The sequence below is a fragment of the Eurytemora carolleeae genome, unplaced genomic scaffold (assembly GCF_000591075.1).
Source record: "Eurytemora carolleeae unplaced genomic scaffold, Eaff_2.0 scaffold496, whole genome shotgun sequence".
Taxonomy (NCBI): domain Eukaryota; kingdom Metazoa; phylum Arthropoda; class Copepoda; order Calanoida; family Temoridae; genus Eurytemora; species Eurytemora carolleeae.
Window position 1 is genome coordinate 72764 of NW_019396422.1, and position 70374 is coordinate 143137.

A 70374-nucleotide genomic window follows, 5' to 3' on the forward strand; every position below is an offset into this window, starting at 1 on the left:
TGTAAGGGAGGGGGGAGGTGACTGTCCATATTTTGGGCGGAGGTAGTGGCGAGGGGGGGGAGGGGGGTTAGGGGACAGTTAATGTTTTATATTTGACTTAAATAATGATTCTTGGATATCTACAGCAGCAAGACACCCCATTGTAAAGTTTTTCAAAGTTTTTATTTCATATTTTTGACAAAAGCAATAATAAAACATGCTAACAACATTCTAGATAATTCTTTAAATTAAGAAAGAATTTTTCTTTGAAATATTTATCTTTACAAATTGTTTGAAAGATACTTGTTCAGATCATTTTCCTGATAAATAAAAAGGACGGTTTGTTTAGTAAACCATTTACATTTGTTAAGCTCATCCCATTTCATCAACATTTTCTGGACTGAACAATCATATGGTACAGTTTTTTCCACTTAATTGAAATACCACAAAAACAAATTTAGATGGTCTTTATCTTTAAACATTTGACGGGAAATAATCTATTTTTAAAGCTTGTAGAAACATAGAACCCTAGATAAATTATCTATTTATCTAGGCATAGAACCCTTTTAAGATCAAGCTTATGCTTATAAGCTTGTGCAAAAATCTTACAAGATTTTTTTTCAATCTTAAAACTTAAAAAAAGGTAAAAAAAAGTAATGAATAAGTATCTTTAAGCTTAAAGACAAGGTAAAGAAACTGATTACTCAACTCAAAATCTAATTTTCCAATCAGTTTATTTCTTTGCAACCTAAAGAAACTGATTACTCAACTCAAAATCTAATTTTCCAATCAGTTTATTTCCTTGCAACCTAATGTCGTAGACCTTTGATATTTCAAACTCTGAACTTTGCTAAAAAATTAAAATAATAAATTTAAATCTCATAAATTAACACCTTTATTTTCTGTTGAAAATGTCACATTTGAATCAGAGAAAAAAAAATGAAAAAAAAAAAACAATAAAAATAGTTTTCTACAAGTTTTTAGTTTAAAAGAAACGGAGAGGAAACATGAAATTAGTATTACCGGTCTGTATACATAGCTGGGGAGGAATAGAGGCACGCGCGGGAGCATTAGAGATATCAACGCCGCAAATATACCCCCCACCCCCACACACACACACAAGGGTTGTAAATACTACAATATAAAGGGGGGAGGTTTTCACATGAAGGGTAGAAGGGGAAGTACAGGCGGAGGTGGAAAGGGGGGTATGTGGAGGGATATTAGGAGGCGGGGTTATTATTTCGAGTTGTCAACGTAAACCTAGGGGCAATAAAATGTGAAAATTCTGTGAAAAAGTTGTAAATTAACGTATCAGAGTTTAAACGCAAATCTTAATTCACCCCTGGTGCGCCCCCCCCTCCCCATATTATCTCAAACAATTAGAAATAATTTCAAAAGAAACAAATACTAAACATATTGTGACACAAATATAAACAATATACACTAAATCGAAATCTAAAATGGTAAATTTTGAAAGTTCTTTACTAATTATCTCTGAATTGTCAACGAAATGCTTATTTTAATGATGAATATATTAAAACTATTCCCATTGGATGCCGATCACACAAAAGATGATTTTTAAACAAGCTTTTAATCATAAAAAAGTCCTCCTTTGGCAAGTAAAAGTCTGATTATAGTACAACGCACTTCTTTAAACACCCAAATTTTCGGCTTTCACACTCGGTTTCAAATTATAACTTAGTTCTGTAGTTTTTCTAATAATTGTCAACACTTTTTTTAGAATCATATTATAGTTTTTCGTTTGGTTTATATCCAGTAAAAAATATTGATTTTTACCCGGTTTGTATCACGAAAGCAACATTGTTTCTTTGCCACAAACTCTGATTTTCTAATCCTAATATTTTTGTAACCCAATGTCGAAAACCCTAGATATTTCAAAAAACTAATTATGTTTGGAAAAGAATTAGGTGTGTGACAAAGACTTAATTCCGTAGTAAAAAAAGTTTTTAAATATGAAATAAACTTTTCCTCCGCAAATAAAAAATATTCCGAAAAGGCGGAACGAGCCGTAAGGGATCTTGCAATAATGAATAAACACACATTTTATGTTAGTTATATCTACCATATTCAACTTTAAAATATCTTTTTCCTTTGGTTAGATTTGATAAGAAGTAGTTACACTTTATAGACTTTAATGAACCAGTTCAGAAATATAGACTTTAATGAACCACTTCAGAAATACAGACTTTAATGAACCAGTTCAGAAATATAGACTTTAATGAACCACTTCAGAAATATAGACTTTAATGAACCACTTCAGAAATATAGACTTTAATGAACCACTTCAGAAATATAGACTTTAATGAACCACTTCAGAAATTTCACATGTTCAAGTTGAAGAGGAGTCGTTCATCTATGTCCCACTGCAAAGAAACAGAAGAAGTAAAGCTTATGTGACATCACTCATACAAATTTGTGACCTCCTAGCTCCCCTTATTTGTGACCTCCTAGATCCTCTAATTTGTGACCTCCTTGCTCCTCTAATTTGAGACCTCCTAGCTTCTCTAATTTGTGACCTCCTTCATCCTCTAATTTGTGATCTCCTAGCTCCCCTTATTTGTGACCTCCTAGATCCTCTAATTTGTGACCTCCTAGATCCTTTAATTTGTGACCTCCTAGCTCCTCTAATTTGTGACCTCCTAGCTCCCCTAATTTGGGACCTCCTAGCTCCTCCTATTTGTGACCTCCTAGCTCCTCTAATTTGTGACCTCCTACCTCCTCTAATTTGTGACCTCCTAGCTCCTCTAATTTGTGACCTCCTAGCTCCCTTTATTTGTGACCTCCTAGATCCTCTAATTTGTGACCTCCTGGCCTCTCTAATTTGGTTGATGAAAAAAAAACTAATTTTATCCGGTTACATAATAGAAATTTATAACATTTTTGTTCTTCTCAATAGCTCTTTAAGATGAGGAGTAATGATTTAAAACATGTAAGATTTCAATCTAACCTGAAATTTACTTTAGGTTGACCTGCTTGTCCCTAAATTAAACTATGTTTTATGATGTTTTTAACGAATAAATATTTGTAAACTAATGTTGGAGACAACTTAGCCTACTTAATCTATCATGTTATTCCAAAGTTTAACATAGGTCTTCGACATCAGGTTGCAAAGATTTAGGAATTATATTTTCTGGCGAATCTAAAATCTTTCCTTTTTTTCTAATTGAAACGAATAATATTATTACATATATATTTATTAAGATTTTGTACTGAATGAATTTTATAATTTTTTTACAATATAATATAAATTAAACTGGAAGAATACAATGCTTTAAGTAAGGGAGATCTTGAAGTTTAGGTTTAGGTACTATTACTAACAATATAAGAGTAATCATACTGTGGTGTTTCAACACAAGTAATAATAATCTGCTTTTTATGACAGGTTTGACAAGAGATCTTGCAGCACCATTCAAACTTACAGTTACAGGAGGTTGTCACGTCTACAACTTGTTTTTTAACATATAATCCACAAGCATGACACAGCTGGGAGCAGGTTCGAATATCCTTGGTTGGATTACTAGAGTTAGGATCAGCAATACATGATCTTCCGATTACACCCTTGTATCCTTGCTCAGGGTTCATCCTGCAGTAGTTGGGAGAAGGTTTGAGAAATACAAGTTTTCTCTTCTTAATGTTTAATTCCTTCTCTGCCTCTGAAGTTCTCCTGTTCCTCTCTACTCGGTTGGATTGGATCTTAGAGTTCTGGAGTTTAAGAAGGACACCGTTGCTGTAATCAACCTTCATGGCCTTGTTGTATTGTTTCTTGAGAAAGGTTCCCACCTCTTTAAAGTTTCCAATTTGTCTCCAGCAGGTCTGTGTAGCACAGGACCCGGAGACACCATGACATTTACACAGCTGACGCATCGTCTTCTTAACAGCTACACGACCAGCCTCGTTGTTATGAATGTTAGCCAGGGTCTTAGGTTCGTTGGACAACTTGTCAAGGAACTGTTTAGATACAAGAGAACCAAACACTACATTGTCGGAGCAGCCGCCCCATTCCCAGGATTCGCCGCTAACCACACCGTTCCTCTCGCAACCACAATGGGTTAGTCCGCCCTCTGAGCAATTTCTTGAAATTGTATGTGTCACAGCAGCGCTCATAATCGCGTTGACAAACGCAGTTTCGCGATTATTCTCGGCGGATTCTTTCCGGTCAAAGGCGGATATGGGACAGTTCCAGACATTATTCTTAAACTGATCAGTGCACTCCGCCATGGCAAGCTCCGCCCCGGCGGTTACACTACGGGAAAGGGCTAGATCTGCCTCATTGACCTGACTGCTGGCAAGCATAGCGTTGGACAAGGACCAGATGGAAGAGAAGCCTGAGATACGACAGATACAGATCAAAACCAGGATCAGACCTTGCAGAGACATCATTTTATATTAATCCTGAGATCGGAGAGAATAGTTTTCTAGTTATATGTGTTCAAGGGAATGATTTGTATTAAACTAGTTGGATTAATATGATATATGTAGAATTTATACAACCAGAGCACCGGACAGGAAACTGTGCTGACCGATATGTTCGGGTCAACACATAACTTTCCCGAACATCAAGATCGGTGGGACCGGGGGAGTGGAGGGGGGGGGGGTAAAAAGACCGCTATACCATGGAAGGGGTAGAGCATAGGGGTGGATTAATTATTGAATCAGCCGTTTCCCACACTTAACTCTGGTATGTTAGTTTTATTATTCTCACCATTTTTATTAAGAAAACGGGAAAGTTTTCTTAATAAAATAAAATAGAATTAGGAAATAGATTTATTGGAATACAATCTAGATGTTTACGAACAAAGTTAATAAAAATTAAAGAACTATTTCTTTAATGTAACATTCTTTAAAACACGTTAACCCGCTAAATATATCATTTTATGTAATCGTAATCATCATTCATATCTTTTTTTCCTTAACATTTTGTAAGTTTTAAAAGATTTGGGTTTCGGAGATAATTTAAGAAACAATCCTGAAAAGTTTTATGATAAACTCTGTTTGAAATTGTTCAAATTCAAATTGCTAAAAACAAGTCGTAAAGTAAAAAATAAGATTTGAGCTAATTTTATAGGATGGAAGCCATTATAAAGTGAAAATATTTTTTAACATGTTCAATTTGTTCATACAGTGATAACCAGAAAACTCTAAAATAGGAAGACGACTTTTAACAATACTTAATTGAATTTGATGCAGTTACAAAGCAAATAGTTTTACTAGACAATTATTAAAGCACTAATTAAGTAAAATTGGTCTGTGTACACTACACAATTGATGTGCTCATTGCACTAATTAAAGTCATAACTTGAATCTAAAAGTCTTTTTTCTATTTCAGAGTTTTCTGGTTCTCCCTTTTCTAAAATACAAAGGTAAGAATTTCGGGACAACTTTTTTACAATTAATTTACTCTACCTTTTACAAAACAAGGATAAAAAGTTGTTCCTTGAAAATTTCCCAACATCACTTTTCACTTAGAGAGAGACATTTAGTTTACTTTTGTTGACACAACAAATAATGAACACCGTTCTTTATAAATACTTTATTTGTTAAATAAAAGCAACGCGAGAATATTTTTATAACATTTTACACATTTATTTATTTTCAAGATCACACAAGAACCTAGGGTTGTCTGCCTGCCCTACGATAAAAATAAACTTTCATAATAACCAAAAACAATCTTGTTCTGATAAAACTAATTTGAAAACAAAATCTTTATAATCGTGATATTTAAACTTTGTATATAAAGTATCACTTGTCATTTTAGTATTTTTCCTTCTTAATTATTGTTTTGTAGGCTTTCACTAGTTTTGCTCGAACCTGAAAAAGTTTGTTTAATTTATTTTTTAAAAACACATTAAAATTACTCCAATAATCCTATAATCCCCTACCCCCTGTACTGTACTCCTAACTTCAGTATCCCTACTCCCATACTCCTGTATCCCTACTCCTATTCTCCTGTATCCCTACTCCTATACTCCTATATCCCTACTCCTATTCTCCTGTATCCCTACTCCTATACTCGATCCTATATCCCTACTCTTTAACTCCTGTATCCCTACTCCTAAACTACTATATCCCTACTCCTAAACTCCTGTATCCCTACTCATATACTCCTGTATCCCTACTCTTATACTCCTATATCCCTACTCCTATACTCCTGTATCTCTACTCATATACTCCTGTATCCCTACTCCTACTCCTGTATCTCTACTCATTTACTCTTGTATCTCTACTCATATACTCCTGTATCAATATTCATATACTCCTGTATCCCTACTCATATACTCCTGTATCCCTACTCATATACTCCTGTATCCCTACTCATATACTTCTGTGTCTCTACTCATATACTCCTGTATCCCTACCCATATACTCCTGTATCTCTACTTATACACTCCTGTATCCCTACTCATATACTCCTGTATCCCTACTCATATACTCCTGTATCTCTACTCATATACTCCTGTATCCCTACTCATATACTCCTGTATCTCTACTCATATACTCCTGTATCCCTACTCATATACTCCTGAATCCCTACTTATATATTCCTGTATCCCTACTCATATACTCCTGTATCCCTACTCATATACTCCTGTATCTCTACTCATATACTCCTATATCTCTACTCATACACTCCTGTATCTCTATTCATATACTCCTGTATCCCTCTCATATACTCCTGTATCTCTACTCATATACTCCTGTATCCCTACTCATATACTTCTGTATCCCTACTCATATACTCCTGTATCTCTACTCATATACTGCTGTATCTCTACTCATATACTCCTGTATCCCTACTCCTATACTCCTATATCCCTACTCATATACTCCTGTATCCCTACTCATATACTCCTGTATCTCTACTCATATACTCCTGTATCCCTACTTATATACTCCTGTATCCCTCTACTATTCTCCTTTATATACTCGTGCATCCCCACTCCTAGAATTCTGTATCCTGTATCCCTACTCATATACTCCTGTATCCCTACTCATATACTCCTGTATCTCTACTCATATACTCCTGTTTCTCTACTCATATACTGCTGTATCTCTACTCATATACTCCTGTATCCCTACTTATATACTCCTGTATCTCTACTCATATACTGCTGTATCTCTACTCATATACTCCTTATCTCTACTCATATACTCCTGTATCTCTACTCATATACTCCTTTATATCTACTCATTTACTCCTGTATCCCTACTCATATACTCCTGTATATCTACTCATATACTCCTGTATCCCTACTCATATACTCCTGTATCTCTACTCATATACTCCTATATCTCTACTCATACACTCCTGTATCTCTATTTATATACTCCTGTATCCCTACTCATATACTCCTGTATCTCTACTCATATACTCCTGTATCTCTACTCATATACTCCTGTATCTCTACTCATATACTCCTGTATCCCTACTCATATACTCCTGTATCCCTACTACTATTCTCCTTTATATACTCGTGCATCCCCACTCCTAGAATTCTGTATCCCTGTATTCCTTACTCCTATACTCCTGAATCCTTATTCTTCTACTCCTGTATCCCTACTCCTATACTCCTGCATCCATGTATCCCCCATCTCTGTTCAGCATCCTGAATATTTACCGTTTCATTTCCTGTACAGTGGAAAAAGAAAATTGATCCTCCAAGAATTCCATTGATTAAAGTAAACGTTCCGTATAATCCAAAATTCTGAAATTTAAAGATTTTGTTTTTTAAATTATAAAAATATATATTTTACATTTTAATAATGATGATTAAACGTAATTTAACTACGTTAGGGGTATAAACTAATACAACTTTTACAATTATTATACATAGGAAAATTTAAATCATTGAATCTCTACTTAAAAAGTTCAACTCAAGTATCAAATACTGTTATTAATTATGATTGAATACATTATCGTAAATAATAAGATTGGGCTAAAACCTTTGAAATCACAATTTCGGCAATTTATTTAAAGGATAAGGATAAGATTTCAGAGAAGATTGTACGGAATTATTTATTTAAAGGATAAGGATAAGATTTCAGAGAAGATTGTACGGAATTATTTATTTAAAGGAAAAGGATAAGATTTCAGAGAAGATTGTACGGAATTTGTTTAGTTCATTTTCTTGTATTCAGGGTTCCTCGTTATAAGCCAAAACTGGTGTATTTCTGTGCTAATTAAATAATTTATTAAAATACGCAATTGAATGCAGAAAATTTAAAATTTAAAATTTAAATCGTCGTATTTTTATAGTTTTGGGTCGTCTTTAGCGTCTCATCCTTTGTGGGTAACCCTATATATTTAATCCCATTTAAGAAATAAAACGTACATCTTTCAACAATATTAAATTGTTGTCCTGTAAATTTTCATTTTCTTGTAAAATAACAGTTTTTTCTTTAAGATAACGATATAAATATAACATAAATAGTATTCTATCAGTGAAAAGCCAGTTAAGAATAAGTTAACAATCATTTTAAAAATAGTTATGAGCTGATACCTGTTCATACTCAGCCATAGTTCCGATGATGAATGAGAAGAGAACCATCGGCATTATTATTAGATTAGATCTCTAGAATATGATCAATGATCATTATTAGAATAGATTTCTAGATTATAATCATTGATTAATATCAAATTAGATCTCTAGAATAGGATCAATATAGATTAGATCTCTAGAATATAATCATTATTAAATTAAATCTCTAGAATATGATCAATATCAAATTAGATCTCTAGAATATGATCAATATTAAATTATTTTAGATCTGTGGAATGTGATCAATATTAGATTAGATCAGATCTCTAGAATATGATCAATATTAGATTATATCTTTAGAATATGCTCAATATTAGATTATATCTCTAGAATATGCTCAATAGATTGGAAAACTGGTTGAAAATTGAATTTTGAATTATTTAAAACTTTGTTCACGGAGCCTTAATTTTGAAAAATATGATGTGTAGATCGAAGACGATTTAAAAGTCGTCACTTCTCATGTTTAATTTTATAGATAAGAAAACGCTTTTAAAGTCAACGTTTGTTCCTAATTAGAATATCCCGAGAAAGGGCTGATTCATTTGGTGTACTGTCCCGCTTTGCCTTATACAGTCTGTATGTGTACTGTACAGCAATTGCTGAAGCTCCTTAAAAGTCGGCCCGGTACTTGAAATTAACCAGAGTTTAAAGTTGCCTAATAAACAATCTATCAATTTCTTTATTTATATGAAGCTACACTATACATACACTTTTTCTAAATAATTCCCTTTTCCAACCTGCATGATTTTAGCTGATGTTTGCTGCTTCTGATCTATGCCAGGCAGCTTCCTATAATCAGCAGCTCCGGCTGCTTCTATCAGGGTGAGAGTGAGGACAACCAGGGTTATTATTGGAACATATTGAGCTAAACATAATCAGATTTTTTAGTTAAAGGATGAGACTTCAAAGACGACTGTACTGAACTTATACTGACTATTATATCATATATTTGTGATACAACTCAACTGTAAACTTATTGTTTTCTTTGCCAAATAATTAAATAAGCCAATAAAAATGCTATATTCAGGATTCACGGCAAAAAAAACTTAATTTAATCTTGGAATTGTCATATCTTAAGAATTTTAAGTTGTGCTTTTTTGGGTAGCCCTGTGTAATTAATGATAAGAGTGAAATTACGGCAGGTTTAATAAAAAGCATGCAAGACATTGGTAGAAAACCACGGAGATTAAATTGAGCCATTTTTTCTTTCTGGGTCAACCACAAACAAATCGGTTCAACTAAGTCTTTGCATTTCATAAATGGATCAATATGAATTAAATCGGGTCACATGGAATCTTGAAAAAACTCGAAATCCTAAATATATTCTACATGCAGTTGTCCTCGTATATATCAATACAATAAAGACGACTCTATATATTAATTTTGATTACAATCAAGATTTCAAACAGCAGAAACGCTCTAGCATTTAAACAAAGAGAAGATGTCAATAAACATCTTCTTTAGTTTACTATTAAACGTCTACATTGAAAAATGCTTGTAAGGTATCAGAGCATTCTTAATAAAGAAACAGTCTTCATTGTATTGATGTAACCACCGACCACTGCATTTTATCAATTTTATTCATTTTATTCTATTTAATCTCATTAAAGAGTGTCATTTAATATCAAACACAATTTCTTTTACAGGATATCGTATAATTTAGAGGACAGTCACTTTAAATGTTTTCCCCATTCGCCAAGATTCCTTGGCGATTTTACACGTGATAATCTTTTATAGTGGATGCTTTTCTCCTTCGGTAAACGTGCTTTTAAATGTCGTCTTACTTCTTTACATTTTCGTGTCTTTTAAAGTGTTCTAACGGTACAGGGTGTCCCAAAAAACATGGGAATTCAATGACGAATTCGATATCGTCTGTATGAATAATTCTTTGATTTAGTATAGTTATACCTACTGAGAAAGCTGTAATCTGTAAGAGTTTCGTCTGCTATGTTTACATTTTGTTTGTTTATGTTTTGACTGCAACCGGTTGTACTTAGTAAAACAAGAAAATTACAGTATACAAACAGAGTAAACTTGTCCATATTCACTGTTCATCTTGCGGAGACATTATAGACACATCTTTTCAGTCTTTTACCCTTTTCATTAAATAAACTCGAGCAGACATAATATTAATATTACGGCTTTTGAAATTAGGTATTACAATGCTAATTCATAACAAAGACGATATCGAATTCGTCACTGAATTCCCATGTTTTTTGGGACACCCTGTATGAAAACAAAATCATTCCAACTTACCAATCATGAGTGGTGTGTCCATCTGTAGCCAACAATGATATTCGCCTTAACATGAATTCATGTATTTTTATTGATATAACAATAATTAAAACGCAATCAAATTCGTTTTAGTTGTCTTCGAATTGGAGGAAAAAGACGAAGGTCTTAAAAATTTGAACAAAAACAACTAAAAATATCAGCTAGACTTGAATCCACTTTATTCTAGTCAGAGGCGTATTCAGCTCAGGAGGGGGGGGCTATTGGGACTAAGCCCCCCTGGACCAGTGAAATCTATTGATTTCAGGGGGTTTTCAGGCTCCAACGAGTGCTGAGCCCACTCCTAGAAAGAAAAAAATTTAAGCCCCCCTGGACAAATTCCTGAATACGCCCCTGACTCTGGTTATTACAATATACACGTGCTTTTTTCTTATTAAAACAGGTGGTTTAAAAATTTAAAAAGTGCGTCCGAAAAAAAGATGTTCACTTTCATTTTTAAAAATATTGACATGTGGCACATGAATTACTGTCATTGTTCAGGCCTATAAGGTCTTTTAAAATAAGTAAATTTTGGATCTAGATCTCAAAAATTAAAAGTTATATACTATTTTAGTCGTTTAACCGTCCTCTACCATACTCTATGCATGGAAAAGCTGTTAAGTTATTGATAAAAAACCACAAGGGAGGGGTTGTGGGGGTACCCCCCCCCATATAAATAGTGAAAGGATTAAAGGCTATTTGGGTTAATTTTTAATGTTTCAATTTTCAAGTCACAGTTCACCTAATAGATTCTATAAATACCTCCATAGTTCTTATATTGAAGCGAAACTACAATAAATGTAACCCCTATACCAGTTCCCCACCCGGTCAACACATTCTGTTTACGGGTCATCATACCGTCCTTCTTCACGACAAACGCCACCAAACTAAACAAAAAATTTAGGAATTGTTTTTTGTTTGTTTTTGAAAAACTTCCATTGTATATTAAGTTATGAGACCCATACCAGTGTGAATTATAAAAATACGACAGAATGTATGACTTTAAATTGCCCAATGAGCAAAAAACAGCAATTGGAGCAGTGTACACAAAACCATTTACATTAATTCCAATTTCACAGTTATATGGGTTCCACTGTACAATGTACATAACCAGTATATGTGTGTAACAGTGTACTAAAATGTATTCCTGTAACCTATATGTATGTAACAGTTTAGTAAAATGTATTCCTTAACCTGTGTTAAATGTATTCTTGTAACCTGTATGTATGTAACAGTTTAGTAAAATGTATTCCTATAACCTTTATGTGTGTAACAGTTTAGTAAAATGTATTCCTTAACCTGTAATAATTTGGTTAAATGTATTCTTGTAACCTGTATGTATGTAACAGTTTAGTAAAATGTATTCCTGTAACCTTTATGTATGTAACAGTTTAGTAAAATGTATTCCTGTAACCTGTATGTATGTAATAGTTTAGTAAAATGTATTCCTGTGACCTTTATGTGTGTAACAGTTTAGTTAAATGTATTCCTTAACCGTAATTTGGTTAAATGTATGCCTGTAACCTATATGTAACAGTTTTTTGCAATGTATTAATGTAACCTGTATGTATGTAACATTTAAATCAAATGTATTCCTGTAACCTGTATATATGAAACAGTTTATTAATATGTATTCCTTTAACGTGTAACAGTTTAGAAAAATGTTTTCCTTAACCTGAATGTATGTAACAGTTTAGAAAAATGTATTCCTGTAACCTGTATGGTATGTGACAGTTTTGTAAAATGTATTCCTGTGACCTGTATGTATGTAACAGTTTAGTAAAATGTATTCCTGTAACCTGTATGTATGTAACAGTTTAGAAAAATGTATTCCTGCAACCTGTGTGTATGTAACAGTTTAGTAAATAGTATTCCTGCAACCTGTATTTATGTATAATTTTATTATAATGTATTCATGTAACCTGTATTTATGTATTATTTTATTATAATGTATTTCTGTAACCTGCATGTGTGTAACAGTTTATTATAATGTATTCCTGTAACCTGTATGCATGTATGTAACATTTTATTATAATGTATTCCTGTAACCTGTATGCATGTATGTAACATTATTATAATGTATTCCTGTAACCTGTATGCATGTATGTAACATTTTATTATAATGTATTCCTGTAACCTGTATGCATGTATGTATTATTTTATTATGATGTATTCCTGTAACCTGTATGCATTTATGTAACATTTTATTATAATGTATTCATGTAACCTGTATGCATGTATGTAACATTTTATTATAATGTATTCCTGTAACCTGCATGTATGTAACAGTTTATTAATGTATTCCTGTAACCTGTATGCATGTATGTATTATTTTATTATAATGTATTCCTGTAACCTGTATGCATGCATGTAACATTTTATTATAATGTATTCCTGTAACCTGTATGCATGTATGTATTTTATTATAATGTATTCCTGTAACCTGTATGTGTGTAACAGTTTATTATAATGTATTCTTGTAACCTGTATGGTATGTAACATTTTATTATAATGTATTCCTGTAACCTGTATGCATGTATGTAACATTTTATTATAATGTATTCCTGTAACCTGTATGTGTGTAACAGTTTATTAATGTATTCCTGTAACCTGTATGCATGTATGTATTATTTTATTATAATGTATTCCTGTAACCTGTATGCATGCATGTAACATTTTATTATAATGTATTCCTGTAACCTGTATGCATGTATGTAACAGTTTATTATAATGTATTCCTGTAACCTGTATGTGTGTAACAGTTTATTATAATGTATTCCTGTAACCTGTATGTGTGTAACAGTTTATTATAATGTATTCCTGTAACCTGTATGTATGTAACAGTTTATTATAATGTATTCCTGTAACCTGTATGTGTGTAACAGTTTATTATAATGTATTCTTGTAACCTGTATGGTATGTAACAGTTTATTATAATGTATTCCTTTAACCTGTATGCATGTATGTAACATTTTATTATAATGTATTCCTGTAACCTGTATGTGTGTAGAGCTTCTAGGAACATGAAGACGAATGTAGTTGTGTAGAACATGTGAATCAGAATAGAAATCATTCGACAAAACCAAATCTAATAAATTCCAAGAATAAACTATAAAATAGAACGTATACACTGGGAATGGGGACCCATAATCTGTGGAATAGGAAGGCAATTGTTTTACTGAACAATAAACTGCAATGTTTGCTTAAAATTAACATTAAAATCACGTAATATTGTTTAAATGTCGTCTTCCTATTCCATTGTATTATAGATGTTACTGTATTAAACAAGTTTTTATAGAATAAAATTGTTTTATTTGTAATCAATTGATTACTTTACTGTTGAATGATAATTTCGTAAGAAATTTTTATCATTTTTTTATGACAATCTCACAAATGTATAATTTGTCAATTTAAAGTTTAGAGCTTTGCGAAAAAATCTCTGCCTGTTCTCAAAACAGGCAGAGATTTTTTCGCTGGATAGAACGAATGAATTCCACTTTAATTTTTCATAATCAGCTACAAGGTGTTCCACGAAACATGACAGTAACAAGTAGACTTGAAGGTCGTCTTTGATCTTTTAATTAATTTGCGGAATTTATTCGTAAACCTAATAATGGTATTAACATTCTAGAGTTAATACTCAGAAGTTACCCTGGTCTTGGCATTTAAAAGTGTGGTCTGCCTTTTTTTTTGCTTTCGATATCACCGTAGCTAGATATGAAAAATTTCGCGCAGCTTTAGACAATTGTTTATTTAATTAATAACATTGAATTTTGAACGAAAGATCAAAGAAGACTTTCAATTCGTCTTGCTACAGTCAAGTTTCGTTAATTATACAACATGAATTAAAATATTTACCATAGAGTAATCCGCCGGTATAAGATAAACAAGATGAGCCATGATCAGAGATATCTCCATGTTCATTTGAATTACCCTGAGAAAACATAATGTTAAGCATTCTTCAAAATTTAGTGAATTTTTTTAAGTTTCTCACAGAATTCACATGGTTTCCAAGAAAGGATGAGACTTGATAATGACGACCACAAACACTTTTAAATATAACAATATATAGGTTAATTTTGGTCATCACTCATCTGTCTTTAATTTACTAGGTGGATATTAAACATTGCGAATGTATGAAAAAATATTCAAATAATCCGTATTTCGTACTGTCGTCTCTGAAGGTTTCATCTTTTCTGGGTAATTATTATTATCAATTTTTTTATCTTTTATTTTCTATCTAACAAAACAACATTTGATTGTCATTGCTTTTCATGCTTTTATATAACAAAAGTGTTAATTTCTTAACTTAACATTTTTTATTTATTTTAAGTTATAAAAGGTAAGGCTTTTAGATTCTCTTTTGATTGGCAAAAATGCATAGTATAAACAGTTTACCAGAACTTCGGAAACATCCAACAAATTTCTAAAATGTCGTCTTGAAAATTTTGCAATGGGTTTTAAACTATTATACCTAAATTTCAGTAATTGTTTAAACAAATGAATAGCCATGAAATTTGCAGAAACAATTTTGAAGAGCCCAATATAATTACAATCATAATACGAAATAAAATATCTGAAATACGCCATTATTAGCATGTTAAAAAACGACACTTTATAAGTTCTTTTAATATCTCTGGGCTAAACTGTATTGTTTCCAACAGTAATCGATGTCCTCTTCATATTTTTGCCTTTTCTTACAAAACAAGTTTGAGACAAACTCCCCTTCAGGTAAGACCACAAAGTGTTTAAAATAAACAAAGAATCATGAATTGTAAGATTTTAAAGTAAAGTAAGACATTTTGTTACTAAATTAGCAGTTGTTTTTGAAGACTTACCTGGCAGGATCAAATACTCTAAGAGCTGCAAACAGGGCCAGTGTGATTCCCACAAAAATGATGAGTATTGTGGACGCAGACTTGGACATCCCTGTACTCACGGTCTTTACAGCAGGAGCCATTGTAGGAATAGGTCGAGGGGTCGGGGTAGCTGGGGGTGGGTCAACACATTCAAGTCCTGTATACATACAGTTAGAACAGGAAATCTCTGGTATATGAAGACGACTTTTAGGCTCAAATTATGTCTATACACAGTCCAATAAACACGAAGCTCAGCGATTGTGCAGTGTAAACAGAGCCTGTTTCACTGAATAAGTAATTCTATAAGTTACTTTATAGCTATAGTACCAGGTACCTTGAGGTATCCAATCCGGGCTTACAAATGATTGGGAGCAATGAGTGTGATGTTTCCTGCCTGTTTTCAGTATATCAGAAGAATTCCTTAACTCTACTATTCTCAGGCTTAAGAAGCCCATAGGCAGCTGGAATCTTGTCAACCCTCTTCTCAATATGAATGAAGCCTGGATGGATGCATGTACTACCAGATTACAACCCCGGGTAGATCAATAAAAACCCAGACAACACCAAACTTTCGCAATAGAAAAATTCCGAGATTTGATCGTAACAACCCGATCATGTCCTGGGACAAATCTCTTATTTAAGTTACTAGTAAAGCTAGTTGCTTTAAAACAACATCAAATACACAGACACTTTAATTTCGTCTTCCTATTCCACAGTTTTCTAGTCCTCACTTCAGATAAACATGGGAACTGAGAGACGACTTGAATATCGTCTTTGATTTCTGATAATTGATAAATGACAGAATACAAATCAAGGAAAGACCGAAAGGCTTCTGAGCTTTCCAAGTTGTGGTTCACTTTCTTTGTATCTTTAAAATTGTCGAAGATATTAAACATTTGATCAGTTTGTGGATTTTTAATTAACTATAATCGGGGCCAATGTTCTAAAATCTCTGTCAATATTTCAGGTATAAAAATGGTAGACCACATTTTTGAAATCCCGACACTAGTAGTTTTCGGTGTTAAATGTTTATTGTGATGCTACAAACTATATCTTTACTAAATAATCCTTCAGTGAACGAAGACAATAAAGAAATTGTTATTTAATTCCTATGTATACTGGGACACCCTGTATTATAGTTATGTTAAAGACAGTGCAAAGATATCCAGAGAGTTTAAAAAATTCAAAACATTTTCTGACAATTAAAAGATATTTCAATAGTTAGCCTCCAACAAAATTCGATTTTTAAAATTTAAAAATAAATATGTAAAAAAAAAAAAGAGAACATGTTCACAATTAAAATATAAGATGGGTATCCTGAAAGCCTAGTATTCTATACCTGTATCAGAGAAGATCTTCCCCATCTGACATTCACAAACCGCTGCTGGATCCTCGTCTGTGCTCACATCCTTGCAGCAGAATTGTTAATCGACTAAATTTTTGTTTTGACTTTTAATAAAAATTCCAACATTTAAAAAAAAAAAATTCTGTTTCTTTTTAATGTTTCAAATTGCAATAATTCTAGCCTAAGAGAAAAAATAAAAAAAAGGAAACAAAAACAATCTTTTAAACACGCCATTTTTTTGGTTCGTTTTTCCGTGAGTGTCAAAATTTGAGAAAAAGTACCTTGCAGGCTCCAAAATCCATACATTCGTATCCTTCACAAGGGCTCGGGCACGTCTTTTTATTCCAGCTATTACAGTTCTTGGTGTGAGTAAAATACTGATCTCCTTCGCATTTAGACAGCGGACCATTTCTCACTCTGAATGTAAAAGACGATTTAGTAACTGTCGTCTTTACTTTGAAAATGCAGCGTGGAGTTTTTGCAACTGAAACAACTCTTCAACTGTTAAAGACCCGTTTTTTAAACATAAATTTTAGTTTCAAATTGCAGCATCTTTAGGGATATTTTGTTTCAGTCCAAGGAAGTTTTTGTATTGCAAAATCTACCTTAGTAATTTTTTTTACAATGAAACGTTTAGAATTACAAGATTGTTAAGATACAGGGTGTACCACATCATGTTATATCGTCAACCAGTCTAAATTACGATTTTCGGGACTAATCAGAAAATTTAAGAAAAAAGAATCATTTTGAAAAATTGAATAAGACTAATATAAGTATTAAGGTTTTATCATAGCGTTAAAACTTGGAGATAATCTAATATGATGTGGGACACTCTGTATAAAAAATATTATTTTAAAGAAAAATGGTTACTTTGCACATTGGGTGAATCTGATAACCATTCCTCGTCCACAGTTAGCACTGCATTCTGACCATGTAGACCACTGTAGTAAAAAAAAGAAACAATATTTTTTTAGAATCAAATTGTCAGGGTCCAAAAAGTCTATTGTTAAAAATAAATGAATAATTAGAAAATTAGAATCAATGAAATTTAAATGTGTAAATTTTATTACTTTTTAAACAGCTAGTTTTTACTAAAAAAAGACTTCAGATTTGCGGGATTTAGTGAAAATTGTTGCTTTTTAAAAATGAAACAGCTTTTTAAAAATGGATGTGATATTTAAAAATGTTTTCCCCCTGGTTTTAGACTAAAATACAAGGTTACCCACAAAGAATGAGACATCAGATTATGAGGCCGACATTAAAGTTTTTCCGTTCTGGATAAATATGGTTTCCAATCCTTTTCCAGGATCAGTAGTCTTTCAGAACCTTTCCTGCAGCTGTTACAGCTGGACTGTAAGCATAATTTCCTGCAGCTGTTACAGCTGGACTGTAAGCATAATTTCAAGTGACACACAAGACATGTCAATACGGCTTTGTCTGATTCACAACCCTTGAAAACTTTGTCTGATCAATAATGTGGAATATATTATCGTTTTTCTAGGCTTAAAAGTGTTAAATTCTGATAATTCATACGTTTTCCTACACTACAGATGCACAAGTCATATTTGTAGAGAACCCACAATTGAAAATTATAAGTTTTCGAAATCACAATCAAATAAATATATAAAATATATATATAAAATCAATATAAATCAATAACAAGTGCACCCTTGATCAGAAAAACCTTTCAAGGCACCATTGTAAGCGGACATTGCCATTTTCGCATGGAGGGTCACAATTAAAGTTACACAATAGCAGCTTTACGAACGGTATCGTAAGGCCTTTTCGAAACCAAATTGATCCAGAAAAATGGCAAGCCTGAGCCGGCGATTAAAAAATCGGAAAAATACGGCTCGATTCTAAGCTGTCGTTGGGCCTTTTTTGTTGCAGCTTGAGCTTTCGGATTCAAGCTGCATCTTATTTTCTACAGAGTTAAGTTAAAAAAACCGGTCGATTTTATTTTCATTGGGTCTAACTCCTTAAGTCGACCCGAAGATCATTCAACTGTACATCACGTGACACAAGCTGTCGTCAGATTTGGGTCGAAGATTGGGTCTTAAGGTCGGATTTTAGGAATTACGACTCGAGCCGAAGTTTTTAAATCACGGGCTCTGTTCACAAATCTGTAATATTAACCTGCATATCACAGGGCTCTTCGTTACAAGGAAAATACTGCTCTTTCTCCCCAGTACAATCCTTTCCATCCAATCCCTGAATATATTCAAATATATCATCAGTACAATCCTTTCCATCCAATCCCTAGATATATTCAAATATATCATCAGTACAATCCTTTCCATCCAATCCCTAGATATATTCAAATATATCATCAGTACACTCCTTTCCATCCAATCCCTTATAGTTAATGGTTTACCTGGGGTCTAGGGTTAGTACATGATTAGTAAATAGTTTACCTGGGGTCTAGGGTTAGTACATGATTAGCTAATAGTTTACCTGGGGTCTAGGGTTAGTACATGATTAGTTAATAGTTTACCTGGGGTCTAGGGTTAGTACATGATTAGTTAGTAGTTTACCTGGGGTCTAGGGTTAGTATATGATTAGTAAATAGTTTACCTGGGGTCTAGGGTTAGTACATGATTAGTTAATAGTTTACCTGGGGTCTTGGGTTAGTACATGATTAGTTAATAGTTTACATGGGGTCTAGGGTTAGTACATGATTAGTTAATAGTTTACCTGGGGTCTAGGGTTAGTACATGATTAGTTAGTAGTTTACCTGGGGTCTAGGATTAGTACATGATTAGTTAGTAGTTTACCTGGGGTCTAGGGTTAGTACATGATTAGTTAATAGTTTACCTGGGGTCTAGGGTTAGTACATGATTAGTTAATAGTTTACCTGGGGTCTAGGGTTAGTATATGATTAGTAAATAGTTTACCTGGGGTCTAGGGTTAGTACATGATTAGTTAGTAGTTTACCTGGTACATGATTAGTAAATAGTTTACCTGGGGTCTAGGGTTAGTACATGATTAGTAAATAGTTTACAGGGGTCTAGGGTTGGTACATGATTAGTAAATAGTTTACCTGGGGTCTAGGGTTAGTACATGATTAGTAAATAGTTTACAGGGGTCTAGGGTTAGTACATGATTAGTAAATAGTTTACCTGTGGTCTAGGGTTAGTACATGATCTAACTTTAGTTAACACCCCTCCTCCACACGAGGCATTACAGGAGGAGGACATAGTAGACCAGGGACTGAAAAATATATATTTACGATTTTATTAAATTTAGTCAAGATTTATTATATTTTTCTTAAGTTATTTTAGATAATTTTACCTCCAATTTCCATCGATGTTGATTATTACTCTATTTCCTACGAAAAAAAGGATAAAATAAATTAATTTTAAATCTAAAAAAAGCAGAAATAGTTTACCAAGAATGACAGGAAGGCAGAGAGTTAAGGATAGAAGAGTCCAGATACCAACCCAGGGTAGACAAGATACTGTCACACCCTGGTCAGGAGGGGTTGTCTTCCTTCTAACCATCTTCACTCACAGCTAGATCCTCCACCTAACATTCTTCTGCAAACATGCCTTCTTTATCTGATAATTATTTTTAAGGTCAAAATAACAATATTTATGTAAACAAAGAATGTAGCAAGAATGTAAGGCAAGGAAAGTCAATTGCGGTTGTGTATACTCTGTGTACATATTGAAACCAGTTCTCTCTGGGCGGAATTTGTAAACAATAATAGATGCATCAGTGTTCGTTTAGTATCCGAGGAGGTTAAAAGCATTAAATTTTGATAATTTTGATAATTCACATAATAATTTCCTATGACCAGAATATTTTATTGATTTTTTATGTGAATGATGGATCCCATGTCAGGCTTCGACATCCGTCTTGTGTTTACATTAGCGCCCAGAGACAGTACACTGCAGTACTAAAGATGTGTACACTTCTGAAATGACTTTCCTTGCCTTACATCCTTGGAATGTAGAGATTTTACGTAGAACGTAGACTTTACAAAAAAGGTAGACTTTGTTAAGAACGTCTACTTTACAAAGAACGTAGACTTTATGAAAAACGTAGAGTTTATGAAGAATGTAGACTTTATGAAGAATGTAGAATTTATGAACAAATGTAGACTTTACAAAGAATATATACTTTGTGAAGAGCATGGACTTTATGAAAAAAGTAGACTTTACAAAGAAGGTATACTTTGTAAAGAAGATGACTTTGCAAAAAACGTAGACTTTACAACGAATGTATACTTAGCGAAGAATGTACACTTGGCAAAAATCGTATATTTTGCAAATAACATATATTTAGCAAAAAACGTTTACTTTACAAAAACATATACTTAGCGAAAAAGGTATATTTTAAAAATTACGTATACTTACTATCTAGCGAAAAATGTATACCGTCTTGTCTAAAACATGTTATTTGTTCGGAATGAGTTGTCTAAACATTTCTTGTCTAAAAAATGTCTGGTCTAGCAAATTTCCTGTCAAAAAATGTCCTGTCTAAAAAATGACTTGTTTAAAAATGTCTTGTTTAAATAATGACTTGTCTTAAAATGTCTTGTCTAAAAAATGTCTGGTGTAACAAATCTCTTGTCAAAAAATGTCTTGTCTAAAAATGTCTTTCTAAAAAATTTTTGTCTATGAAATCTCTTGTCTATGAAATGTCTTCTTTGGAATGTCCTATGTATGAAATATCGTGACTAAAAACTTTCAGCGGCATTATCGCATTGTTCTTAACACAGGGTCGTCGTTAATGAGGTTATAATATTACAAATGCATTACTCATATACAAGGTGTCCCACGAAACATGAGAGTTGGTAAACAGTTTTGAATGTCTTCTTCCATTTACTGTTTTATATATTGAAGGCTTTTTGCAGTTTATTTCTTTAAAACTGTTTAAGTCATATATATATATATTTTACTGTGAAATCAATTTTGCTATAATTAACTGTCACATAAAAAATGGTATTAGTCTCTTTAGTATCAAACAACTTATCAAATTATGGAAGAAGACATTTTAAACTATTCAGCAACTGTCATGTTTCGGGGGACACCCTGTAGGTTATACTATATACAGATAAATCTACATTTATCATCTTCTTAAATTTAACTTCAAGTCACCTTTCATTCACAATTAGAACTATATTCATTAAACCTTTATCTCATTAATTTGTGTGAAAGGTATCGTCAATTTTATAGTTTAAAAACTGTTAAATTATAACAATTTATGCAATTGATATTCTGTAGCACACTAGCAAACCACAGACCACAATCTCTTTTTCAGATTTGAAAATAACTATTTATAAAGAGAAATCATGGTATTTAATTTTTTTAATCAGATCAGACAAAGCTTTGGCGAGGTTAACGATAGGAATCCACAAACTAAATTACAGCGCTAGTCTCTATACGTTAGGTAAATCTAATTAATCCAAAATAAAATGTACTGGAATAATGGGATTCACAAGGCCTGGATCATGCTATGCTTGGTTGCTAAGACTTGACTTTTCAACCTGTAACCCATTCACTCGACTTATTAACACAATTTATATTAATTCATTTTAGAAATATGTCTTCATATCATCTTAATATGATATTTATACACTCGAATAAAAATATTATTACTTTATTTTTAGAAAAGTATAAAATATGCTTTGTAAATTGTATGAATGGCCCTAAAGAGTAGAAAGGTTTGTTATTATCTCCTTGGACACTGTAGTTTTGACCACTCTGATTTCTGCTTTCAAACACACACACACACACACCGACAGACACAATTACCAAACAGGCAAACATTCACACACCCATTATATACACACAACAATTCTATGTATGATCATAGGACTTATATGTTAGGGAAAAAAGAATCCCCTCCCCTCTTATATATAGTTTAAATCCTTCCTTCCTCAGGTGGAGTTGTTATCCTTCCTCCTGTATAGTAGTTATCCTTCCTCCTGTATAGTTGATATCCTTCTCCTGTATAGTAAATATCCTTCCTCCTGTATAGTTGATATCCTTACTTCTGTATAGTTGATATCCTTCCTCCTGTATAGTTAATATCCTTCCTCCTGTATAGTTAATATCCTTCCTCCTGTATAGTTGATATCCTTCCTCCTGTATAGTTTATATCCTGCTCCTGTATAGTAAATATCCTTCCTCCTGTATAGATGATATCCTTACTTCTGTATAGTTGATATCCTTCCTCCTGTATAGTTAATATCCTTCCTCCTGTATAGTTGATATCCTTTCTCCTGTATAGCTGTTGTTCTTCCTCCTATATGTATACCAAATATAGAGGAGGAAGGATATTAATTATACTGGAGGAAGGATATCACTATACTGGATGAAGGTTATCAACTATACAGGAGGACGGATATCCACTATACAGGATGGATAACAACTATACTTCTCATAGTATAGTATAAGTGATTGCATACGAGCATACGAAATAAAAAGCTTCTATGCCATCATTTGGTATGACGTCCAACTGAAGAGCTATTAAGCTATAGCTACAAATATTGTTCAGTATAATATCCAGGCTATGATACTGATAGTTTAACGTTTAACTGTTCATATTTATATTTACCCAGTACAAGGTATATAGATGGACTGCCAATTACGTTGCCTGAAATGTAACTAGCGCACCCATCTACTGATGAATAGCATAGTTGAGAAACTATTTTATTTAGGATAAAATCTTTTTTAAATTCTACCTGAATCGAATCTTTTTTCTTTAGCTACCCTGGTGTTGTTCAGTATGTTTTTAGATTTCATAATTACATATTCAAATTCAAAATATTTTTTGTTTAGTATTTTGTTCTTGATTTAACTTCTTTGATCTATCTCTATCTCGAGATAGGAGACACCTAGCGGTGAAAATCGGAAACTAGTGCCCTTTCTAGGATGTTATAGAAACTGGCCTAGAGGAAACCATCCTAAATTGCATTCGATCTATTTTTTGTGCAATTAAAGGATAAATATACAATGGTACCCAAAAAATTGTGGATCATGAAGATGACATTTGGTAGTTTTTTTCTATTTAGGGTTTCGTTGTTAATTAGCCGTTTTACTTCCTAAGGTTTTAATTTTACGCCCATTATCAATATAATTTAGTTTAAAAAAACAAATTTATTTGTTGCATATGAGCAATAAAAACTTGTTGTTCTTCTCCCAATTTAGCTTTTCAAATTACTTTTAATCTACTTTTTAATGTTTATGTTTTGTTTTTGTATCTCATCCTAACAAATTTATAAAGCACTACATATCATCATTTTATATATTTTCACTGTTTAAAATATAGAATATAAATTATAACATGATTGTTAAACGTGTATTTGAGCAACCAATCGTTGACTTTATTTAATTAGTTTTCCATTTGCGCGTTACATTTTTTTCGCAAAAACAAATAATTAGTCGCCAAATTGCGTTTTCAAAATTCGAATCATGCAATTACATTGCATTGCTCAAAAACGGTGAAGTATAAAAGCCTTGAAAATATTGTTTGAGAAAACAGAAAAATTCAGCTTTTGTGCTTTAGCGCTATTTTGCAAAAAAAAGTTTTGTTTTTCGCTATTTTGCACTTTATAACAAACATATACCGGTATAATTGCACAGGGATAAATTATTTGCCATTTTTTATGCATTTAGTTTTGCAAATTGAATTAAAATTAAAGTTTGTGTTGAGATTCATTTGAAATTTTCCTTGTAAAAGTTTTAAATACAGCTTTTTAACTTAAAAACATCTTTCAAGTTTTAAATACAACTTGAATCAGACTTAGAGTTCGGAAAGCATAATCAGGGGAGTATTCAATAATTTGTCCAGGGGCCCATTTGGAGGGGAAGGAGGGGGGGTTAACAATTTTTGACATTCCGGAGTAGAGAGGGGGGGTGCAGGGTGGTGGGTATTTCTTAGCCAAGTTCCAACCCGTTTGGGGATGAATCCCCTTGGAAAAATAGTTTTCGCTTTTTCAGGGGGGGGGGCTTATCCCCAGAGCCTCCCACATAGATATGTACGCGCGCCCCTAAGCAAAATATACTTGGGTATAACGAGATTTTAGATTTTTAAATAAATTTTATCACAATTGAGAGACGTATTCGAATAATGCTAAGGTTTTCTGCAGTGTAATCAAATGTTGCAAAATCAATAGAAGCTGGAAAATTGCGGGAAATTTATTTGCAAAAAATGTTGTCACCAAAAGATCAAAAAGTATTTTAAAAGATTATAATTGTAAATTTTGAATTTTTATTTGTTTTAACGAAATCCTACTAGGTCGATAAACCTTGAAACAAAACAGAAAAATTCTAAAAATAGGAAATCCAGATTTAAATGTCGTCTTCATAGTTCAAATTTTGGTTAGTCAAAGTTAAAGAATGACAAGTAATGGGAATTGACCTTCAGAGAGTAAATACATAAGAGTTGCATCATTTTGTAATTGTATTACAATCATTAATATGATCTTTTATATCACGAGTTAAGATAATTTCTTTAACCTATTGCTTAAGCTTGCTGTGTAGCATGTACAATCTTTTAATGCACAGTTGATATATATCATGGTGTCCCACGAAACATGACAATTGGTGAATAATCTAAAATGTTTTCTTCCATAATTACTTAAGTTGTTTAATACCAAAGAGAATTACTTTAATATGGTAGTCATATTATAGTAAAATTGATTTTAAAGTAAAATATATTTTAGTAAAAGATTTTATTGAACGAAATAAAGGCAAAAAGTTTAATATCTGTTAAAGTATCATAGGAAAGAAGACTTTCCAAATTATTTACCAATTGTCATGTTTCGTAGGACACCCTGTATTTAAAGCGGCTAAAATGTTTACAACCAGTGTACAACTATGTAGTATACAACCAGTGTACAACCAGTGTACAACTAGTGTACAACCAGTGTACAACCATGGTGAACTGCAGCCAGTGTTTTTATAAATGCATCTATATTAATTTGTCCTTGTGAACTATTTATATTTGAGAAATATCGGCTCCTCTTCAACATATGTGCCCTGAAATATAAATAAATACAGAGACAACATTTTTAACCCCCCCCCTGGATATTTTTTTTCAAGTTTTCATAAACCTAAGACGATTGGGAGAGGAGAGGGTAATGTGTCGCCTGCACTTTTTTTTCTCCATGAAAGAAAATGTCGACTTTAGCTTAACATTGACTAGTGGCTTTAAATTAATTTTGAATCTATCTTTCAAAAAAATTATTGGACTGAAAACTGCCCCTTGCCGATTTTAAAACTTTTTAAGGCCCCCCCCCCCCCATCACTCCCTGAAACCAGGCTCAGAAGTCTGGATTATAGGAGTTTTTGTCAATTTGTATTATTAATTAATACCTTATGGATCTTTATTAATTTGTATGTGATTCCAATTATGTAGATAATGAAGCAGATCAGAGTAGCAACTCCTGAAGAAAAAAGTATTGTTTATATTTAAGAATAATTATATAGAAAATCATCAATTTATACAGTGAGATCCATTCAACCATGAGACGACTGTTAGTCTCAAGGTATGTCTTTTAGAACATTAAATGTCTGCAGACCTATTTCGCGTAATAAGTTTTATAGCAACCGGCAAAACTATTTGCCTTTAAACATATTATTGTAAAACTTTAGAAGGGCGTTAATTCTTGATTGACTGTAAGTCGGTAGATAAATAGGTTGATGGACTGTAGAGTCTATTAGGCTTCTTAACTCAGACACTGTAGCTGCTTATAGTTTTCCGTGACGGAGTAAAAAGGATTTATTAAGGATTTGAGGGTTTGATGGAATAGTTTAAAACATTTGTAAACACATTTGTAAAATATAAACCCAATTTTTTAAGTGGAATTTACTATTGATTACAAAGTTATTTATAAATTTGATCTTTCACTTAGTAAAACGTTTCACTGTTTCGGTTTCCCTTTGTCTAGGTAGAGAGTTAGAGTCGGAGGAAATTGTTTGGTTTGGATTTGGGGCTGGTAAAGACGACATGATGTGAGGGTGGGGGTTATGATGTAGGTTTATGGTTAACAATTATACACTCATATGATTGCTAAAATGCTGTATTCCCATTTCATACAGGGTTACAAACAAAGGATGAGACTGTAAAGACGACACTAAATTCTAAAAATATAATGATTTGAAACTTTATTTTTTGTTTCTGCATTTAATTGAGTAATTTGATCATATGCTAAATGGTCAAGCAAAGAAATATGCCAGTTTCGGCCTACAAGGAACCCGTAATGCAAAAACATGATATGTACAAATTCCGTACAATCGTCTCTGAAGGCTAATTCTTTCTGGGTAACCTTTTTTATGCCACTTCAAAAGATTTCGAAATTATATAGTTTACCACGTGCAAGGGATGAAACTGTAAAATTAATCATAAAGGTTAAATTAAGTTGTCTGTCTCTAATATTGTCGATTATTTGATTATTTGATGAAAAAAGTTTACAGTTGCAGGGGTTTACGACAGTATTAATTAAGAATACCACCAAACAAAAATTTCAAGTAAAAGTATAATATTTGTTGGTCTTCAAAAATATCAGTCTGAAGATTGATGCCTGGTGACCTATAATAAAACCGAGACCAGGCCCTTTTTTCACATCATCATCATCCTCCATTAATGCTTCAGTTACGGGGGTCTCACTCATGCCACTTTCTGTAGATTCCTAAATATATTTTTTGTAGATTCATTTTTTTGTAATTATGCAATTTTCGGGTTTTCTGAATGTAAATTTTTTCTAAACAAATTGTTAGTTCGGTTAAAGAAAACTATTTTTGTAAATTCAAAAAAAATTAAAGAAAATTTCCTGTTAAAGCTATTGGATTTGACAAATAACCTTTATCGGCATTAGGGGTAGGGGGCGGGGGGAGGGAGGGTTGGCAACTCAGGGGGTAAAAATACCCGAGAGTTTTACAAAATGGCAATAAAGCATGGCAATTTTCTTCGTTATTTTTCAATATTGCTCACAGATAGATAGAAAAAAATCATTATTAAAATAATTGAAAAGAAAATAAAACGAACAAATAAAAATAAAAAAAAATAAAAAAATTAAGGACAGTTTGTGAAATGAGGCGAGAAGAGTCCTGATTTTCAAGCGTGTTTAATTAAAAGGTAAAACCTGTTTAGCATTTTACCTCTCTTTTAACTCTATCAAGGGACACCTAAAACAAATCACATTTTGGTTGGTCTTGATGATTATTATTATTATTATTTATTTTTATTGTTAAATAGATAGAGAAAGAACGTAAAATTTATGCCACGTCACTGGCTCAGCTTTATGACCTCGTAGCTCCTCAAGTTTTATATTAAGTGTGAGAAAATCTCATTTATTCGGTTACATAATTACATTAATTAATTAATTAATTAATTACATACCGGAAATTCAAAACATTTATGTTCTTTTCAAAAACTCATCAATTGTATGAGTTATGATTAAAACCATGAAAGATATCAATTTAATGTGCAATGCACTTTAGATTGGGGTGAAGTATTTATTGTGTTTATCTTTGATATCTATATCTACATAAATAAAGTTGTAATCTCTGTTTGTCTATCTGTTTGTTTGTCCGATAATAACTCAGGAACCGCTGAACCGATTTGTCTCAAATTTTGATTGGGGAAATCGGGAGAACAACTGAAATGTTCTTAGAATTCGGTTTTAAGATTCTAAGTTGAGTGGGTCGACTGTAATAGCGAAAATTTAGTTTCCCAGTAAAATCATTCAAGTGCGGGTAAACGGCTAGAGTAACTATAAGCACCCTTAGCAACACTGGGTTCTAACTCCCAGGCTAGTATATGTTTAATGCTGTAATCAATTTGCTTCAAATTTTAATAGGTGAACTCTGGAGACCCACGGGAATATTATTAGTTTTAATTAAACTCTAATTAAAATAACTTACATTTTGTTCCAAAGACTGATACTGAAAACCCTCCTGGAAAAAAAGAATCAAATAAAAGTTGTTGCGGGTCAAGGTACTACTGCAAGGAAAGTTTATTGCGGTCGCGTATACTCTGCGTCAGGCTTCGACATCCGTCTTGTGTTTACATTACCGCCCAAAGACAGTCCACTGCAGTACAAAATATCCGTACACCTCTGAAATAACTTTCCTTGCATTAGAACCTTGCTGCTGGTGCTGCAGGCGTATTATCAAGGAAAGCTGTCGTTTTCAATGTGTGTGATGTTTGACATCCATATGTCGAATTGTTAAAGAAACCACAATATAAAAATCAGTTTTCAGCAAGATAAATAAAAAAAGCTCATTCAGAAAAGGTTACAAAGTTAATATTTTCAATCGCACATGCCACTTTATGACATAAGGGTCACTTAAAATACGTCTACAGCCCCTTTTATGAGTCGTGCAAATAGTTGAAATCAACAATTGAAGGCTATAATCTATATGGAGAGTTTTCGCGAAAAGAAAAGAGGTTATCGGAAAACTATTATTCTTCGATCGGCATTATTTTCATTATGATTCGATTTTTTGTATTTTGGTTAAAGTGATGGTAAACAAATCTAATTATTAACTGATTATTTTTCTGTTTACTTTCGTGTCATTGTTTTTTATTTACTTTTTTCTTCAGTGTAATAAAGGTGTTTTTACAACTGTAATCAATTAAACAAAAAGTAGAAACAAGAGAAAACCACAAAAAGTTTTATTTACACGAATGATTCACCTTAGTTACAGGAGTAGCTTGTGAGAAATCCGTAAATGTTGAGCTGAGTGTAATTAAAACAACGAATATTTGTAAATGATTCTCTAAAAAGTTCATTTTGGACGGAAACTGTTCACCTGGTTTTATTTACAGTTGGCTTTCTAACTTTTATCAATTTTACACAATTCATTTTCAATGGTTTCCAGACAGTCTTGACATGTTTTTAAAATTATGTTTGTTTTTTATTTTATCAATTTTAACATTGTATGATGTTCAAATATTTTTTCAAAAATTGTGTTTTTAATGTTTTTGATAAAAAGTTGAAAAGCCTTTCCTAAGTTTTTGCACAGAGTGTTATTCCATTGAGGTTTGGAGGTTACTGTTAGAAACGGAGGCCGTATAGAATTATTATGAATAAATAGATAGATAGATAGATAGAGAGATAGATAGATAGATAGAGAGATAGAGAGATAGAGAGATAGAGAGATAGAGAGATAGATAGATAGATAGAGAGATAGATAGATAGATAGATAGATAGATAGAGAGATAGATAGATAGATAGATAGATAGATAGATAGATAGATAGATAGATAGATAGATAGATAGATAGATAGATAGATAGATAGATAGATAGATAAATAGATATATAGATAGATAGATAGATAGATAGATAGATAGATATTTCTATAGATAGATAGATAGATATCGAAGCATGAATGATTGCATATCTTTGTTTACATGTGATCCTCCTTTGATTTCAAAAAATGCTGGTAAATTCTTTAATTATTTTGCAAAATAAAAAAATCAACTTTTATCAAAGAAAAGAAAAACTTCTCACACAAGATTTACTGTACTGCCTTAGAGATCAACTTTTTCTTCGTTTACTAGGAATATTGTGCAACGTACTTTATGAAGTATATCCTGTACTGAATGGGAACTCTCTTATAGAAAAATAAATCATCATTTTTAAATCAGAGAACCCTTAGAAAGAAATTTACCTTTAACGGGCGGAAATACTGCGTTGATTTAATAATGTTTAAAATCGAATATTTGACAACACTTTCTCGCAAGAAACTCTGAACATATCCTTCTTTTAATGGATTGCAATGAAGAAGTAGTTGTAGTTCAGATCAGTGAGGGGAGGACGACCAACCACAACAATTTCGAGTCCGAGCCACATTCTCCTCATTTTCTCGTCCTAGCCACCTCAAAAACCTAGTCCATTCAATACTATATGTTTTAAATGTCCAAACCTTACAGATAAAAATATTTTCTGGAAAATCTGGCCATGTTAGGACAAAAATAGTACATTAAATTTTACCAAACAAACTTTACATTTGTGAAAAAAACTAATATGCTTTGTAAAAGATGTTCTACAAATAAGCATCTCTATCTAAGTACGAGCATTTTGAGGTGTGCCGGACGAGAAAATGTGGAGTATGTGGCTCGGACGAGAAAATTAGGAGTATGTGGCTCGGACGAGAAAATTAGGAGTATGTGGCTCGGACGAGAAAATGAGGAGTATGTGACTCGTACGAGAAAATGAGGAGTATGTGGCTTGGACGAGAAATTGTAGTGGCTGGCTTGCCTTCACTTGGGCAGCAAACTGCTGAAAGATTGAGCTGCGGTACGTATTGCCGCAACACATTCTGAACACTATAATGGCGACAATCTTCGCTGATATTCTTCTGCTTTTTTATGTAAAAATTTCAAATTCTGATTAATAATGATCAAAATACTGTTGAATTAAAAGGGCTGTGATGAATAAATTGTAGCAAATGATTTAAATTTAAATTTCACATTATATTATCTTCTTGGATAAATTCGTGTTACAGGCAATAGTGATTTGGTACAAGAACAATAAATTTGCCTTTAAAAAAGCTTTTATTTAATAACGGAAAATTCTTTTTTATGTTTGATTTTTTTTTTCGTCAGTAATAATATATATTTTATAAAATAAAACAAAAAGAAGACGGTCAGATTCAATTGACTTAACTGTTACGACTTTTTGACTCCGTTGCTCATCTAGTTCTGATGTTATTGTTATGAAAAAGATTAAGAAAAGCAAATTTATCCGGGAAAATATCAGAAATTCAAAACATTTTTGTTCTTCTCAATAGCTTTTCAATAAGAGGAGTTATGATAAAAACATAAGATTTTAATCTTACGTTTGATGTGAATTAGATACTTCTTGTTAAATTTTATATTTTCTTTGTATACACTGGAAATAGGAAATTTCTCGGGTTTATTTTATAAATTGACAACTTTTCCATATTGCGCGGGATGCAAATAGTTTATAAAACAATGAAAGATTTCACAGTTTAACTACCAGACAGGATGAGAAGGTAGAAATCATGTGACTTTGTGGCCTTTTAGCTCCTCTAGTTTACGCATAGTTATGAGAAGAAAAAGATTCATTCGAATATTTAATATAAATTTAAAACTTTTTCGTTCATCATAAGAGCTCTTTTATAAAAGGCATTATGATTGAAAACTTTAAATGGAGAGACAGGTTAGACATGGTAGTTGAGCTGAATGTGCAGAATTGTAGAGAAATACTTTAGGATTCATTTAATACCAATTAGACATTTTTAAGATGTATATTTTTAAAATAATAAAATATGTTTCATAGCCGGTCACTCCCTTTAATTAAACGTGCAATTTACTTTAGTTTAACGTACAGGGTGTCCGACCAAACAAGACAGTTGGCGAATAGTTTAAAAGTCTTTTTCCATAATTTGTTTTGTTGTTTAATACGAAAGAGAATGATAACAAATATTATAGTAAAATGGATTTCAAAGTAAAATATATTTAGGTACCAGATCTTTGAAACGAAATAAACTGCAAAAAGTCTAGAATATATAATACAGTACATGGAAGAAGACATTTAAAACTATTCACCAATTCATGTTCCGTGGGACACCCTGTACGTGATGCATCACTAATAGTGACAACAAATATTCAGTTCAAACATGGACATGGACACTTTTCCAGTTTTCTTTTGAAACCCGTTTACTAGTTTGATTTTCAGACAGGCCTGCATTTAAAACCGTTAACGAGTAAAAATTTAAGGGTAACAAATATTTTTGTCGTTTAAATTAAAGTAATAATAAATATGTAACGGCAAATCTAGAAACTTTAAATAGCTTAAATTCAAATTCAAATCCGATTATTTACACATCTCCTAACATGTAGAATCAGAGAATAGATTAGAAAAAAAAGAATAATTTGATGTTAAACGTATAAAATATTCCCTCCTTCATTCTGATCAAATTAATTATAGTTGGGGCATGTGCCTGGCATCACCCCCCCCCCCCACTCAACCCCTATTGTGTAAAACCCCCAACAACCCCCGGGTGTAACCCTATCCCCTATTTAAATTTGTAACACATCATTTAAGGACCGAGACTGGTTGAAAATGTTTGTATCCACTTTACAAACCGTATTCAATTCAACATGATTAAACCATAGACCGGTAAACAGATATAATCAATAATACCATACGCTGGTACACCGATATATTTATTAAGATATTGTATTGTATTGTATGTATTGTACTGTATTATATTGTATCGTATTGTATTGTATTGTATTGAATTGTATTGTATTTTATTGTATTTTATTGTATTGTATTGTATTGTATTGTATTGTATTGTATTGTATTGTATTGTATTGTATTGTATTGTATTGTATTGTATTATATTGTATTGTATTGCATTTTATTGTATTGTATTGTATTGCATTGATTTTATTGTATTGTATTGTATTGTATTGTATTGTATTGTATTGTATTGTATTGTATTGTATTGTATTGTATTGTATTGTATTATATTGTATTGTATTGCATTTTATTGTATTGTATTGTATTGCATTGATTTTTATTGTATTGTATTGTATTGTATTGTGTTGTATTGTATTGTACTGTATTGTATTGTATTGTATTGTATTGCTATGTATTGTATTGTATTGCATTGATTTGTTTTGTATTGTATTGTATTGTATTGTATTGTATTGTATTGCATTGATTTGTATTGTATTGTATTGTATTGTATTGTATTGCATTGTATTGTATTGTATTGTATTGTATTGTATTGTACTGTACTGTATTGTATTGTATTGTATTGTATTGCATTGTATTGTATTGTATTGTATTGTATTGTATTGTATTGTATTGTATTGTATTGTATTGTATTGCATTGTATTGTATTGTATTGTATTGCATTGCATTGTCTTGTATTGTATTGTATTGTATTGTATTGTATTGTATTTATTGTGTTGTATTGTATTGTATTGTATTGTATTGTATTGTATTGTATTGTATTGTATTGTATTGTATTGTATTTTATTGTATTGTATTGTATTGCATTGATTTGTATTGTATTGTATTGCATTGTATTGTATTGTATTGTATTGTATTGCATTGATTTGTATTGTTTTGTATTGTATTGTATTTTATCGTATTGTATTGTATTGTATTGTACTGTATTGTATTGTATTGTATTGTATTGTATTGTATTGTATTGTATTGTATTGTATTGTACTGTATTGTATTGTATTGTATTGTATTGTATTGTATTGTATTGTATTGTATTGTATTGTATTGTATTGTATTGCATTGTATTGTATTGTATTGTATTGTATTTTTACTTGAAAGGCTAATGTTACATGTACTTTTGTATTCCCTGTATTTGAGCAAAAATGAAGACGACTTTATCAAAGAAAGAAAAAACGATGAAGCCAGTTCATGGATTTTAAAATCTGGATTCAATTCAGATCCAACCCATTCAACTTTAATATATTCCTACTGCGTACTGATATATTCTAAAACCTGTCAAAATACCCCCAATTATACAAATGGTCTCTAAATTGGGGGATATGGGGGTTATTTATTGTTTTTACTGTTCCCCCCCCCGACCTATAGCAACATATCGGAGGAAATCTAAACATTATTTCATGAACATAAGATAATTAATTTTCATATCAAATTTTATAAAGATCGGGGGACTTTCGAAAATTAAAACTTAAAAACAATTTTAGATTTAGAGTTACAAGAATCAAGGGTAATTGATTGGAAAAATGAAAGCCCCTTAATAAGAGAGATCGATCGATTGAATAAGAAACTTGATAGCAATGGAGATGATGCAATTAATGTGTTTTTGAAAACGAACCACTTCTTTTGAACTTTTAAAAACAAAAAATCATTTTTAAATACTATCGTTTTCTTAAAAAAGATCGTTTTTTAATAGAAAAGGTCGTTTTAAGACAATTATTTTAATTTTTTCAGGAAGATAAGGTTATGCATGTTGTCTTAAATGGTTTTTTTTTCATCAAGACAAAAAGCTTGAATGTTTTCTGACCTAAGATTTTCCGACCAAAAAATGTATTTCTCCTTAACAGGTCGTTAATAAAGGGTTATCGTTAACGGCCGTTATCGGAGGGTCGTGTTAAAGGTTGTTAACAAAGTTTTTAAAAAAGACCGTTTTGAAAAAATGAAAAACGATCGTTCTTGAAAACGATTGTTATTTTAAAAATGATCGTTTCCAAACGAAAAACGAAACATGAGCAAAATCATCTCAACTTGAAAAGTAAGAAAAGAAACCGTCAGCTGAATGTTCGATTCACTTTACCAAATTTCGTCTTTTTTATATTTCAGCAAGTGTTTAAATCTCAACATTTTCGGCTTCTTCTGTTGTATGAATATGCGCAAACCAATTTTTTATACTATGACAATTGAAAATAATGAATTTTAAGATAAAAAAATAAGCAAATTTGTTGTAGATCAGGCATGTAGGGTCTTAAGTCCGTTTAAGATTGTAAAATGGTTTTAGAATTATATTTCCTAGGAAGGGAATATACGAATTGTTCAATATTGTGCTGGATGGATCACAGATGCTCTCTTTTTAATTATTCATATTTATAGAGGTTTATATATTATGCAACATGTATGTACTTGTTTATAAAGTACAATTTTTTTTAAAGAAAAGTCATGAAAAAAGAGTGTTCTATGCCTTTAAAAAAACTTTTAGCTGTTCATGTTATATTTTATTATGTATTCTAAATGTTTTTTAATTATCAATGTTTTTAGATGTTCTCATAGTATTATATGATTTTTTTTCAAAGTCTATTGAGAGTCTAAACATAGTTTTATCTAATTCTATCAAAGCTTTTAATATTCTATGATTTTCTATCAACGTTTTATGATGTTTTTTTGAAGTGTTTTGATATTCTATCAATGTTTTATCATATTTCATACATTCTTATCAAGCTTTTATAAAATGTTTAAAATACATAAACCTTGTTTTGCCATGAGAGAGCACAACAGAGCAAACTTCATCATATTTTTATATATAATTTTTTCAAATAATATATTCTCATACAAAATGAGATTTTGGATGAATAAAAATGACGAGTAAAAATGCTGATATATAACAAATGTATTACGGAAGTATTGTAGCAGGAAAATGATGTTTTGATCTTTCCTGCGACTGTAAATAGCATTTTGTTTGTCAGTTATTTTTACCCTTCGTTCGCACTCAACCCCATTTTGCCTCCCCCCCACCTTTTACTGATATTTAACGGGTTTTCTTGTTTATGTTTGGTTTCTATATTTAACCCAAGCCACGCGGAGAAATCCGTTATCTCCAAACCCGGGAGCTGGGGAGCTGGCCGGCCAGCTCACAGGGCGTGGGGTAGAATGCGAACTAAGGGTGGAGCGAAATAGAGGGAAAAAAGACAGTTGTGATTCAGCTCCCTTGAATTAAGGTTCCCTTGAAGAATTCCCCTATTTGATGAAACTAATTTGATTAACAATATTTAATTTGTATAAGTGAGACGATGAAAATGCAAATGTAAAATGTCTCCTGTTTGATAGAACTGATTAGATTCATAACATTTAGTTTGTATTAGTATCGTTCGATTTAAAGTTTGTATCTTTTGTATATAAATATATTGTAAGAAAAACCGACTCGTCGAATATTTGAGAAACTCAGTGCATTGCTTTATTGATTTTTATTCATATACTATATGTTATATTTGAAAGGATACCCACAAAGGTGGGTAACAATACTCTAGTAGTCTTCAAGTCACACACCAATAATAGAACAAAGTAGTTGAACATTTATATTAAAGAGAAACAAAATGAAGGAATAAATAACTAAAGTCAAAAAACACAGATTTGGCACTCAGTGATGGGTTACTCCTTTGGCCGGATACTCCTTGGCTGGATACTCCTTTGGCTAGATACCTCCTTTGGCTAGATACTCCTTGGCTAGATACCTTCAACATGGTATCTCCTCAGGGCTGCGTATCTCCTCAGGCAACATATCTCCTCAGGCCAATTATCCCCTCAGGCAACATATCTCTTCTGGCACCATCCTTGTTCTGGTAACAAATCTCCTTCAGCATGTTGTTTTCCCACAGCTCCAATCCGTCCAAGCATTTTCTATTCCTTTGGACTGACTGCTTCTTACCACTGTGGGGAGTTGGCGAATGTCTTCATCCTCTCCTTGTGAGAGCTGGCGCACAACTGGCTTCTTTCTCTCTCCCTCTCTGTGTTCTGAACCCAGATCCCGCCAATTCTTAATCCTGGCTGGTCAATCCCTGTAGGGTGGCAACACTAGATAAGGCGGCTGGAGCAGGGGGAGGGGGCCAGGTTTGGGTTGGTTTGTTCTGAAGAATTTTCCATGCTCTATACCCATCCTCAGCAGGGAGGGGGGGGGATGGTTACAGTATCTTTAAGAGATCCTAAAAAGAGATAACTATGCTAAAATAAGATAACTATACTAAAAAGAGATAACTATGCTAAACAGAAATAACTATGCTAAACAGAAATAACTATGCTAAAAAATAACTATGCTAAAAAGAGATAACTATGCTAAAAAAGAGATAACTATGCTAAAAAATAACTATGCTAAAAAGAGATAACTATGCTAAACAGAGAAAACTATGCTAAAAACAGATAACTATACTAAAATGAGATAACTATACTAAAAAGAGATAACTATGCTAAACAGAAATAACTATGCAAAACAGAAATAACTATGCTAAAAAATAACTATGCTAAAAAGTAAAAAATCGTGTTTTTCCATGTGGAAAAAAGGCTTCTCGTCTTATATCGACAAAAAAGACCTAAAAATGTTAATTAACAGTTTTTATGAAAAAATTAAATCAACAATCTCATAAATTAAAGAATTAAATCAACAATCTCATATATTAAAAAATAAAATCAACAATCTCATATATTAAAAAATTAAATCAACAATCTCATATATTAAAAAATCAACAATCTCATATATTAAAAAATAAAATCAACAATCTCATATATTAAAAAAATCAACAATCTCATATATTAAAAAATTAAATCAACAATCTCATATATTAAAAAATAAAATTGTTTAACTTTTTTCAACTTAATATTATTTTGAAATAATAAAATCTACTCTTGCTTAGTACCTCCGTCATACCAAGTTCAACCAAGAGACTGTAAACGTTATATCAAGTGACCCTCAATTGTAAAAGTGACTTGCGGATTTCAGCTACAGAAACAATAGATATCATCCACATTTTTTAACAGACAAAAATTTAAATGGTATCGTTTTAGATCGCATATCCTCTTAGATAGAGGTTCCCATCAAGTTTTACAACGCCAACTCTCTTTTATATTGATCATGTGGCGTTGATATGCAGGGTTAAAAACAGTTGAGTGGTGTTAAATCCTAAATACTCTTCAAGGTTTAAAGATTAGCTAAATTACAAATCACCTCTGCATACTCTAAACCCTCTTCATTCTGCATATGTATGTATATTATAGATATATACAGGGTTACCCCCAACGGATGAGACTGTAAAGACGGTCTGATATTTTAGATATCATGATTTCAAGGTTAATTAAGTCCACTGCATTGAATATTGTCTTTTAATGGCTTACTTTATGATTGGGGGAAAAGAAAGAAACAAGTTTACAGTGAAACCCTTAATAACGAATGCATCAGAAGAATTTATCAAATGTCGTCTTGACAATTTTTCAATGAGTTTCACACTATATTTCGTAAATTTCAGTATTTGCGAAAATAAATAAATAGCCACGAATATGAGGGAACAAATTAAAGATTTCCATATAAACATTTAATTAAAAAACTAAATATCTGCAACATTCCATTATCAGAAAGTGAAGAATACGACATTTAATGAATTCTTTCGATGTTTTTGTTATTAAGAGTTTCACTGTATACAGTTGGAGGAGTTGGAGAGAATAATGAATATAAGGATACATTATAAATTCCATAGAGTGGTCTCTGAAGTTGCATCCTTTCTGAGTGACCTTGTACTTTTCATAAGAACTTTTTGAGCACTCTACACGCGCCTCATATTATTAAATTTAATCATTCTTGAACTAAACCAAATGCGAAGCTGAAACAGTAAAGTGCAAGGCCGGTAAGTGTACCAATGTTTAAGACTTGGTCGACTTTGTAGTGTCACAACGCCTTGGTCTTTAATTTCATCTCACTGACTCACTTGTCCTTGTTTGTAGTCCTGAACATGTCAATTTTAGAACTACAATTGTATATTGTAAACCTTTCAAACTCTGGATCACTGTGAATCAGGCAGGCGCGTACACAGGATTTTAGCCAGGGGGGCGCAAGATTTCGAGCGAAGCGCAAAAAAAAATTTTTGCCCCCCCCCTGGAATTGTTTTGTTCAAAAAAATAAAAATACACCAAAAAGACTAAATTTTTGGGTGTTACTAACCTTATAGAGTCTAAAATTTATTCTAAAACTTATTCCTTTGCTCGAAAAACTAACTTTAACTTTTTAACTTTATAAATTTATCACTTAACTCCATCACAGCTAACTAAATCAATAATCACAGCATCATTAAAAATCATATTTTCACTGATAAACGAAATTTCTTCTGAAATTTGTAGATAGAATTTACTTAATCTACATATTCACCAAATCTTTTAAGCTACAATTTTCTTGGATTTGCTTGCACAAACATTTCATAAGTGCATAATCGTTAGGTCTGCTTTCTGTCATAATACATCTTGTGTAATAAAGTATTCTCTTTAGAAGGCTAAAACTTCTCTTTCCTTCATTCGATGTTATTGTCATCATTGCATAAAGGGGAACTTGAAATTACGCTTATTATCTCTTTATGAAAATAAAGGAATTGAGTCTTTGCCACAAACTCTGATTTTCTAATCACTATATCTTTGGAACCAAATGTTGGAGACATAGATAAATAAATAAACATAAATAGCTGATGTACACAAATCACCAAGAATTTTACAGTCCGCGAAATCCTACTTCTAGGGGTCAAAGTATACTTCAATGATAAGTGGGGTGGTTTGGTGTTTTTATTATTAAACCACTCAGGAGTGAATTTTATTTTGAGAANAGTTTGTGCCAAAGGCTTAATTCCTTTATAAATTGACTGTAAGAAAAAATAGAAAAATAGAAAATAGAATACCTTTATTACATCTTCCATCATGTTATAAGCATCTAATATGTCGATGTTTTGTTTTTGCAAAAGTTTTAGTTTAAAGTATCTTAAAAGTTTGTGTTAACAGTGAATTTAGACAAATCCTTAGTCTTTGTCATTGTCAGGTTTTACTTTTTAAATTTGTTTCCTTTTAATTTTGTATTTTCCAGGGGGGGGGCAAGAGGACTACTGTCCCCCCTATGTACGCCACTGGAACCAGGCTACTGGGCTACTGGGATACGCAAACAATACAGCAAACCAGTCTACTGGGATACGCAAATAGTACAGCAAACCAGGCTACTGGAATACGCAAACAGTACAGCAAACCAGGCGACTGGGATACGCAAACAGTACAGCAAACCAGACTACTGGGATACGCAAACAGTACAGCAAACCAGGATACTGGGATACGAAAACAATACAGCAAACCAGGCTACTGGGATACGCAAACAGTACAGCAAACCAAGCTACTGTGATACGCAAACAGTACAGCAAACCAGGCTACTGCATGGGATACGCAAACAGTACAGCAAACCAAACTACTGGGATACGCAAACAGTACAGCACACCAGGCTACTGGGATACGGAAACAGTACAGCAAACCAGGCTACTGGGATACGGAAACAGTACAGCAAACCAGGCTACTGCATGGGATACGCAAACACTACAGCAAACCAAACTACTGGGATACGCAAACAGTACAGCAAACCAGGGTACTGGGATACGCAAACAGTACAGAAAACCAGGCTACTGGGATACGCAAAAAGTACAGCAAACCAGGCTACTGGGATACGCAAACAGTACAGCAAACCAGGCTAATGGGATATGCAAACAGTACAGCAAACCAGGCTATTGGGATACTCAAACAGTACAGCAAATCAGGCTACTGGGATACGCAAACAGTACAGCAAACCAGGCTACTGGGATACGCAAACAGTACAGCAAACCAGGCTACTGGGATACGGAAACAGTACAGCAAACCAGGATACTGCATGGGATACGCAAACACTACAGCAAACCAAACTACTGGGACACGCAAACAGTACAGCAAACCAGGGTACTGGGATACGCAAAAGTGTTTAGTTCTTAGTTTTTAAGATACTTTTACTAGGACACAAACTCTTAAAAAACTATTAAACTGCGAATTGGAAAGCAAACTAGAAGAACTGTTAAGATTAATTTGTAAATTCCCCTTAAAATCAGTATTTTGTACCGGTATAGTAGTAAAAGAAGGTACAGGGTGTCCCAATAAACATGGGAATTCAGTGACGAATTGGATATCGTTTTTGTTATGAATTAGCATTGTAATACCTAATTTCAAAAGCCATAATATTATTATGTCTGCTAGAATTAATTTTATGAAAAGGGTAAAAGATGTGTAAAGATGTGTCTATAATGTCTCCGCAAGATGAACCAGTAAAGACGGACAAGTTTACTCTTGTATACTGCAACACCCTGTAGTTTAACTTCTCAACTTTTAAAATAAAATATTGAAGCAAAGATGTCTAACAAAATATAGAATAATAGAAAAGTGCTGTTTGTAAAACCATTCTAACAGTGCTGTTTGTAAAACCATTCTTACAGTACTGTTTGTAAAATCATTTTAACAGTGCAGTTTGTAAAACCATTCTAACAGTGCTGTTTGTAAAACCATTCTAACAGTGCTGTTTGTAAAATTAGTCTTACAGTGCTGTTTGTAAAACTATTCTAACAGTGCGGTCTGTAAAACCATTCTAACAGTGCTGTTTGTAAAACCATTCTAACAGGGCTGTTTGTAAAACCTTGGTAATAATAATTAGAAGGAAAAGGAAAACGACTTTAATCTCTAGTTATAACTATAAATAGTGCAGTGAACATGATATATAGGAATAAAACAATGTAAACAGATCCACTTGACTTGAAAGTTACAAGTCAAAACTAGTTTCTTTGTAACAACATCAAATACACTTAATTAATACCGCATTAAGTCGTCTCTTAATTAGTCCACAGGTTTATGTTTCTCGTCGTATCTATAATTATAGGTAAAACTAATGTTATTATCGAATTTGTTCTGATTTTAAAATTGAAATTTAAAACTATTTGCTTGTGATTGAGAAAGAGAGAAAATAAAGTAAATTGAGCGTGAATAGAGAACAAATTACTAAAAGTAGATTGACCACACAATATAGGGCTGGGGAGTGGGGACGGAAAGGAAGGGAGGGGGGAGGCTAAGGGCATCGGGGGGATGAGGTTTAAAGTGAAAAGTGCACAACAATTTGTCAGAGACAGTGATAACAAGAAAACTGTGGAATAGGAAGACGACGTTAAAGAAACACTGAAGTATATTTGATGTTGTTAAAAAGCAGTCCGGCCAAAGTAGGACTGCAAAGGTTGGCCCAGCTCGGATATTCCTATAGTACACCGGTGGGTTGTGTTGGAGGGGGGACGAACTAATGCACGACACCGGACCCTGGATTTATTTTACAAAAGACTAATCTAGGATTACATCTTTATCAGTCAGATATTTGATATCAACCATCCACATACATTTCTTTACAAAGGGGGAGATTAAAGGAAAAGTTGTTGGAATTTTTCAGTGGGGCATGCTTTACAGCTGTACCCTTTAAATCTTATATTTGATCAATAATTAATTTTGAAGATATCGTTATTTATTTTGTATATATAAAGCAAAAATGCGAAAGTAACTTTGTAAACAAACCGCCGTCTACCAAAGTCAGTTTTTTAAAAGCTACTTTTAAATCACTTCGCACTGAATTTGACAGATTATCCAAATATTTGTTGCGACATCTAGTTATTTGTAAAAAATTTGCAAAATAGAAATTGCACGAAATTTGCCAAATATATATTGCACGAAATTAGGCAAATATACATTTTTGAGCAAAGCCCTTGACTGAACGAATTCCATTATGCCAAAAAAAAACCTATGTTTGTATTCAAGCAACATTGAAAGTGTGCAACTTTTCGGTAAAAACGTCTGCGAAAAAGTTATGCGCAAGTTCTTGCAAAAATTGTGCAATCTGTTTACTTTTGTAATAGGCTTTGCAAAGAGCTATAAAATGTTGAAATCTAATTACTGGTAGTAGTCTGGTATATACGCATAGCTAGGACATAGCTTTTAAAATAGGTGTAAAGGTCGAAAAAAATTAAAGAGCCTCAGCTCTGACCAATATTATTTGAGTCATTTCCAACAAATACGAGGAGTCGGGTCCCTGCCCCCTCCAGTAGGAATAGGGTTAAGTTATTTCTGTAAAATTATTGTTATTTAGTTCAGAAAAAGCATTATAACATTTGTAATAATATTTAAAGACTTGTGCATTTGTCAAAGTTTTTCTCTCTATTTCTCAAAAAATAAAAATAGAAAATGAATATTGAAAATTTATTGAATGATGATAAACAAAATGGTATGGCACAAAATATATTTAATATTTTACTCCTCGACACCGTACACTGTACACTGTACATTGTACGTTGTATACTGTACATTTTACACCATTTGTACATTGTACACTGTACTGTAAACTATACATTGTACATTGTACTGTGCACCATACACTGTACACTGTACACTGTACAATGTACACTTCACACTGCATACTGTAAACTGTACATTGCACGATGTGCAGTGTACACTGTGCACTGTTCACTTTGCACTGTACACAGTACAAAGTATTTTAAAATTTGGCAAAGTTACGCCAAAAAATAAAAGTATCCAATTAAGGTTTACTGTATATATAGTTTTACAAAAATTGACTCAAGATGTATCACAGAGCAACACACGAAAAGGAAGCATAAAAACTTTTCAGAAAGTTTAAAACATAAATTAGAATAACACACTTTATTTATCTCTACTTTATTTATATTTCTAAGTGAAGAATATGATTGAGCAAACTTATGCATCTTTATTTTGATTTTGCGTTATGTCTTGTATCAAGAATATATCTACGTAATTCAAAGTGAACTTTCATTTAAAAGTGAAAATCGATGATGGCACTTTTTATTCGGAACGTCCGGTAAAATTCCGTTGACAAATTGCATTTCTAAAAACTAAGAATATAGATTTCACATGACAGAAAACTACTAGAAATAATAATGGATTGATATGTTTTACAAATAGATAAATGACAAAAATACATTGTTAATGTGATTAACAAAAAAAACTTTTTTAAAACACATAGAATATAAATTAAATATATCATGAGATTTTTAGATTGTATAATTGCTTTCTTCTGAGCGGAAAAATACATCATTTTTATTAGATAAGAAATACGCAAATTAAGTTGCGTAAAGGTTTTTCCTCCTGTTGAATATATCGTGAAAATTATTATTTCGCTGAGGCAGTTAAAGGAGTGTAAGGCTGGCCACAAAAGGGAGACATTGCAGCAAATGAGCTTGACATCAAAGACGACATTCCTGAAAAAGATTTTGTTTAAAAAGGTTCTTTCAGAATAGATTTGAACAATAATGTTTAAAGGGACTGTAGACGTTTAAAGTTTAAAGTGACCCTCCATTAGTATGTGACATATCAAATTCACAAGGTGACTGTTGAACTTCTATCTGAGTAACAACGAGGAAGATACAGCGATATTCAGAAAGAAATGAAATCTAAACAAAATGCTTTATACCTCTGGTAATTTTTAACGCGTAAATTAACAATCCACATTTTGGAAATATAGGACTTGGGATTATTTTTATACTTTTTAAAAGTTTACGTGTAAAATAAGGTTGACAACCGAATTCGGCAAATTATTCTGATTTGATCAAAGACGACCTTTCTTTCAATTGTCAGCAACTTCCGCCTCTTTTCCTGACTGTTTTTGAAGCATAAATAAGACTAAGGCTTAAAGCGGTACCGTCGTGATACAGACTTGATATATGATAATATACGTCAACAGGACCTTTAAATCAAGTGCAGTTGAATTGAAAGAAAAACAACGAAGCTAAAACAAACCTTAATGAGCAGCAAGCTGCCACGGGGAAAGATGTTGCATTCCCATGTAATGCATCGGGGGTGGAAACTGTCTACCATCAGCCATAAAATTTTTAGTATCAATGATTGATTGATTTTTGTTGAGCTCAGTTTGCCGCGGGTCAATCATATGATTACGTAAACCGGTTTCTGCCCCACGTGCATCAGTCATGTGTGTCCGTAGCGACATCTGCATATGCGCCAAAATTGAGGCTTGGTCTTTCTCAGTCGGGGAGGGAGATGAAGCTAAAAATAATGAAATAATGTAAATAAGTTTTAAAAAGCAAAATAAAATAGAATCATGCTAAACAAAATATGCACCTAATTTTTATCTGAATGAATTAATTGAAACTAATTCAAAATATTTACATGATGATGCTAAGTGTTTACTGGAAATTTAAAGAATTGAACACAAATTCTAATTTTCAAATCTCTATATCTATGCAATTAGTTGGTGGAAACTTTACATTTTTCAAATTATTAGTATTTCATCTAGCAGAAATCAGAGTTTGACAAATGAAGAGTTTTCAAAGATATTGGATATTAGAAAATTATAAGTTGTGGCAAGTGTACAGTTCCAAACAAAAATTCCAAAGATCAAAAGCAAAAAGGTGTATAAAAGGTGTCCATACGTGCATAAACAACTACTTTTATATCCAAAGTGGCTTTTTTGCTTATTATATCACAAAAAGTACACTTTCAGCATTTTGAACTTGATCTATTTATTATGTACGTTGTTGTGCAACAGGGCTGTATCAGTGTATGTATAATCTACATACATATATCTAAAGCTTTGGACTTACTTGACGAAGTATTAAAAAGAGCCGGAGATCCCGGCATACCGGCTCCCGTCATCCCTGATAAATATCCGGAGCTAGAAACTGGGGTTACAGCCGGCTCGGTATATGTCCTAAAAATTACTTTCTCAAGATCGGAAAAAATGTGGTTATTTTAAATTGTGGATTCAATAAAAGAAAAAGAAGTATTTTTTATAAATTTAATGCTTGAAAAAAAGTACCTTGGAGATGAATTTTGTCTGTTATAGTCTTCTACTCCGTCATAAGGCGTATCATGCTGTATAGCAGCAAGCTGACTATAATTATATCCTTCTGTGCGACCACCTAGATCTCCTCGACCTCCTAGACCACCTCGTGGCATAGCATACAGAGCTTCAGCTAGATCTGCTGCTCGCTTTAGAACAACCTCCTTCGGTAATCTTTCTGGGTCTCCTAGTAGTAATTCATTTTTAATCATTTTATCCTCTATAGCTAGAAGCGGAAGTTTTTCAGACACTTGAAAAAAGTGGACTTTTAATGTTTTGTAAAATCACTTAAAAATGAGCCCTTGTAAATAGATTTTTGCCCTTTAGTGAGCCGATATATTTTTGACTGTTAACCCTGTATTACGCAAATAAATTATGAAGTACAGTAGGTGGTAACAGAGAAATGGACCAATTATACATGACGTCACAAGTGTCAAATATAACAAGGAAGACAACATTCTCTCCCATTGATTGACGTGTTTTCCAAGATTAAATAAAAAAGTGTAAAAACAGAAAATAAAGAACACAAAATTGCACTTATTTACTGTAAGATAAGCACTTTATTATCACTACTATAAATAATTTGTGACGTAAGAATAAAACTGTACTTAGAGTGTATACAAATTCTACGCTGCCAGCTATTGTGCTTAATAATCTATTTGGTAGTACGTATCTTAAATTAAGTTTAATTTTACAAAATTCGTTTGTTAACTTTTCCACACTAATTTTGATGTAATAACTTTATCTCCAACCCCCCTGAGATGTAAGTTCCTATAATATCATTATGAATTGTATATTTCATATTTCCCCCTCCCCTTGAACAAATTAATAATTTAAACAAAATTGAGAGGGAATCTCTTCTGCTAGCGTTTTTACTTTTTAGGAGCATCATGTGATTTTTTATTGAATTTCACATTTTGAATTCAAAATTTCTAGATCCATCGTTTTATGTGAGTAAAATCAAAGTAGACGGGAGTAAAAGTTAAATAATAAACTCTAAGTTGGTTTAGAAGCTAACCAATATGAGAGAAATTGGTTAGAAATTAGAATCAAGTGGGGACTGCAGTGGATATCCAAAAAAGAGAGGATTAAGTATTTATGGTATTTATGGTATCCAATTCTAAGGGAAATCGGTATTAATGGTATCCAATTCTAAAGGCAATCAGTATTAATGGTATCCAATTCTAAAGGCAATCAGTATTTATGGTATCCAATTCTAAAGGCAATTAGTATTAATGGTATCCAATTCTAAAGGCAATCAGTATTAATGGTATCCAATTCTAAAGGCAATCAGTATTTATGATATCCAATTCTAAAGGCAATCAGTATTAATGGTATCCAATTCTAAAGGCAATCAGTATTTATGGTATCCAATTCTAAAGGCAATCAGTATTAATGGTATCAAATTCTAAAGGCAATCAGTATTTATGGTATCCAATTCTAAAGGCAATCAGTATTTATGGTATCCAATTCTAAAGGCAATCGGTATTTATGGTATCCAATTCTAAAGGCAATCGGTATTTATGGTATCCAATTCTAAAGGCAATCGGCATTAATGGTATCCAATTCTAAAGGCAATCGGCATTAATGGTATCCAATTCTAAAAGCAATAAGTATTTATGGTATCCAATTCTAAAGGCAGTCGGTATTTATGGGATCAAGAAAAGACAGATTACCTGGATGCCTTGGAACCAGTTTACTCAGCCTGCTAAACCCGTAGTCAATTGAAGGCTCGTTCAAAGCTGAAAATATCAGATTATCTATTTGCCGTGACATTAAAATATTAAATATAGTGCAAATCAAATATGCTCTTTAGTGTAATTGAAGTTTGAATTTAATTAACACAATTGGTTCAATATGTCTACAAATGTAACTCTTTATATGAAACTTTAGTTGCAAATAAAAATATTCTTTTAATTGCTTGTAAAACTGATGCATTTTTAAAATTTAACTACAGTGAAACCCTTAAAAAAGAATACATCGGAAGAATTTATCAACTGTCGTCCTGACAATTTTTCAATGAGTTTTATACTATATTACGGACAATTTCAGTATTTGCGAAAATAAGCAAATAGCCATGAATGTGCTGGAACAGTTTTAAAGAGTTCCATATAATCATTTAATTAAAAAACTAAATATCTGCAACATTCCATATCAGAAAGTGAAGAATACGACATTTGCTGAATTCTTTCGATGTATTCGTTATTAAGGGTTTCACTGTATAAAAAATAAATTGTACAAGAAGAAGAATACTTACAAACATAAATAAATCTGCCGGGAGCCCCCTTACTGAACTGCCGAGATTTATAGGCCAATGTTACTTCAACAATACCAGGAATATGTCTAAATATATTGGAGAATTTAAACTTGTATTTTAAGAAAGACGACATTAAAGCATTCTTATATGTTTTCGTGTTGTTAAAAAGCTTCTGTTCTGTGTTTCCAGCTCAATGGACTAGCAAAAACCCAAATGTATCTGAGATTTAAAGAAAAATTTGTTCTTATTAATATGAATTAGCAATGTATATTTTATATATTTTAGAAATCTAACTTTTATTTTAAAATATTCCAGTAAACCAATTAAACTGTAGAGTAGAAAGACGAAATTTAAGCAATCTTGCATGTTTTTATGTTGCTAAAAAGCAACTGATGTGTTTTTTTTCATTGGACTATTAAAACTGATAATTTGTGCCAAGCAGGCATCATTCTATTACAGAATTTTGTGAGTTTTACTGTTTGGACTTTTCTCGAAACTTTTTCAACCCATATTGTCCATATTATACAAAATAATATGTGAGATGTTAAAGAAAATTCAAAAAGTTGTTTTTCCTAAAGAAAACACCTTTTTTTTACAAATTTGGTTGATAAAATTAACTAAATATAAGGGAGGAATAATAGATTTGGAAATACCTTGGCGGGGTTTGAACCCTAATTGCATGAGAGGTAATGAGCTCACTCCAAACAGGGATTGTCCCAAAAATAACCTAAAATTTGAAATTTAATATTTTTTTCTTTTTTTCTACTGTTGTTATCAATAGTATCATTATTACAATTATTGCCATCATTATTATTATTAATATAATAATTATTAATATTACTCATTCTATAATCATTTTTATTATTCATACTATAATAACTATTATTATTCATACTATTATTATTATTATTATTATTCATATTATTATTATTATTATTCATACATATAATTATTATTATTATTCATTTCTACCTGAAGTCCATCAAAGAAGTTTTCCCCAATGATAATAACAGTTTGACCTCCAGCTGTCCATCCCTCGCTAGGGGAAACTGCTTTGATTTGAGGAACTAGTGTGTGAGGGTAGATTCCTAGATAAACAACGGTTTAAAGGGACTTTACACCATATTCTAATTGACTCTTTGTATAAAGGTTTGCAAAAGGTTCCCTTTAAATCTTTTCTAATCAGTACTTCATAAGATTTTAAAAATTGATTTTTAACTACTTTTAAAACTTGAAAAATCAGGCCTTTTGAATAGAATGTTGTTGAGCCGCTTAGAACACTAGGTTAGCGTACATTTATAATAATAATATTATAATTTGTATTAAAGTCTACCCCCTCCGTTTCAATATAAGATGTATTTTTCAATAAAATTAGTTCTGAAGTAATACTTGTAAATATGGATTAAAACTGCTAAATGCTAATATTATGTATTGAAACGATTGGTTTGATTGAAAGTGTTAAGTCATACATATAATTCAAAATTAGTCGTGCTATTTTTTTGTAAAAAAAAAAATATTTGAATGAAAAAAATTTGAGACCGTTTAAATGAGCGGCGGTAGTGATGGAGTCAGAAGATCCCACTACCCCAGAACCCAGACTGTATCCTAAACCAAGAAAATAATTCAAATTTGATTTTTTTTTTCTTATCCAACCCCCCCCCCCCGCTTCTTCCTGACAAAGTTTTATACATTTATCTTAATATTTAACAAATGATGATGATGTGATGAAACTAAGAGGAAACGGAAAGAATAAAATAAAATAAACATGTCACTAATCCCCCCCCCCCCCTTTCAAACCCACATTTAAACAGTTTTTCTTCTTCTTACCGTCGGAACCGTCCAGACGCCTGATTTTCCGTCCATGTTTACTGTTATTGTGAACAAACATGTTCTCAGAGATGCAGAGCAGGGAGGTCGTGTCAACCTACAATTAAATTTTAAACATTTTAAAATTAGTTCAGAAAAAATACTTTAAAAGAACTGATTTCTCGTTGATTTAATGATGAAAGAGTAAGTTGCCTCTTTATTTAAGAAAACGAATATTATTTAACAAACAAATAATTTTTGCATATTCTTCATGTGCATAATATCTCTTAAAATGTATTAAAATTGCAAGGAACTTTAATGACTTGTCAAGAGCAATATAAAAAAATCAAAGCAGAAAATTCTGGTGTTTCTAATTCTTTATTATATATTGCTGCATTATATTTGGTGGAATCAAATGAAATATAGGACAATCTGGATCTGCTTTATGAAATGTTGTACACAGTATAAGATTGCAATTTAGCTTTGGATCCCAGCTTTGCCTAGAAACCAAGTTTCTCTCTAACACTCAACTTTTCTTTGGTTCCACCATGTTCCCCAATCAAAATTTGAGGAAAATTGGTCAAGAGGTTCATTAGTTATGATTGGAATTTTTAACCAAACAGAGATTACCACTTTATATATATATATACCTGAAGTGCTGAAGACACTGCGACCTGGAATCTGCGCATATCTCGTGGATTTCCAGCATTTTTCAAACAGTTCTGATTACACTTCAAGAAGAACTTTAATTGGAACCTGAAAATTATAAAATTGTTAATTTTTTGTAAGAATTATTGTAGTATTTCGAAAAGGAATTTTGTATAAGAACATTTAAACTAAATGTTTATCCTAGGAGATCTAAAATGTAAACGGTTTTTTGGTTTGTTTTGTAAGTATCTTCTCTCATAGCTAAAATTTGGTATGGTTTTAGCAAATGTTAAGAATACTTTAGAAAACTTTAAAATGTGTAAAACTTCTCAAATACTTTTAAAATCCCGAAAACCTTGAGAATTTAAAAACAAACCATATAATTGCCTATATGTAGAAACTGTCTAATATTGTTTAATGAGGTATGATGGGGAGATTGGCAGGAGGATGAGGGGAGGGCGGAGAGTAAATAAATGCCAGTAATAATAAGATTAGTTGAGAAGGGAAAATCTAGTTTTTGGTTTCTACCATGCACATATTTTGGATAACTTAACAATTGGTAGATTCAGCCTGCTTATACAAATTCTCATCAATTTTAAGACAGGGTCGACTTTGAAGTGTCACAAAGCCTTTGGATTTGATTTTAACGCTCTAGCTCACTTATTATGCTTTTCTGTTGCCCTTTATATGTACATTTTAGCAATGAAAAGCAATTATTGTTAGCTTTGGCTTATAACAAGTAATTGGCAAACCATCGATTTTTGGTAAAGAGCTTGGGACCTTTAAAGCACAGTGTGGTGTATACAAGAAAGTTAGGTTTAGAAGAACAATATGTATATCTAGAAAATATTATAATAGCTAAAAAGTTTTTAAAAAGCATGTTTCAAGGATAAGAGATGGTTAACCGGTTAGAAGTGGATTAAGGACAAGGACGGAAGCAGATGAAAATATGTACATCTGATTAAAAATAAAGGACCAAAATAATTTATAACAAAATAAAAATTAAGAATCTTCAAACTATGAAATGTGGAAAAAAACAATTTGAACCCGGAAGTTTAAAATTATATTTTCATATATTTTCATATTCATATATTTCCCCAGCCTTTCATTATTTTCCCGGTCTCACATCTGCCAACCATACAGGGGTAAATATACATTACAAAATATGTTTATTTAATCATAATCTGGACAGAAATATTTTTTTGTCTTAAAAGTTTTATGGTCAAATTTTTTTCTTCAGTTTTTATACCAATTTTCTGAGCATAGGCGTGATAATGCTTGTTACATAACAATATGAAAATTCATTAGCGAGTCAATTCGTATAATTTCGACATAATACCAAAATATATTCCTCCTGGAATATATTTTTAGAAAAATAAGTGTACGCTAACGACAATGAAACGCCAGAAAAGGGAAATAATGATCGTATTTGACTTCTTTAAAAAAATATATGTTGCCGCCACGAAGCCCAAGATTTTGCCGCCAAATTTGGAAAATAAGGCACTGATGAGAGAGAGAGGGGATGTTCAATGTGAGGAGGCAGGAGGGGGGGGGGATAGGGACGTCGAAAGTTATTTATGTTTCTTTTTTAACTGAGCTTCTAACAGTTTGGTCGGATGGGGTAAAACTTTGAAGTTTCCAAAGTTTTTAAATTCCAAAATGTTTAGACATGTAAACAAATTTTTTTGCGTTTTAACATCTAAAAACTTTGAAACAGAATGTTGCTTAAATTCAAAACTTTATAAAAACAAATTTTTTAAACGTACAGATTTTCTAAAATAACTTATGATGGCTTAAATAATCAAAACCACGATCGATTCGGAACCCATCATATTTAAAAAAACAATAAGAAAAAAGTGTTCAAATGAAACTGAATTTTCGAAACTAGGTTTCATGAATTTGTTATAAGTTTCCTACCTGTCACAAACCACAGGATCAGACGGGGTTTCGTTTCGGTTACCGCAACTTTTCTTCTCACAGCACCGACTAAAAAACATAATTTTATTAAAATAAAGTATTTTTTCTCCTCTAACCAAGGATGTTAAAAAATGTAAATTATAAAAACTCTTAAAACAATAAGTTTAAAAGTAGCAAATATTCTAAATAAAAAGGAAATTAAAGACGTAAATTTGATGTAGGATCAATATTAAAAATTGTCTTCTTTTATTACTAGAGAAAAATCGACAATTAACATTTTTCAAGATAATCAAAAACGAGATATCTTCATTATTGTTAAAGGGATTTTTAAGAACTGGAAGGTTACTTGAAATTAAATCTACACTCCCTTTAAGAATGTTTATTTAAGTCTAGGATATCATTCCAGGGTTATCTTGTAGAAAACATTAGAAAGATTACAAGATTTATTTATAAATACTTTTAAATAATTTGATGGATAAATTGTTCAAATTTTTCTTTGTTTTTCATCTGCTGTCCTCAAAATTTATGTTTTTTCATCTTCTTTTTTTAAGATTTACGTTTTTTATCTGCTTTCTTCAAAATTAACAATTTTCATCTGCTTTCTTCAAAATTTATGTTTTTCATCTGTTTTCTTTTAAATGAACGTTTTTCATCTGCTTTCTTTAAAATAAACGTTTTTCATCTGCTTTCTTTAAATTAAACGTTTTTCATCTGCTTTCTTTTAAATAAACGTTTTTCATCTGCTTTCTTTAAAATGAACGTTTTTCATCTGCTTTCTTTAAAATAAACGTTTTTCATCCGCTTTCTTCAAAATTAACAAAGCCGTCATTTGATTTATTTTAAATTCTAAGAAATTATGCCGATATCGATTACAAAGAAACTTTTTTTTCTAATTTTTTTTTTGTCAGAGTCCGAAATATCCAAGGTGTACACCATCACAGGTTGAAAAAATATACAAATTATAACATCATAGTTTGAAGTGAGTAGTCAGTACCTTTCGTGATATTTTTATTTGTTGATCTATATTCGTAATCCAAAAAATAATCTTCACAAAAAGGAGGTTTTCTTGACGTTCATTTGCAAATTTTTCGCATTTTGCGAGAAAAAAAAACACCTTAATTACACTTTTACAAGAGCATAATTCTAATAACTGTGCATGATGTGTACAATAAATGTGCACTATTGCAAGAATGAATGCTAAAGAATCTATCTAAATCCTTCCCATTGAGGCTCAATCCTCCGGCTCCAGAGGCCGGCCAGAGGCCGGAAATATTTTTAAATGGCGGCAACACAGAGTTCAGAAAACTTTGCGTCCATTTCTTTAAAAAAAACAAGAAATATGAATGCCCCATTAGAGTAAAGTAAATTCACCATTTTTACTTAAACCTTCCAAGATCTTTCAAAAGAGCGAATTGTTAAGAAAGAAAAAATTTATATTTTCACTCGATCAAAATTAACAAATGAAAGTAAATATATTTTTGTTTACGAAAAAATTGTACTGCCGTTTCTTGAACCAATGAAAAGAAGACGGAGCTCTGATTATTTTATTTAAATTCTTATTTTTATATTTCAGTTGATCTACCTGCAAATAACCTCATGGGTTAAAAGTACTCTTTGCATTTCCGGGTTCTTTATATGGTTGCTTCCTTCATACTCCACAACCTAGATAGATAGATATTTTATTTGTCTAAAGTTTAAATTGATTGATAAAAGAACATTTATCTCTGAAAGATAAAGCTAACTTTTTAGCCCAACACACTGCAGGCTGCCTGGTTAGTTTTTAGCCCAACACACTGCAGGCTGCCTGGTTAGTTTTTAGCCCAACACACTGCAGGCTAAGGAGGGGGGGGGAAGGGTTAAAGAGTCGGTAGGGGGGAGGGGGTTTACAGCTCCTCAAGAGAATGTATCTGTTTATCATAACTTGCAGACAGATGTAGCACGTGGCAGATTCTGGTACTGTTACTTGACATGACAGACGGGATATTGGGTTCAAAATAGTTTAAACCACCTCCCTTTTAATCATAGACTAACAATATTGTTTAACCATATCTCTGAATACACCGTTTGTTTACAATTTGTTGTAATTTTTTTAATTTAGACCTTTGGGGTTTATCTTTGTAATAAAATGTTGTCTAAACACGTCAGATTCCAATTAGGGTTTCTAATCAGAATTCCGTTGCGTGGAATTGCACTGAATTGTGCAAAATTCCGCGGAATAGCCCGGAATTTCGCGCAATCGCGCGGAATTCGAATAAAATTAGATATTTCTTTGGTCTTATTTTATTGGAAACAGTTAAATTTTACCTGTTTTGTCGCAGAATCAATTAATCGAACATAGATATCTTGCTCCTGTCTTACACCTGATTATTATTATTATTATTATTATTATTATTATTATTATTATTATCATAGGGGGGGGACATACTCTACTTTTTCTAAATTCTAACTTTGAAATCTTTAAAGGGACTGTACACGTAATTTCAAGAGACCTTCTGATAAAAAATGTGGAAGATACTGTTGTTTTTTTTTAATCGAAAATTGTTAATTCTGTGAATTTCGCAAAGAAATTAAAACCATGGATATTTTCAGACAAAGCTTTTATGGGTACAATTGTATATCAGGACATTGCCCTCTTTGCCTAAAGTGTCACTTAAAATTACGCGTACAGTCCCTTTAATAATATTTTGTTTTTACCTCGCCTTCGTCACAGAAAGCAATAAAACTTGTTCGTTCAATCTCCACTTGTTGACCAGCCCTGGACAGTTTTAAATATATTCATTACATTTCATCAGTTGCTTAAATATATCCAAAAATTGCGCCAAATTATGTAGATAATGATAAAACTATCACTAGCTCTTGTTGTGTGCAATGCGCAAAATTGCGCAAAAATTGTGCTGCTAAATTATACGCTACACGTAAAATTGATGTAATTTACGGAAACATCGCTATTTTGTGAAAATCTTTTGAAAAAATACAATTTTTTAATAGTTAAAAATACTAATATCTAACCTGTCGTAAAATTGAATCATAAAATGGAAGAAATTCGATTTTCGGAGATTTGAAGGAGGTTGCTTCGTAAACTCTGCTCTTACTAGGCCACACCTAGATACAGATACAGATACAGATACAGATACAGATACAGATACAAATACAGATACAGATACAGATGCGGATGCAGATACAGATACAGATACAGATACAGATACAGATACAGATACAGATACAGATACAGATACAGATACAGATACAGATACAGATACAGATACAGATACAGATACAGATACAGATACAGATACAGATACAGATACAGATACAGATACAGATACAGATACAGATACAGATACAGATACAGATACAGATACAGATAAGGATACGGATACAGATACAGATACAGATACAGATACAGATACAGATACAGATACAGATACAGATAAAGATACAGATACAGATACAGTTACAGTTACAGATACGGATAAATAGACTATTATCTGCCTATGCTTCCTTTCCCGTGGCCGCAACCCACCTAGTAAATGACTGTTTGAGAAAGACAAATTTTTGGGGAATTTTCTTAATTATCTTAAGTTTGGAATTCTGTAAAATTTACGATGATTATTTAGCGCTAGATTTCAGTGAAGTTCACACGGTGTATAAATTATGTATAGAAGCATTAGATACCTTTAATTATATTGGGAGGGATATATATACTTCCTAATACAAATATAGGAATAGATTAACATCAGAACTCAAATAATATATTGTTCAGGGAATTCTGAGTATTGTTAATCTTGATCTCAATATCCAATGTGGACATTTATAAATTCTAAGAAAAATGCTTTATTTCTCAATTAAAGTTATGACCACCACGGGATATCGGAGAGGAGTTAAAATGAATCCGTAAATCTGCATAAGATGGAGATCAATAATGCTTCATCCCAAGATTCACAGAAGTTCTGACATCAGATTGTTCAGAAATTCCAGTTTTTTTCTTGATAATCTCACCGAAACGGATCTTTATGTCGCAGATAAGGAAGTCTAGTTGTCGAAAGGTCGACAAACATTTGTTGTTGTCGCATGTGAAGTGTATAGAGTTGGCTGGCTGTTGGATTAATACTGGATCCATGGTAGTAGCTTAGTGCACCCTTGGAGCTAGAACATTTCTCCCTGGGGGACCTAGCCATGCCCTAGGGCATACTTTAATTGTCTCAAGGGCCCTACATGTTACAAACTCAACCCTGAAGATCGGAGCAAAAATAAAACGATGTAATCTTAAGATTTTCGTGTCTTGTCTTTTCCTCGTCTCTATACTGGAGAATTGGATGTGTTTTTATATAGTAAACTTGGTCCCAGGAGGGTGGTAGAGACATATAGAATAAGGATACAGACATATATAGTAGGCTGATACAGACATATAGAATAAGGATACAGACATATATAGTAGGCTGATACAGACATATAGAATAAGGATACAGACATATATAGTAGGCTGATACAGACATATAGTAGGCTGATACAGACATATAGTTGGCTGATACAGACATATAGTGGGCTGATACAGGCATATAGTAGGCTGATACAGACATATATTAGGCTGATACAGACATATATTAGGCTGATACAGACATATATTAGGCTGATACAGGCATATAGTAGGTTGATACAGGCATATAGAATACGAATACAAATATATATACCTATTATATGTTAAAGAAGAAAGGTATGGACGATTATGAAGTAAAGGAAAACTACTTAAACAAAAAAAATAAGTTAGAAAGAAAGAATCAATTTCAAGATATTTTCTCTTGTACACAAATATATTCTATTTGAAGAGTGAATTTTAAATATATTCGATTAAATGAATAATTCTTTAACCCCGTAGTCTCCCCTTTAAACAAACACATTACTACTATACAAGAAATCCAAATCAATATTGGAACTATACACAGGTTAAAAGAACTTGATATAAAACCGTAATTACAGAGCTTATAAACAATTATAAACCTATAGATAGGTGAATAGATAGGTAGACATTAGAATGAAATAAAATAAGATTTAAATTTGCTTGAGGCTTATTTTAGATTAAAAGTGGAGATACCATGTCCAAACCTAAGATCAAAATTAGTTTTTTATTTTGTTTTGATTAAAAATATGTATTTTTTACCCGTTCTTAGAAAACTTATGTGCCCAGCTAGCTATCATCCCGTATCCTAGTCTTAGCTTTATATATATATAAACTTATATATACTTATATTGGATTGGGGGAAAGTATTCCCAAGGGTTAGGGGTGGAGGAATTGAGTAAGTACTGTGGGGGAAAAGGAAGCTAGAAAACCAGTTTTCTTTATAAACAAAGAACACAGCAAGATATTCTTGTGAGAAGAAAGTAGAAATATTAAAACATTGAACAATGAAGGTTGAAGTATGAAGGATGAAGAATGAAGGATGAAGGATGAAGGATGAAGGATGAAGGATAAAGGATGAAGGATGAAGGATGAAGGATGAAGGATGAAGGATGAAGGATGAAGGATGAAGGATGAAGGATGAAGGATGAAGGATGAAGGATGAAGGAATGTAAAATAGATATTGGAAAAGTGAGTAAAGGAAATTGCAGATTAGAATAAAAAGCGGAATAGGAAGAGTTGGGACACGAGGAATTTTACAAGTCAGGAGACTTTAATGTCGACTAAAATCTCTTTAGTAAACATGATCTGAAGCACGTCAAACTAAAGTAAAATGATCTGAAGCACGTCAAACTTAAGTAAAATGATCTGAAGCACGTCAAACTAAAGTAAAATGATCTGAAAGGTTAAACTTTGGTTTCTTTGAATTAGTTCATAACTGGTGTTTTTTTATTTCAGATATGCAACTGAATAGATTTAGATGGACGTTAATTTAAGTCAGAGGAGCTCCGAGGTTCACAAAGTCGTGCAAGTAATGTTCTTGTATAGATTGAAGTTGATGATGGATAATGGAATGAAATGGATGAATTATAAATTAATGAACTTAATTTCTCAAGTTTTCGTATCTTAACTCAAGTCTCCGTTGACTTTATAAACTTTCATTTGTCATTCCTAATTTCAGTTTGAGATGGGGAGATATTAAGGAAAAGAGAGGTTGGGAGGGGGAGGGGGAGGATCAAATAAAATGACAAAAGAATGGAGGATTAGCGAATGAAAAAAAGCGAACTTTATATAAAAACTAACACATTTTTCTTTAATAAAATGAAGGTTTTGACTTCTGACCGAATATATTGTGTTCTAAAGCTAGGTGATCCCTATTTATACCGACGCTTATCAGATTCACATCGATACCCTGCATGGAAAGCTTTGTCTGAAGAATGAATGAGCTATACATGACTTCTCTTGCAGATTTCTTGCTACAGATACAATGAAGGATTTTGTTGAAAACTGTTTAAGGTAGAAAAACGACGGTATCTTCCACATTATTGATCACGTACAGGCCATAATATTAGCCTTGTGAATCTGGTAGGACCCTCTTTAAATTATTGATCATTAGAAATTAACGATAGCAATTTTAAATTATTAAAAATCTACTTACCCTGGTTGATCCTGCATCTGAGGTATGGCCTGCTGTTGCTGCATCCAGGTTCTAGGGTCCAAGGACTCTGCTTTGAGAGACAGTGTGCCCCCGCCCCCGTGCATTGCCCCAAACATTGTCATATCAACACTATACACTGTCCACCACTACTCAACCTAAAGGAGGAGGAAGAGAGAGAGAGAGAGAGAGAGAAGGTACGTGGATTATGTAATTCACTTTGAAGTCTGTTTGATTGTTGGTTTGTTTACAAAGTTTGCGTCTAAGCCTGGGTTGGGTTTGGTTGGTTGCTCCGGGTCCCTTGAGAGCTGTGTTCTCTCTAGAGGTTTACTCCGCTATGCCCTGAGACTCAAAGTTTCTTCTATCGCCAGACTGAACGGAATAATGAGTATAGTGTACTTGCTGTTGGCTGGTCCCAGGGGGGGCGGTCCCAGAGGATTCAAAGCGCTGCTCCCGCACACATCAACCAATAGGAGCCATGCACCTTTAGATCTGACCAATCAGAGGACAGGATTGATGATTTGGCCACCTGGGAACGATCAAGGGACGTTGAATAAACAGTGGGGAGATTAACAGCCTCCGTTGCAGCCTCCGATACAACACGAGGACAAACAATGGTTAAATTCTAAGAAAAATAAAAAAGAAGAAACTTTATATTTAAGAAAAAATAAAAACCTCGTTTTTTATAAACGCATTGCAAATTAGATCAGATCGTTAATCAAGGGATTTGAGAATGAAAGAAATCATAAAGGAACTGAGCCCTTGCCACAAACTCAAATTTGCTAAGTCTTATATCTTTGCAACCCAATGATGTACACCTTTAATATTTCAAACTTAGACTATTCGATCCAACAAAATTGATAGTTTCAAATATCTAAGGTCTACTACAATTGGTTGCAAAGATATAGAGATTAGAAAATCAAAGTTTGTGGCAACGATTTAAGAACCAAACGAGAAAAGATTATCAAAAAATAGAAGAAATTTAGTTTAATTGATTTCAGGATGAAATAGTTAAAGAACTTTATTTTTGTGGATTTGGTTGGATTAAAGAAAATCAACGTTTTATAGAAACTGTGTGAGCGTTATTTCAATTGCATTGCTATGTAAAAGGGTGTAAATGTACGTCTTCCTGTGAAAATGGAATCCTGCACTCGATAAAGGAGTAGTAGATTTTAATAGTTACATAGAAAACAAATTCTCCATTTAAATATTTTTAGAAATCACCCCCAGTACTGTAATGTACAGATTGACCTTTTGGAAGTGAAGTACATGGCCTGTACAATTAGCAAAGGATTAGCGTACATCATCACTCTATATACTATAACCTCGCTGAATCTATCCCTTTAAGAATTTGTATTTTCAAAACATGTCCATTAAAAATGTGTACTGTTGTTAATGTGTACTGTTGTTAATGTGTACTGTTGTTAATGTGTACTGTTGTTAATGTGTACTGTTGGTAAAGTTTACTGTTAATAATGTGTACTGTTGTTAATGTGTACTGTTGTTAATGTGTACTGTTGTAGTAGTCGCTCACAGGATTTTGAACATAATTTTGATTTTTTAAAACCATGTTCAACAAAAAATGGAATGGTTGTTTTAAAATGTGGTCTGTGCACTTTAAATGATGTCGGGCATGTTTATTAATTAAAACATACACACACGCCGATCATCATACACACAAACACCGACCTTACTGACGGACACACACCGACACGGGGCCGCCACTAGACATACAGACAGACAGACAGACAGGCCGCTCAGTGGTTTAGAAACCCATTCAACATTTAGAATAAAGACCGCTAATTTGTAAACATGGTTTAATGAGGAGGGAGGAGGTAGCCATGATAGGGGGGGAGGAGCCAAGAGATGGGTAACTACAACTGAAGGTAGAAGAAGGAGGGAGGAGCAATTCAAGAAAAAAAGGGGGGTTGGTTGCACCTGTTAAACGAAGGACCCCTAAGGTCTCATCAATTAATTTCATGAATTATCTAAATTCCAAGTATTTAAATTTTATTGGTGTCCATTGAAAACAAAACCGGTTACCATAAGGTGGAGTTTGGTGAACTAAAATGATTTTGGTTTCGAAACAAGCTATACGGGTTGAATGGAAAAATCTGGACCAATTTAATTTTCTATGAAAAAGAAATTATGTGGAATGTTTTAACTTTCTGAAATGAAATTTAAAAATGTAAAAATAAATCTGTTTCTGTATATATTATATAATTATTAAATAGTATGTACTTTCACAGACAGAAACGCATAAGTCAAGACGTTTATATTTTATAAACTTAGTATTCTTTTTTGTTTGAAAAAAATGTTTTGAAATAATTTCTTATAAGCGAAGATTAGTGACTCAGTGTTGGGTTTGCAAAAGAAAAAACGGTTAGAAACTCTCTTTGGAAAACTGAATTTCTGAAACTTTTAATTTTTAACATTCAAGTCAGGAATTTTATAAAATATTTAACTTTCACATTTTCTCGTCCGTTCAAATATTCGTTTTAATTATTCTTTTTCCTTCATAATCATTCACTTAATGCACTGCACATGTTCCTGATATAATTCTTTAGGAAAATATTTTATTTTGTTATAAATTTTCTCTCAAGACCTTACAACCCCCCCCCCCTACCCTTCTGTTTTATCACCAAAAAGTTTAGATAAAAAGTGGAATAAATCCAGAAAAGTATACAACCGCCATTTTGTTACACTTTTTCCGTTCGCAGGTGTACTATATTATATATACACATTTATAGAAATAAATTTTCTTGAAAATTATTTAATTTCCTCTAAATCAACTTCTCTAGATCAACTCCTCTAAATCAACTTCTCTAAATCAACTCCTCTAAATCAACTCCTCTAAATCAACTCCTCTAAATCAATTTCTCTATATCAACTTCTCTAAATCAACTCCTCTAAATCAATTCCTCTAAATCAACTTCTCTAAATCAACTTCTCTAAATCAACTCCTCTAAATCAACTCCTCTAAATCAACTTCTCTAAATCAACTCCTCTAAATCAACTTCTCTAAATCAACTTCTCTAAATCAACTCCTCTAAATCAATTCCTCTAAATCAACTTCTCTAAATCAACTTCTCTAAATCAACTCCTCTAAATCAATTCCTCTAAATCAACTTCTCTAAATCAACTCCTCTAAATCAACTCTCTGACAATCTGTCATACATTCCCGAGTTCATTTCAGCATAAGCTTCACTTTACATTCCCGAATTCATCTCAGCTTTATAAAAAGAAGAAATTGTAACGGATACGTCCACTGTGCTGGAAATGTACAGAGATCTTATTGTGATGTACTACGTATAAGTTGTGAACATTAACATGAATTGTACACTTTGAACTTCTTTTTGACTCAAAGGAACTGAAAAAATTCATACCGTAGGATAGCCTTATTTTGCTTCTATTATAATATCTATTCTGTGCTTCCCCCCCCCCATACATTCATATTTCAGCCATAACTTGATCTTTTTTAACCACTAGCCTTTTTATTCCTTTTATCCATTTCCCTGATTTTATCTCATTTTTGATAATTTCAGTGTCATCACAAAAAGATTACATCCTTTTAAATTCTAAGATTTATTTAAATATGGATCCAATGTTGATTTTGTTCATTTTACCACTGTAATCTTTCTTCCCCATATGTATTCGTCATATTTAAATCCTTCTTAATCCTACATGTTCTTTTTCTGATAAAATTAAGCCGTCCTAGGCGCGTGCACTTTCCTTCATGTAATTGGATTAAGTAGCGGCATTACAGGCGCGTAAACAGACGCGCACGTGTCCTGCCACGCGTTTATGTTTATCAATCAGTGTAGGAAAACATAACTTTGTAGACCAGAGCTCTAATAGTATAATGTACAGGGGGGAGAATATCTTTAAATAAAAAACTTCAAAAATATAATTGTTTAAACGACTTCAGAAGTCATCAAAAATTGTTTTTATATTTTTTATATTACTACCCCCCCCCCTCTTACCCCTGTCTGAAATGGATGGTTCTATTAAAATGTGTTTGTCTAGGGTTAATAAATTGGATTGCTGCAACGAGTCAGGGAGGATGGAGGGATTTCAGGAAAGGAAAAAAAGGAAAAGGGAAACGTGAAGTAAGAAGCAAAAGGAAGGATTAGATATATAGAATGGGGGATTACTGGAAGTAAGACTATGAAATCTCCTTTCAAGGGTTAAGAAAAAATACAGAATGGAAGAGATAGATTCAGAGGAAAGATTGCAAGATTCAAGAAAAAAAGAATATGAATAAAGAAGGAAGGGAAAAATTGAAAGGAAAAAAAGGATTCAGGAGGATGTGGGGGGGATTGAAGGAAGGGAGAATGCAATGTTTCCTAAATTGTGGAATGAAATTAAAATTGACCTTAAAGAAACTAAATCTGCAAAAATATTTAAACAAAGAGCAATCAATATTTATCTTGAGAATTATGAGAGGTTTAAATGCGAAAAACCTAGCTGTATATCGTGTGAATAATTAAGAAAAACATCTTAAATAACTGAAACTGTATTAGCTTATTTCTGTTTATGTAACTACCATCATTAACAACCCTGTATTTTAATTTATCTCTACATAAAAATCCCTCTATTCTCACCCTGCCACAGATCACCTGACAATCTCCTTCCTTCCAATCAACTCCTTACCGATCCAAAAACATATCTTGATATGTGTCACCAATTATATTCAGTATCGTTTATTAACTTCGGTCCAACCACTCAAAACAACCTACCCTGGTTAGGCGGGTCCAAAATGCATAGTAAATTGTGATTGCTTATTTGTAATATCTCATGCTTTGTAGTTGAATAAATATATGAATGAATAAGGAAAAAGGTGGAAGGGAAGAACGGATTCCGGAAGAATGGAGGAATTGCTTGAAGAAAAAATAAGGAAGAAGGAGGAAAGGAAGAACGTATTCCAGAAGAATGGAGGAATTGCATGAAGAAAAAATAAGGAAGAAGAAGGAAAGGAAGAACGGATTCCGGAAGAATGGAGGAATTGCATGAAGGGGGAATACGTAGGAAGGTGGAAGGAGGAGAGAAGCAGAAAGGACGGAGGGATTGCAGGAAAGGATAAAAAGAAAGAAGTTGGAAGGAATGAGAGAATCAGTAAAGATATAGGATAGAATATATATAGAATATATTCTATTCTCTTTGAATAAGGAACAACTCAAAAATGGATTCCGGAAGAATATGGAGGGATTGCATGAAGGAACAAGGTGGAAGGGATGAGAGAAGGATGGATCAGATTTAGACAGGAATGGAGAATGCTGATTAATATGGAAGGGTTAAGGGAGGAAGGAATAAAAGCAGTGACTATGATAATGAAGAGAAAAGAAGAGAAATACGGTTTTAAATAGAAACATCTTATTTTCTATAATCTTAAATTTGATTTTCATTTTAAGTTTCAAAAAAGATTCGTAGACGGTATTTAGAATTTGAATAATATCTTCTTCTGGACACTTAATATTTCAATGTTTATGAGGTAAAATGGAAATTCTTAGTATATTGATGATAATATTATAAATAATATTATCATCAATTATATCTATTAAAAACAAAGATAAAAATTATGAAATAACAATTGGAGAAAGCCTAAGTTACAATTAGGTTTCTCTGGGATGTCTTCGTTTTCTGATTGTTTGTGTATTTGCTGAATATGATCTGTTTAAATCTCCTGTTTCTATACACATTTATTTACATATGAATTTTCGTGTACATTTGACACAATGTGAAATCATTCTCTCGAGACAGGAACATCAGATCAAGTCCTAAAGTGTTTAGGTTTCAGCCTAAACCCCCTTTTTATTTGTCCTTTACAGTCCCTTTAATTGAATCTCTAAATTATGGTCTGTCCTTAGAGATGGGCATCGTTTTTTGAACCAACGATTTTTTTGGTGAAGAAGGGTGTCGTTCAGAAAATAAAACGAATGATGAACAAAAGAAATAGATTGTTCAAAGTAAAACAAAAGATTGTTTATTAAAATCGTTCAGACAAACTTGAAAAAATAATCGTTTTCTTACTAAGCGAACGAATTTTTTCAAAAGATTTGGAAAATTTACTGAAAGAACGAATTTTTTGGAAGAAACTTGTAAAATAAAAAACTATAGTCTTTTACTGAAAGAACGATTTTTTCGAATTTTTTTTTGAAAAAACCGATTTTCTTTACTGAACGAACGATTTTATTGAACGTGTTTCGCTACTTAGCGATTTCCCTAAAGACCTAATGAACTCTTTATAACTACCATGCGGTATTTCTCAAGATAGGATTGTAAGCCTTCCTCTTCTCAACGCTCTCCATAACAAAAGGATAATAATAAGGTTCCGAACGTTTATTTCTCCGAGACTTCAATCTAAATAAGTTTAATAAACCCACAGAAAAAGCTTTGAGTGATAAATCATACGAATACAACAAATAATCAACTCAGGCATTAAAAAACTGTGGCAAGGAACCAACAAACACATTTATAAATATCAATCATAATATAAGCAAACGATAAGCATACATATATATATAAGAAATAATTACCGCAGTGATCCTAGAATTTTAAGCACGGTTAATAATAGACGAACTTGTAAGACAAAAAAACATATACTAAGACAGAAACTGCTCACTCCCACGCGAGAAATCTTGCGTCAGTCTGTAAACAGCTTCTAAAACTAGTTTTTCACAATACGTTCTGTACAGATCCGCAGGGAGAACTCAGGAATTCACAGGGGCACCACATAGACTTCATACACGCAGCATGGCTCGCGTAACAGAACGAACGATTTTACTGAACGATTGTTCAGTGAGAAAACGAACGAATTATATGTTAAATGAACGCTAATTTTGAGAATGAACGAATTTTTTTTAAACGATTGAAACTAACAAAATGGGACGTTCATGAACAATGAACAAACCAAATGAAAAAAAATCGAACGTACCCATCTCTATAAGAAAACTCCTTTAAATTTGTATCCAGTCCCTTTAGTTTTAGACTACACTCATTCGTCATAGCTAATAACACTGTTATTCAGAAATAATGAAGTTACTAATTTATCTAAATTCTACATTCATTCAGATTAATCAGATTACAGACATCCATTTAGGAACATTACTTACTAGATATCTAAATACTTGAATTCCTATTACTAAAAATATGTAACTTGTGTAAATTTCGACTTGTTCGGTTTAGACGTATTAATGATTTCGATTTCTGGGTCTTCCCCCTTAAATTTGTGTTTAGAAATAGAATATAATAAATACATTTACTGATTTTATTTTTTTAGAGACAAAACTCATAAATAAAAGCACAATCAAATTTTAAATGCATTTTGCATTAATGACATTTTATGAAATTGAGAAGTTTAGACAGGAAAATCCGGAAGAGACAAACTCCTTAAATTGTTCTTCTTGGTTCCCTTGCAGCCTACGGCGACACAGAAGACCCGTCCTATGGAATAATATATTTCAAGAAGTGTTTTCAAAAGTGTACAACAGCCAATATCTCTCTTGTCCTATCTGGGTAATCTATGGAAGTGTACAACGGCACATCTCTCTCTTGTCCTATCTGGGTATTCTATGGAACTGTACAACGTCACATCTCTCTCTTGTCCTATCTGGGTAATCTATGAAAGTGTACAACGTCACATCTCTCTCTTGTCCTATCTGGGTAATCTATGGAACTGTACAACGTCACATCTCTCTCTTGTCCTATCTGGGTAATCTATGAAATTGTACAACGTCACATCTCTCTCTTGTCCTATCTGGGTAATCTATGAAAGTGTACAACGTTACATCTCTCTCTTGACCTATTTGGGTAATCTATGGAAGTGTACAACAGCCAATATCTCTCTTGTCCTATCTGGGAAATCTATGGAAGTGTACAAAGGCGCATCTCTCTTGTAATATCTGGGTAATCTAAAGAAAAAATAGACTTCGTAACCTCTCATCTAGACCTGATTTTGCACACTTATATATAAAAAAAAATTCTTCTCAATAGTTCTTCAATAAGAAGAGTAATATTTAAAAACGTGAAATTAATTTAAATTTGACGTGTCTTGTCCTATCTGGATAAAATATGGTAGGGATGGACAACCTGTCTTTTTATCCTCTCACACCTACCAGATGTACACAATAGTAATGGTGAGCCTCACACCGGGGGGTCCCGGGGGATATATATAGGAGGCGGAGGGGGGGTGGAGGCCCTTGGGAGATTGGAGATATAGGATGGTTCATATGCATATTATGTTGTGACAGATATAATGTAAGAGAAGAGGACATATGGATACAAAAGGGAAAATAAAAAGAATATCCACGTGGTGTTGCTACGCATCCTGTGTATCCTGTGTTTTCTGTTTATCCTGTATGTCCTCATTTGGCTGCGAAAAGTTTTAGGAAAAACGTCCTGATTTGACCACTTGATTGGCTGTGAAAATGTTAGCCCGATTTGGCTAGAGATTTGAAAACCGAAAAAATCTTTGTCCCGATTTGGCTTTGAGAATCCAGTATCCTGTATCCAGTGTATCCTGTATCCAGTGTATCCTGTATCCAGTGTATCCTGTATCCAGTGTATCCTGTATCCAGTGTATCCTGTATCCAGTATCCTGTATCCAGAGTATCCTGCACATATTCTTTATCCTGTATTATACTGGTTTCTATGTATCCCCTTATTCAAAGTATTAGCTATCTATCTATCTATCTACCCCGCCCCCAAATTACAGGGGGGAGGTGGTTCGACCACGCCCTGCTGTCTTTATTAATCTTCTCTATCTTAACTTCAAGGGTTCGTAACCAGGATAAAATAACCATGCATACAGGGTGAAATAACCATACATACAGGGTGAAATAACCGTACATACAGGGTGAAATAACCGTACAAACAGGGTGAAATAACCGTACATACAGGGTGAAATAACCATACATACAGGGTGAAATAACCATACACACAGGGTGAAATAACCATACATACAGGGTGAAATAACCATATATACAGGGTGAACATACATACAGGGTGAAATAACCATACATACAGGGTGAAATAATAACCATAAATACAGGGTGAAATAACCGTACATACAGGATGAAATAACCATACATACAGGGCGAAATAACCATACATACAGGGTGAAATAATAACCATACATACTGGGTGAAATAATTACCATACATACAGGGTGAAATAATAACAATACATACAGGGTGAAATAACCATACATACAGGGTGAACATACATACAGGGTAAAATAGTCACACATACAGGGTGAAATAATTACCATACATACAGGGTGAATTAATAACCATACATACAGGGTGAAATATTCATACATACAGGGTGAAATAATAACCATAAATACAGGGTGAAATAACCATACATACAGGGTGAAATAATTAACATACATACAGGGTGAAATAAATAACCATACATACGTGGTCAATGGCCTTCGAATTTGGGTTTTGGACTTTTAAAAGATTTCACAATAATCTTAAAGATTTCCTACGTAATTTCAAGTTCAAATAAAAATTGTCAATTTTCAAAAGAAAAAAGAAAAATCGTTCTAATTTTTGCTCAAGGGCGTAGTCAGGGGGTTGTGGGGCTAAGCCCCCCCCTTGACCAGTTAAATCTATGGATTTAAGGGGTTTTCAGGCGCTAATGGGTGCTGAGCCCCCCCCCCCTGGAAAAAAAAGTAAGCCTCCCCCTGGACAAATTCCTGACTACGGCCCTAAAGGGTATCGTTGTTAATCAGGCATTCAACTTTTCAAATAAAAGTTTACTTGAAATGTTATCAACAATCTCCTGAAAATTTTTTTATTTTGCTTTTATCTTGCAAAAAATAACTCTTGGGAAAGATATTAACCAACACTTGTTGACTTCAAGCACAGACACATGTACACGCTGCTCTATTCGATGTACATGAATTACGTACAGAAATCTATCTATCTATCTATATGGTTCTATAGCTCTCTTTGGATAAGAAAGATTTGATTTCAATCCGACCTTTGAAGTTGTATACTCGTATAGTTCCAGCTGTAAGATCAGCTAGAATAGGAGGCGTTCATTCATTTTAATCCTATAAACTATACTCTATACATTAGATTCAGAAATACAGGGTGTCTTATAGGGATAAATATAAATCATCATTTTTATATTTGAGCCGAATCTCGTATGATTTAAATTAAACATGGTATAAATTTTTTTCAGATTTTTATCTTAAAAGTCTTAATTCCTTAGACCAAGTTATAAGACTTAATTTTAGACCCAACTTAAAAATCTGCTGACGAAAGCTTGTGTCAAGTGATCAACAGCTGCCAGCTCTTAGGCTCGACTCAAGGAGTTAGGCCCAATATAAATAAGACCGACCTTGGTTGGTTTTAGTGGAGTATTAGTCTCAATTATATTCACATCAAATCCCTCGAATCCGCCGATTCAAACCATTAAAATCCGCCATAAACAATATTAAACTGGTTTAATAAATCCAACTCGGTCGAAAATAAGTTTCAACAATATTATCTATCCTTAGTGTTCAAGTCTCAAAATAGTCTCAATACCAGCTTATTTTTCCAAATTTAATTTTCAAGTGAAAGTAAGTAGAACAGATAGAACGATGAAAAATTGAGGCAGTAAAATATAAAATATAAAATATAAAAATATTATAATACAAACAAACTGTAACAAATTACAGTTCTAAAGATTGGACATTTTATTTGATGTTTTTAAAAAACGAACCAAAATGATGAACAACACAATGTGAAGGGATTCGGGAATAGAAAAGTGAAGGAAGTGGATTAAAATGTGAATATTTAGTGTGGTGAGGTGAATTGGAGATAAAGAAGAAAAAGGTGAAGAATTGGAGATGGGGCGATTAAATGGGGTTTGAGGTATTGGTATTGAGGTTGGAGGATTGAGGTAAGGGGATTGAGGTAGGAGGGTTGAGGTAGGAGGATTGAGGTAGGAGGATTGAAGTAGGAGGATTGAGGTAGGAGGATTGAGGTAGGAGGATTGAAGTAGGAGGATTGAGGTAGGAGGATTGAGGTAGGAGGATTGAAGTAGGAGGATTGAGGTAGGAGGATTGAGGT

At 32.6% G+C, this 70374-nt stretch overlaps 5 protein-coding genes across 7 annotated transcripts; all 5 read right to left on the bottom strand.

The window, feature by feature from the left end:
• Window positions 1–3260: 3260 nt before the first annotated feature.
• Window positions 3261–4439, bottom strand: LOC111702994 (protein Wnt-8b). The gene has a single exon (XM_023474829.1). It carries the CDS (start codon window positions 4378–4380, stop codon window positions 3301–3303), a length of 1080 nt encoding a protein of 359 aa, XP_023330597.1. The 5' UTR covers window positions 4381–4439; the 3' UTR covers window positions 3261–3300.
• A 1064-nt stretch (window positions 4440–5503) lies between these two features.
• On the bottom strand, window positions 5504–20569 carry LOC111702995 (adhesion G-protein coupled receptor D1). 3 transcript variants are annotated; one of them, XM_023474830.1, is made up of 16 exons: window positions 20401–20569; window positions 20304–20340; window positions 20132–20222; window positions 19149–19223; window positions 17883–17953; window positions 17294–17429; window positions 17007–17076; window positions 15647–15824; window positions 14667–14742; window positions 13805–13896; window positions 11571–11695; window positions 10794–10838; window positions 9275–9402; window positions 8499–8570; window positions 7617–7703; window positions 5504–5808 (listed from the first exon to the last, which is right to left on the bottom strand). In XM_023474830.1, the coding sequence occupies exons 1-16, from the start codon at window positions 20510–20512 to the stop codon at window positions 5752–5754; spliced, it is 1452 nt and encodes a 483-aa protein (XP_023330598.1). In that variant the 5' UTR covers window positions 20513–20569; the 3' UTR covers window positions 5504–5751. The 3 variants fall into 3 exon arrangements, with proteins under 3 accessions (XP_023330598.1, XP_023330599.1, XP_023330600.1); XM_023474831.1 differs by lacking the exons at window positions 20132–20222; window positions 20304–20340; window positions 20401–20569 and adding an exon at window positions 19587–19593; XM_023474832.1 differs by lacking the exons at window positions 20132–20222; window positions 20304–20340; window positions 20401–20569 and adding an exon at window positions 19387–19580.
• A 5060-nt stretch (window positions 20570–25629) lies between these two features.
• On the bottom strand, window positions 25630–30017 carry LOC111702999 (uncharacterized). Its single transcript, XM_023474835.1, has 7 exons — window positions 29977–30017; window positions 29664–29779; window positions 28889–28921; window positions 28124–28150; window positions 27555–27654; window positions 26339–26409; window positions 25630–26002 (listed from the first exon to the last, which is right to left on the bottom strand). The coding sequence occupies exons 2-7, from the start codon at window positions 29757–29759 to the stop codon at window positions 25958–25960; spliced, it is 372 nt and encodes a 123-aa protein (XP_023330603.1). The 5' UTR covers window positions 29760–29779; window positions 29977–30017; the 3' UTR covers window positions 25630–25957.
• Window positions 30018–44444: 14427 nt separating this feature from the next.
• LOC111702996 (transcription factor collier) lies at window positions 44445–55118 on the bottom strand. The gene is made up of 14 exons (XM_023474833.1): window positions 55062–55118; window positions 54340–54419; window positions 52758–52826; window positions 50843–50948; window positions 50214–50310; window positions 49926–49991; window positions 49359–49474; window positions 49040–49113; window positions 48387–48472; window positions 47806–47871; window positions 46106–46316; window positions 45891–45997; window positions 45070–45333; window positions 44445–44531 (listed from the first exon to the last, which is right to left on the bottom strand). Exons 2-13 carry the CDS (start codon window positions 54375–54377, stop codon window positions 45071–45073), a joined length of 1299 nt encoding a protein of 432 aa, XP_023330601.1. The 5' UTR covers window positions 54378–54419; window positions 55062–55118; the 3' UTR covers window positions 44445–44531; window position 45070.
• A 312-nt stretch (window positions 55119–55430) lies between these two features.
• LOC111702988 (transcription factor COE4) lies at window positions 55431–59914 on the bottom strand. The gene is made up of 3 exons (XM_023474822.1): window positions 59312–59914; window positions 55767–55859; window positions 55431–55512 (listed from the first exon to the last, which is right to left on the bottom strand). The coding sequence occupies exons 1-3, from the start codon at window positions 59431–59433 to the stop codon at window positions 55431–55433; spliced, it is 297 nt and encodes a 98-aa protein (XP_023330590.1). The 5' UTR covers window positions 59434–59914.
• Between the last annotated feature and the right edge of the window lie 10460 nt (window positions 59915–70374).

Excerpts from the sequence above, each read along its gene's own strand:
- LOC111702999 (XM_023474835.1), bottom strand. The coding sequence starts at position 29,759 with ATGAACTTTTTAGAGAATCATTTACAAATATTCGTTGTTTTAATTACA. Across the intron at positions 28,151-28,888 it reads ATCAGTCTTTGGAACAAAAT|GTGTCCCTTGATAGAGTTAA; the intron begins GTAAGTTATTTT and ends GATTTGTTTTAG. Across the intron at positions 26,003-26,338 it reads AATTAATAAAGATCCATAAG|GGCACATATGTTGAAGAGGA; the intron begins GTATTAATTAAT and ends TTTATATTTCAG.
- LOC111702995 (XM_023474830.1), bottom strand. The coding sequence starts at position 20,512 with ATGGTTAGAAGGAAGACAACCCCTCCTGACCAGGGTGTGACAGTATCT. Across the intron at positions 17,430-17,882 it reads AGATTCACCCAATGTGCAAA|AGTGAGAAATGGTCCGCTGT; the intron begins GTAACCATTTTT and ends TTTTACATTCAG. Across the intron at positions 7,704-8,498 it reads CTATGGCTGAGTATGAACAG|AATTTTGGATTATACGGAAC; the intron begins GTATCAGCTCAT and ends TTTAAATTTCAG.
- LOC111702996 (XM_023474833.1), bottom strand. The coding sequence starts at position 54,377 with ATGCAAAGAGTACTTTTAACCCATGAGGTTATTTGCAG. Across the intron at positions 49,475-49,925 it reads TACCGCCGCTCATTTAAACG|GAATCTACCCTCACACACTA; the intron begins GTCTCAAATTTT and ends TTGTTTATCTAG. Across the intron at positions 49,114-49,358 it reads ACTTCTTTGATGGACTTCAG|GTTATTTTTGGGACAATCCC; the intron begins GTAGAAATGAAT and ends TTCAAATTTTAG.
- LOC111702994 (XM_023474829.1), bottom strand. The coding sequence starts at position 4,380 with ATGATGTCTCTGCAAGGTCTGATCCTGGTTTTGATCTGTATCTGTCGT.
- LOC111702988 (XM_023474822.1), bottom strand. The coding sequence starts at position 59,433 with ATGACAATGTTTGGGGCAATGCACGGGGGCGGGGGCACACTGTCTCTC. Across the intron at positions 55,860-59,311 it reads CAGATGCAGGATCAACCAGG|GTGTGGCCTAGTAAGAGCAG; the intron begins GTAAGTAGATTT and ends ATCTGTATCTAG. Across the intron at positions 55,513-55,766 it reads ATGATTCAATTTTACGACAG|GGCTGGTCAACAAGTGGAGA; the intron begins GTTAGATATTAG and ends AAAACTGTCCAG.